Consider the following 72089-nt stretch of genomic DNA (forward strand, 5'->3'; position numbering starts at 1 on the left):
AGACAATTAATGGTGTTTGTCATCCAACAAGAGAGTGTAGAGTGGTTTTATTATGTGATCAATGTTGAGAGTGTCCACTAGTGAAAGTATGATCCCTAGGCCTTGTTTCCAAACATCGAATCTCCGTTTATTCACTGTTCTGCTACATGTTTACTTGCTGCCATATTTATTTCAGATTGCTATTACCGCTCATATACATCCATATTACTTGTAGTTCACTATCTCTTCGCCGAACTAGTGCACCTATACATCTGACAAGTGTATTAGGTGTGTTGGGGACACAAGAGACTTCTTGTATCGTGATTGCAGGGTTGCTTGAGAGGGATATCTTTGACCTCTTCCTCCCTGAGTTCGATAAACCTTGGGTGATTCACTTAAGGGAAAACTTGCTGCTGTTCTACAAACCTCTGCTCTTGGAGGCCCAACAACATCTCTACGGAAAGAAGCCAACAGTAGACAGCAAGCTATTTTCTGGCGCCGTTGCCGGGGAGGTAAGGTAAAAGGTATTCACATCCTCCGACTACTAAGCTATTTCCTAGCACTGTTGCCGGTGTGTGAGTGCTCGAAGTTATTTCCTTTAGATCCTGCAATTATATCTTTTTGTTTCTTGTTTTTCACTAGGTAGGCGTAATGGAAAATAACAGTGAGCTTTTTAAGCTATTTCCTGAGTTAAGACATGGACTGTTTGATGCGAAAATTTAAAAACCTATGGAACCTTATTTGCATGCTAGTAGCAATGTTATTAGTATGAACGCTTCGAACACCATTTTTTCTAATGCTATGGAAAATTCTAAGCTTGGGGAAGCTGGTTTTGATGAGCATGATATTTTTAGTCCCCCAAGCATTGAGGAGAAAATTTTCTTTGATGATACTTTGCCTCCTATTTATGATGATTATAATGATAGTGGTATTTTGGTGCCGCCTACTATGCCGGATAAATTTTATTATGATTATACTATGCCTCCTACACTTGATGAGAATAATAATGATAGCTACTTTGTTGAATTTTCTCCCACTACAATTAATAAGAATGACTATGCTTATGTGGAAAGTAATAATTCAATGCATGTAGCTCATGATAAGAATGTTTCATGTGATAGTTATATTGTTGAGTTTGTTCATGATGCTACTGAAAATCTTTATGAGAGAGGACAATATGGTTGTAGAAATTTTCATGTTACTAAAACACCTCTCTTTTTGCTTAAAATCTTGAAGTTGAGCTTGTCTAGTTTTCCTATGCTTGTTGCATTATGCTTAAATGACTTGTTTGTATACAAGATTCCTTTTCATAGGAAGTGGGTTAGGCTTAAATTTGTTTCATACTTGCTTTTTGATGCTCTCTTTTGCTTCAACTCTTATTTCTTGGGAGTGCATCATTAAAATCACTGAGCCCATCTTAATGGCTATAAAGAAAGCACTTCTTGGGAGATAACCCATGTTTTTATTTTACTACAGCACTTTTGTTTTATATTTGAGTCTTGTAAGTTGTTACTACTGTAGCAACCTCTTCTTATCTTTATTTTATTATATTGTTGTGCCAAGTAAAGTCTTTGATAGTAAGGTTGATACTAGATTTGGATTACTGAGCAGAAACAGATTTCTTGCTGTCACGAATTTGAGTAGTATTCTCTGTAGGTAACTCAGAAAAATCTGCCAATTTACGTGAGTGATCCTCAGATATGTACGCAACTTTCATTAAATTTGAGCATTTTCATCTGAGCAAGTTAAGTGCCCCATAAAAATTCGTCTTTACGGACTGTTCTGTTTTGACAGATTCTGCCTTTTATTTCGTATTGCTTCTTTTGCTATGTTTGATGGATTTCTTTATTCCATTAACTTCCAGTAGCTTTGGGCAATGTCCAGAAATGTTAAGAATGATTGTGTCACCTCTGAACATGTGAATTTTTAATTATGCACTAACCCTCTAATGAGTTTGTTTTGAGTTTGGTGTGGAGGAAGTTTTCAAGGGTCAAGAGAGAAGGATGATACAATATGATCAAGAAGAGTGAAAAGTCTAAGCTTGGGGATGCCCCTGTGGTTCATCCCTGCATATTTCAAGAAGACTCAAGCATCTAAGCTTGGGGATGCCCAAGGCATCCCCTTCTTCATCGACAACTTATCAGGTCACCTCTAGTGAAACTATATTTTTATTCCGTCATATCTTATGTGCTTTACTTAGAGCGTTTGTGTGTTTTATTTTCGTTTTGTTATTTTCATTCTCTGAATAATTCATGCTTATGTGGGAGAGAGACACGCTCCGCTTGTTCATATGAACACTAGTGTTCTTAGCTTTACTTTTAATGTTCATGGCGAAGGTTGAAACTGCTTCGTTCATTGCTATTTGGTTGGAAACAGAAAATGCTGCATGTGGTAATTGGTATATGGTCTTGAATAATTTGATACTTGGCAATTGTTGTGCTCAAATAGATCATGTTTAAGCTCTTGCATCATGTACTTTGCACCTACTAATGAAGAACTACATAGAGCTTGTTAAAACTTGGTTTGCATGTTTGGTCTCTCTAGAGTCTAGATATTTTCTGGTGAGGTGTTTGAACAACAAGGAAGACAATGTAGAGTCTTATAATTATTGCAATATGTTCTTATGTAAGTTTTGCTGTACCGGTTCATACTTGTGTTTGCTTCAAACAACCTTGCTAGCCTAAGCCTTGTATTGAGAGGGATTACTTCTCGTGCATCCAAAATCCTTGAGCCAAAAACTATGCCATTTGTGTCCACCATACCTACCTACTACATGGTATTTTTCTGCCATTCCAAAGTAAATTACTTGAGTGCTACCTTTAAAATTTCATTCCTTTGTCTTTGCAATATATAGCTCATGGGAAAAATAGCCTTAAAAACTATTGTGGTATTGAATATGTACTTATGTATCTTATTTCTTATAAGTTGCTTGTTGAGCGGTAACCATGTTCCTGGGGACGCCATCAACTATTATACTTTGTTGAATATCATGTGAGTTGCTATGCATGTTCGTCTTGTCTGAAGTAAGGGTGATTTATCATGAGTTGAATGGTTTGAGTATGCATATTGTTAGAGAAGAACATTGGGCCGCTAACTAAAGCCATGATCCATGGTGGAAGTTTCAGTTTGGACAACAATCCTCAATCTCTTATGAGAATATTATCTGTTGTTGAATGCTTATGCATTAAAGAGGAGCCCATTATCTGTTGTCTATGTTGTCCCGATATGGATGTCTAAGTTGAGAATAATCAAAAGCGAGAAATCCAATGCGAGATTTCTCCTTAGACCTTTGTACATGCGGCATAGAGGTACCCCTTTGTGATACTTGGTTAAAACATATGTTATGCAATGATAATCCATGTAAATCCAAGCTAATTACGACAACGTGCGGGCACTATTGGTAATCTAAGTATGAGGCTTGCAACTTATAGGATGTCTTATACATAACACATATGCTTTATTACTACCGTTGACAAAATTGTTTCTATGTTTTCAAAATAAAAGCTCTAGCACAAATATAAGAATCCATGCTTCCCTTTGCGAAGGGCCATTCTTCTACTTTTATGTTGAGTCAGTTTACCTACTTCTTTCTATCTTAGAAGCAAACACTTGTGTCAATTGTGTGCATTGATTCTTACATGTTTACCTATTGCACTTGTTATATTACTTTGTGTTGACAATTATCCATGAGATATACATGTTGAAGTTGAAAGCAACCGCTGAAACTTATATCTTCCTTTGTGTTGCTTCGATGCCTTTACTTTGAATTTATTGCTTTATGAGTTAACTCTTATGCAAGACTTTTGATGCTTGTCTTGAAAGTACTATTCATGAAAAGTTTTGTTATATGTTATCTATTTGCTAGCAACTATAGATCATTGCCTTGAGTCACTTCATTCATCTCATATGCTTTGCAATAGTATGATCAAGGTTATGTAAGTAGCATGTCACTACAGAAATTATTCTTTTTATCGTTTACCTACTCGAGGTCGAGTAGGAACTAAGCTTGGGGATGCTGATACGTCTCCAACGTATCTATAATTTCTGATGTTCCATGCTTGTTTTATGACAATATCTACATGTTTTGTTCACACTTTATATCGTTTTCATGCATTTTCCGGAACTAACCTATTAACAAGATGCCGAAGTGACAATTCCTGTTTTCTGCTGTTTTTGGTTTCAGAAATCTTACACAGGAAATATTCTCGGAATTGGACGAAATCAACGCCCAGAATCTTATTTTTCCACGAAGCTTCCAGAACACCGAAGAGGGGCCAGAGGGGAGCCAGGGAGGCCCCACACGCCAGGGCGGCGCGGCCAGAGGGGGGGCGCCCCCCTACTGTGTGGGCCCCCCAGGCCTCTTCTGACTCCGACTCTTCGCCTATATAAGTCGTCGTGACCTAAAACTTCGAGAAGAATAAGCTACGATACGAGAAAAGTTCCAGAGCCGCCGCCATCGCGAAGCCAAGATTCGGGGGACAGAAGTCTCTGTTTCGGCACGCCGCCGGGACGGGGAAGTGCCCCCGGAAGGCATCTCCATCGACACCACCGCCATCTTCATCGCCGCTGCTGTCTCCCATGATGAGGAGGGAGTAGTTCTCCCCCGAGGCTGAGGGCTCTACCGTAGCTATGTGGTTCATCTCTCTCTTTGTGATCTAGTTGAATATCATCTATGTGCTACTCTAGTGATGTTATTAAAGTAGTATATTCCTCCTCCATGATGTAATGTTGACAATGTGTGCATTATGTAGTACTTGGTATAAGCTATGATTGTGATCTCTTGTAGATTATGAAGTTAACTATTACTATGATAGTATTGATGTGATCTATTTCCCCTTTCATAGTCTGTCGGTGACGGTGTGCATGCTATGTTAGTACTCGGTATAATTGCGTTGGTCTATCATGCACTCTAAGGTTACTTAAATATGAACATCGAATGTTGTGGAGCTTGTTAACTCCGGCATTGAGGTGCTCTTGTAGCCCTACACAATTAATGGTGTTTGTTATCCAACAAGAGAGTGTAGAGTGGATTTATTATGTGATCAATGTTGAGAGTGTCCACTAGTGAAAGTATGATCCCTAGGCCCTGTTTCCAAACATCGAATCTCCGTTTATTCACTGTTCTGCTACATGTTTACTTGCTGCCATATTTATTTTAGATTGCTATTACCGCTCATATACATCCATATTACTTGTATTTCACTATCTCTTCGCCGAACTAGTGCACCTATACATCTGACAAGTGTATTAGGTGTGTTGGGGACACAAGAGACTTCTTGTATCGTGATTGCAGGGTTGCTTGAGAGGGATATCTTTGACCTCTTCCTCCCTAAGTTCGATAAACCTTGGGTGATTCACTTAAGGGAAAACTTGCTGCTGTTCTACAAACCTCTGCTCTTGGAGGCCCAACACTGTCTACAGGAAAAGAAGCCAACAGTAGACAGCACGGACCACTGACCGGATTGTCCGGTGCAGAGGCCGGTCGGACCGGGCCAGGGACCGGACCTGCCGGTCCAGACCGGACGGTAGACCGGACCCCGACCGGGGGACACTTTACGTCGTCCAGGAGCTCCTCCGGTTGGTGCCCGGTTGGCGCCCGGTCGACCGGACCGCACGCCGGGCCCGCCGGTCTGGAGGCCGGCAGACCGGGCAGCAGACCGGATCACTTAGGCGCTCATTTGACGCCCGGTTGGCGCCCGGTTGGCGCCCGGTCGACCGGACCGCACGCCGGGCCCGCCGGTCTGGAGGCCGGCTGACCGGGCGGCTGACCGGATTTCTGCTGTAGACCCCTTTTCGATTGTTGTTGAAGTGGGGGGTCTCCTTTAGCCTTCTTGTTCTTTTGATACACCATTTATGCCTCTTTGCCTAATACCTGAGATTATCATTATAAACGTATTAGGCCAAATACTCTAGCACGGTGTCATTGTTACCAAAATAATGGATAAGGGTAAAATACCCTTACACAAGGAGACCTTTGTGGCGCAACGCTTCACGTGAATTAGAAGGGAGAGAAATCAAGCAAGAGACTGGTTCAGGGATCCAAAGATTTCGTTGTTTTTTGCATTGTGACGTTTGGTTTAACATCTCAGCTAGTTTGGGCTTGATCTGGTTCTAAACCAATTTGGTTGGTTCCCTCTTTTTTTTTCCACGCCGGTAATTTGCTCAACTCAACTGCAAAGAGATGAAAAATGGAGAGTTCAAGGTTCATTCTAGACTAAAAATAAATTTTGGAACTGAAAGTGAACTTTCCCAAGATTTGAAGGATGAGAATTGGACTTTCTTCTTTACATAAACCATTAACTATCTGTGGTTGGTTGCACGTACGTAGGTCTACTCAGACTAAAGTAATTAAAACCATATCTAATGACCGGGGCCACGAGTTATGTGCCATTTCATATCCACATGTTGTCGGACCGTAATGTAGATTATTGCACCTGGGACAAGTATGGACAATTTGGATCAATAATTTGAAAGCTTTTGTCACTTTTGTGAGATAATTCGACCAATTTTTTTTGTCAAACTTGGAACTTTTCAAAAATTATGAGATAACCAGCTGATGACAACAATGACACTCAATGCCACATCATCACTGCCTCATGGGCCCAAGTCGTCGGATTTGCATTAGAATTGTGATTAATCTGAGATTTAGACCTTTGTGCAACCTATTACAATTACAATTAATAGTTGGTGATAGGTGCAAAAGCATGTAAAGCATGGGCGGAGCCAATAGGACGTAAAGGTGGGGCGTGCCCCACCCTAAGAAATCAGCCTGTTAGCTCATACACATATGATCTGAGAAAAAAGAGTTAGGGCCAGATCAGAGAAAATCCCATTAACGAACCACCATCTGGTCATTGCCTTCTACTACTATTGCTCATCAGGTCACCAGCCTGGCTTTCTACTCCTACTGCTGAACTTCCCAATCGAGCTAGATTCTCGCTTCTCTGTGGAATGATATCTCGATCGCTAAGCGCACATGCAGTCTTGGTTGTTGATCCGATGATCAGGCAGAGAAAAGGATCAAAGAAGGTGAGGCACCACATGCAGGACGTAGGCATGACAACCATAGTCTGCAGTCAAGTGACGCAGTTTTGAGCAATCTCTTCGATAAGGTGAGGTGCTACATCCATGTATCGTTGTTATGTATTTTTTTCCTTATTGAATAGTTTTGTCATCGCCGTCGAATCATTGTTGGTCATCAAACATAGAAATTTCTTCAATGTAATAAGAGCATTGAAAAATTAGCCCATACTCTTATCGTTCCGAATTGTTGAATTGTATACATGTATATTGGCATGTTAAGTGTGTTGTATTGAATATCAAATTATGTGTAGTTGCCCCACCCTAGCGTAAAATCCTGGATTCGCCACTGATGTAAAGTGAGGAGTTTTCGAAACAACAACAATAGTTGGTGGTTTGTGCAATTAGTTAACAATAAAATGGAACCACCAGGGCCATTCCACAACGATTTGGCGTCCTTAACCGTCCGATTAGGCGATCTAACAGTCTAAACGTGCTTAGTGTTGATGTATCTTACGTTACATCGTTACCACTTTAAGCCGCATCAAAAAGGCCTTTTCTCGTAGCTGGGCTGCTACTCCCCGCATGGACCTAGGCCTCACCACATTTACTGGCCCCCGAAACCCTCAAGCGGCCCAGTGATGCAGCCGACCGGCGTAACCCGTGCTCTTCTTGCCTCAGATCGCACGCGGCCCGATCGATGGAGAAGCTGATGCGGCGGGGATCGAGCCTCCTCAAAGGATGTGTCACTCTTCATCATTGATGGTGGTGACCTGATGGTCCTGATGCCACAACGAGCGCACCTCAGGTGTTAATTTTCAGTTTCTGCAAAGAGCACTAATGGCTGAAATCGTGCGCGAATTAATCATGGGCGGCAATTGATGATACCAATTTACTCCCTAATATATCTCCTGCTCTATAAATTCCCGGGTTGCGTCAAACTCTCTCCTGCTCTACAAGGTTGCCGTGGAAGCAGAGAACGGCCGGCACGACGGCACCGGCGAGGCAAACTAACCTCCTAAAGAAGTGCCGCCGATGGCATCCCTGCTGCTGCCGCTGGTAGCGCGTGCAGATGGGCCACTCCTCGGCGCCGCAGCAAAAGGTCTAGCTCCCTACACTTATTTTTCTCTTAATCTGGTGTATTTGTCAGGGACCAAGTGACGGATTCTCATCTGACTTTTTTTCTTTTTGGATATGTGATCGCGTGCAGCGCCAGGACACCCAAGGTGCAGGCGGCGCTCTCGGACGGGCCGTGCAGTTGGAGGCCACCACTCAATTTGGGTGGCTGCTCTCCAATCTCTATCGACGAGACTTCAATTTACATCAGCTGACATATGTAGATAATATTTGCCTTACTTAAATTATGGGACTGAAATTAGGATCATTCTGGGAGCAATTGCGGACTAATAACGTGAAAACCTGACCTGGGACATTAAAATGAGAAGAATCATTATATTATGTACGAGTACCTTAATTCCAATGTTGTTCTCAAGCTCGTAGGTTCAGATCTGGATAGCCCGTTAGTACCAAGAAAAAAATGTTAAAAGCACAAACTTCTTGAGTATTTTATTTCAAGTAATGGACTGACCTTTAGTACACAATTTAACTTTCATTGTACTACTAAAAAATTGAAATTTCACGCATACAGCTCTCCCCAGCTTTGCTTTTTCTTCTTTTGTCCTATTTAATTACTTCCTCCAGCAACTGAATTGTTGTTTCTACTACTACAAGTTTTATTATGGTTCTTGTCCCTCCAAGGATAGGCAATTCTAAAATTTCTCAGCTGCTTTATGGATGTATGATTGGAAGGTGAGTTGCCTTGCATCACCATGTGTCCCGAATTTACAGGATAGACATGAGATACCCAGTGTAGCACTTTTATTGGTTTGCCATGCTAAAGCTCAATTTAATAGAAAATGACTTATTAGAGCATTGAGTACTACTGTGTAAATCTTAGTTCTACTAATAGTACATCTGTATATTGGCCAAATTTCTTTCAACTTCATTTGTGTTTTGTAATTATCTTGGCAAAATTATCTTCAATTTTATATTGGCCAAATTTCCTACAGCTGAAAATATTACATATAGATGAGCATATGCAAGTCAAATTTATCATATCTTGCAAACCTATAGTTCTTCCACTATTAAGTATAAGCGTTAACAAAATTACTTAGTATCCAGCTTCGTGAACGAGGCTAAGCTTTCTGAATTGTTGATAGAATGTAAATCTTCAAGTAAATATGAGCAAATGCTCCTATACTGCCAATAAACATGTATCAATATGAAAGGATTTTACTTTTGTTTTTCTGGTTTAACCTTCACCAGCCAGTACTAAATCTGTTACATTAGAACTTTATTACTGCCCTGAATACTGAAGAGCCATTATTTCTTTTCACATTGTTGTTGTTCTAATAAGTTACGTAAACTGCATATAGATGTCCTAATAGATGTAATGATTTAGTCATGTTTTTCTTCTTTTGATTTAGTCATTGTTTTCAAAAATCGATCGTCGTGACGGGCGCCGCAACGCACGCGTACATGATCTAGTTTATACTTATTAAAAGGAGGATACCCCTTTCAAGATGTCATCGGTCCATTCCATGGGCACGTGTGGGCAAAAACTCGTGTAAGCAAATTCTCTTGGAGCCCTGTCGGCCGATCCGTTTGACATTTTAAGTGAAAAAGAGAAGTGTTTTCGGACTCTATATGTGCCTAAGTACGTAGCATTTTTCTAATCTCAGTCAATTAAATAGCCCAGTCAAGTTTTAGACCATTGGATTTGCGTTTGTAATTCTACGTCTTATGAGGTTTAAATGGGTTATAACTGAGATTCTATTTAGTCGCGGCTGAGAGATTACAGGTGAAGTTGCAAATGGGATTGCTCGGTTCCAAGCAGACAACAACCTAGATTGTTTTAGTTACGAGTGGAGTGCAGCTGATAAGATATGTCATGAAATGTGATTCGGGGCTAGCCTAGCTAAGTTGCCAACGAGTTACGTTGTAACAGAAACTGAATAGCATCACCAGACTCTGACTCTGAGAATTAAAGCTAGCTAGTTCTTCTCATAATCAACCTAATACTCAGTGGATTGAAGGTTTCATGTCAAGTGCCGGTGCGGCGGTGCCCAGTGGAACCATGGTATATATGCATGTCCTCCTCAACGCCGCCTGTGAAGACATGTGTAAAGCACGTGCAACAATACCTTGCTCACTCGATCACTCACGTAGTCGTCACGAGTCACTTCAAAAGTCGGCCGCCACATGCTAACCTGGAGAGGGATTAGCACGTGAAAGGTCTCACAACACTAGCTACCTCCACTTGCACCGATCGGCCAATGCTCTCGACACTTTTACACTGAGCGGTGAGAGAATGCGATCGATTGGTACTTTAAAAACAGAAAGGGGCGCCGAATGCTTCTTTCCCGTTCCTCTCAAATAGACCGATCCTGCTGTGGTCTGTGGAGGCTCTCATCGATCGAGCTGCCGTGTCAAGAGAATTCTCCAAACATGCTGACCTGCAGCATGATGCAAACTGACGGGCTGAGTTGTTCGAGCATCTCTAACATGTGATGTTAGGAGAAGTGAAATTAGCCTTCAATAGTTGATGTATTGATATATGGTGATGCATATTTTGTAGGAGGTGATGTAAAACAAATTCATCATGCACGAAGTTCACCTCCCCTCCCACCTCTTGCATGCAACCTACCGCTATTGCCACCGCCGATGAAATTGAGTTGTGCGGCCGTCGCCTAGCTCCGCCCACCTACGCCACCCCTTCGTCGGACCGTTCACCGCTCCTCATGGCCATGCATGCCCCTTCATCGTTCTGCATCGATCAATGCCACAACACGGCAGTCGGTCGATTTCGGCTCGCCCCCATGCGACCGACGGTCGATTGATGTCGTCCTGCTCGCCTTCGTCCATCTCGCTGGCGTGGAGGTGTCACACCACTCTCCCGCGACCCGCTACCGGCACGGGACTGCGACCCAACTCATGCCATTTGCTATTGTGAGAGAACCGACTAGATTTTAGGATCAAAAGATCCTTATGATACATCATGAATGCTTGTGTGGTCATACATAACATGATCATTAAGAATGAGCATCGCAAGGATGAGGTATATGGTGTCTATGACTTGATGGGTCAACAAGCGCGGCCGCCGCGTAGAGGTGGAGATCAAGTCGAGCGCTTTCACGTAACATGTTAGATTCGTATATGCATGAAGACCTTCAAAAGGATCTCATCAGGAAGTGGATTTGGAATGGCCAACAAAACCGGCTAGTGCAGGCTCAGGGAAGAGGAAGGGAAAAAGAAAAGGAGGAAAAAAAAGAAAAATGCGACCTTTGGCTGTTTTACGGTTTTGATTACGGCCTCTGTTCTGCGCCAGCAGTTTTTCGATCCGTAAACATAAGTTCGGTAAACTCAACTCTTATTTTTCAGTTCACGTTTTTACAGGCTCTATTAGAGACGCTCTTATGGGCCTACAATACATCTTCGCTTCAGATGCTATTTAAAACATGAGGTGAACATTTGGTAACAGTCATCCGGTCCACAGTGTACACTGAGGGTGTGTTTGGTAGGCCGGGTGAGCTCAGAAAATCTCACCTCAGCTGGGCTGAACAGCCTAATTGTTGATTGGTAGCCCGGGTCGGTCCTTCTCAGCAGCCGGACTCACCCGAAAAAGGGCTCTCAGCCAGGTCGGGTTGGGAAGCTCGAATCGAGCTTCGCAGGTCAGCCGGGCTGACCTCGCCCCGCAAAGCACTGTAGCTGGCCCAACGCGCGACCGCCAGAGGCCCAGACCCCAACCCCCTCTGCCCATTTCCCCCAATCCTGCTAGAGCTCCACCGTCCTAGCTCCTCGCCGACCACGGGCTCCTCCCGCTACGTGCCGGCGACCTCCTCCGCCTGGAGCGCTACCGCCGCCTCCTCCTCCTCCACACCTAGACGCGCCGGCAACCTCCTCCGCCTGGAGCGGCACGGGGACGAGGCGGCGCCTAGAGCACCACGAGGACGTGCTCCTCCACCGAGCTCGTCGTCCAACCACGGGGTCCTCCTCCCGCTACGCCTCTGCCTCCCCCTCGCCGTCTCTCCCTCAACGCGCCATCCTCTGCCAACGGGAGCCCTCCTCTGCCTCCGTAGGGACGACGCCAACGCCACAGCGGCCACACGAGGCCGCGGCTTGTATCCATTGAAACCTCCATTGCTCTCTGTACGTCTCCTCCAGGATGAAGAATTCTTCAGCAAATCTTACAACGAGAGCTGACAGTAGTACATCAGTTCTTCCGGCCGACGCGCTCCTAAGACCCAGCGCCGCCGCCTAGCGCTGCCGGCGAATTCTTCCCGCACGCCCAGACCTCCATGGAGTGGTAAAGCTGAGCTGAGGACCCGATTGCTTTTTCCATTTCTTTTCAAGGTTCTTTTTGTAAAATAGTTGGAGGTGGGCAGTGCCCACATGGGAAGTCAAACCAAACACAATCTCTGTGCAGCATGTTTCAATGGCTACGACCTACCAAACAGACAACAAAATCTCACCACAACTAGTCTGAAGCGGGCAGTGTTCAGGTGAGAAAGTGATTCTGACCTCACCCGGTCCACCAAACACACCCTGAGTGGCACGTCGTTACATGTCATGAGAGACCAGCTAGCCAGAATGCTCCGTCTCGTCGCCGCTGCATGTAGCCAGCTGCCAGTTAAGCTTGCATGATCATCATCTGGCCGCTTGCACCTGTTTTTCGTTTGTATTTTGTGTGCTAGCCAAACGTAAATTAATAAGCTTCCTCCATCCATCTGACTTTTTCCCCGTTTGGCCGCTTTGCCGCATGCAGGCCGTCGCCGTCACGCTTGCTGTCCTTGTCCACCAGGACAAACGATCGACGACGGCAAAATGAGATAAGCTCGCCGACCGGATCCGGTCCGGCCTGCTCGACCCGTCGATATGAACTAACCGTTTCGCAACAACAAAAAAATGCATCCATTTTCGACCATATTATTAGACATTAGGATTGAAAATTAATGGAGCGGATAGATTCCTAATTTTCCACGGATAAACGAAAACGGAAGAAAAATCTGGAAACATAAACATAATTTTGCAGAATGAAAGTTGAAACAGAAATGGAACAGTCTTTTCTTGCGGAACCGACTAATATAAAATTGCGGTTTTAAGGTTGTTGCAGCTGGCAGCTCGCTCAATCCAGCCGGCCTAATATGCGATAAGTCTAGCTCATTCCGAAAACAGCGGATATCGACCACATAATCTCTTTTTGCGTTCGAGGAGGCTTCCGACTGTTTCACACTTCCATATTCCATGTGATAACTTACAATCTCATTAAATAGAGAGTGGATAAACGGAGTTCGAGCTACATGTTATTCTATATTTCGAAACATTCAAACATTCTATTTGAAAGTTCTAAAAAATCTAGAAAAAAAAAAGGATAGGCCGATGGTCAATGATGTAGCCTAGACTACAAAGTGGTTCGCGCTGGGATTTTGCACTTTTGTAGTACGCATCATTGGCTACCTCTAGAATGTTGTTTCATATTTTTTTGAAACATTAAAATACAAATTCAGAGTGTTTGAAAATAAAGGGCTAGTACATGTAGCTCGGCCTCTATTTTGAGTTTCCGTGATACATCATTATATTTGATTTCATCTTAGAAACTAATACAAGTTGTTGGGTTTGCTTTAGTTTCTCTGCATGCATTATTCAGGAGTTTCTTGGTTCCAACAAATTTGCAGCAGAGGGAGTAGCATAGTAGCATAGTGTGTGTGATGCTGAAGTTAGCTCTACCACTTGACCAGCCAGATCTCATCTGATCTGGGCAAGAGCGTGCACGCATGTTGCGTCCAATAGCAGAAGATTACAAGAACACATTCGGGTAGCTTTATCACGATGTCCCAGTGGGTTTTTCCCTTTTCCTGCCATCCCAGCATTGGAGTCTTGGAGACAGAAGGAGACGATCGAGACGACAGCAACAGCCTTGTCGTTTGGCCTAACCGCTAACGATATACCGTTCGGCCGAGCCGCTGAAACATCAGCAGAACGCATCAGGCCGGGACAAGTTACAGGTGGCCTGCAGCGTCTCAACGTCGTCGTCCCTATCGATCTATCTTCTCCGGCCATGACATGAGACCGCCGCCGCCGCCGCGGTTAGAAATTTCCTATGCGTTGAACAGCTGAAGTGGAGCCGTGGAGAATGACTGTGGTCAGAGTTCAATGATGGCCTCGACAGTCGCAGGCACTGTGGACGCACGGACCGGACCCTGCTGCACGCGTTCGTACCGGAATCGCAATAAACAACAGAGGATTCCATTCGATTGAGCATGTTCGCAATTCGATTCGGAGGACAATGATGCGTCTGTATTGGTTTTGTACGAGCAGAAAATGAAGAAGAAGAAGCACCTGAATTTATCTGCACAGAATGCTGCTATTTGCTGGAATGGAGTATGGAATGGAAATATGGAATGGAGTCACGCCGGCGAGTCGGCGTGCGTCAGAAGAGGTTGAGGACGTCGCGGATGGCGGCGTTGCAGAGCGGGCACCGTCCGCGGGCGGCGCGGACCTCGCGCGCGCAGGCGCGGCAGAAGGTGTGGCCGCAGGGCACGAAGGCGGCGCCCTTGCGGCGGGACATGCACACGCAGCACCGCCCGCCCACGCTGCCCCGCCTCGTGTCCTCCTCGTCTTCCGCCGCCGCGTCCTGCTCCACGCGCGTCCACGCCCCGCGGCCGCTCGCCGTGGCCGTCGCCCACTGCTGCTCCGCCTGCTCCAGCAGCGCCATCAGCGACACGCGCCTCTCCTCGCCCTGCCCGGGTGACGCCGCTCCTGGCCGCGCCACGGGAGGCGGCGCTGCCGTCGTCGCGGGAGTGGCGCTGGGGGGAGCCGGTCGAGTGGCGGGGTTGTCGTCGTCGTCGTCAGCGCCGCGGATGACGTCGAGGAGCGTGCGGCGCCTCCCCGCCGCCTGCAGCCGCGCGCCGTCACCACCGACGGCGACGTCGTCGTCGTGGCGGAGCTTGAGGAGGTCGCGCAGGTTGGAGGACGCGGCGAGCTGCTCCGCGAGCGTGACCCGCGGCGGCGGCGGTGGCAGCACCCCCTCCATTCCTGCCTGGTTCCTCTGCGCCTGCGCGCGCGCGCGAGCTCTGGCGGGCGGAGCACCCTACGGTGGCACGCTATCTCTGTGGACCGGCGGGCGGAGCACTCTGACTGGCACGGGGTGCCGCAACAAAGAGCAAAGCGCGGCTAAATACTTGTACTCCGTCCTCATTGGCTTGGACTCGGCTCGTGTCTGGCTTGTCGTCCCGGCCCGGCCGCTATGAATTGTTTTCCTGCCGGCGACGTCCGTCCCCGTCCGTCCGATGCGTTTGGAGCGGCCCAGCGCGCCTCCACATGGCGACCGCGCCGAGTCGCGCGCGGCAGCCGCGGGCGGCGACGGCAGACGGTTTCAGCGTGGCAGCGTTCGGTCCCGACTGACACACAACGAACGGGCTTTGCAGGCCCGACAAGTTTCTGTCGCCGGAACGTATGGTTGGCGTGGCGGCGACCGGACGAGTGGTGGCTCTGGTTTGCCGGATCGCCGGGGCAGGGTTTGTCAAACGGACACCTGACGAGACCTCATCACGTGGTGTCTGAAAGTGCGACGGGCTGTCTCTGACCTTTGCTTTGCTTTGCTTTGCTTTCCCCACGGCGTAGATCGCAAGCTCGTCGCCGTCTTCTTGCTTGCACCCGGCCGAGCCCTCGATCGCCGACCAGTTTTCGGCTAGTCGCAGCTAGCAATACATGTGCCACGACTTCTACCGTGGCTTCTACGGGTCTGCCTTGGCCGTTTGGGGACCTAGGGCATATTCAGATGGTGACCTAAAACAGTCGATCCATTCAGAAGGCGCGGCAGCTAAGCAAGCGCTGGAGGAGTTGGTCGAGGTGGCAGCGCAAGAGGCCGCCCATGTCGCGGTGCGCGAGATTCACGCCGTCGGATGAAGGAGGCGCGCGGTGGCAAAGGAGGTCGTGACCCTGCGTGAGATTCTGCACGAGGTGGCCATGGCGACGTTGGAGTCGGTGGCGCGCGAGGCCGCCACCATCCCCGTGCGCGAGCTTTGGCGCGCCACCGCATCGCGCAAGCTTAGTAATATTTTTCAAAAAAATAATTTTTTCTTCAGAATTTAAACATTTTTCAGAATCTAAACATTTTTGAAATTTGAACATTTTTGAATTTTCTTTAAAATTTAAACATTTTTCGAACATGAACATATTTTAAATGTGAACATTTTTTGAACACGAACATTTTTTAAATTTGAATTTTTTTTTAGTTTTGACCAATTTAAAGTTTAAACCGTTTTCAAAATTGAACATTTTACAAACTTGAACGGTTTACAAATTTGAAAAAAGGAAAGGAAAAAATGAAATAAAAAACAGGAAAAATAAACAAAATAGAAAGAGAAAGAATAAAGGAAAAAGAAGAAAAAAACCGAAATGGGTCGGGCCCTATACCCGACCAAGGGTGTGCGGCATGCCGTACACACCGACCTGATCGGTGTATGAGATTTGCCGAATCCGAGTGGCCAAATTAAGTCAGAGTCTGACTTCGGTTCAACAAGTTAGAGGAGTGGCCAAATTAAATCAGAGTCTGACTTCGATTCAACAAGTTTAGGGTGTGTTCGGTTGTAGGATGAGATAGAATGGAATGGAATGGTTCCATTCCACTGGAACGGAACGGTTCCATTCCACTCCATTCGCGTGTTCGGTTGGGAGGAAAATAGGTAGAATGGAATGTCTCCATCTAAGCTTAATTTTGAGCCTAAACTGAATTTACTTTGTGCTAAACTAGTTTTGTCCAAAGACCAGGCGAGATTTGCCCGCCCGCCGCGAGCAATAGTTCGCGAAACCACCGCCGCGTTGCGCCTGGAATCGTCGCCGCCGCCGCCGGAATCGCCGCCGCCGCGCCCACGGGAACCTCCGCAGCTCGCCGCAGAATCGTCGCCGCCGCGCCCACAGAACCGCCGCCGCCGCTCGCAGAATCGCCGCCACCGCGACTGCAGGAACCGCCGCCGCGCTCGCAGAACCGCCGCCGCCGCCACAAAGACCCCGCCGCCGCCGCGCCCGAAGCCGCCAGCGCCGCTGCCGCGCACCGGCGCCGCCGCCGCGTGCTCGAATCCGCCGCGGGCGCCGCGCATGAAGCCGCCGCTGCGCTGGAGCTGCTGCCGCCGCGCCTGAATCCGCCGCAGCCGCCGCGCCCGAAGTCGCCGCCGCGCGTGGTTCCTGCTAGCCGCCAGACGGTGTGGCAAGGGAGAGACGAGGGGCAAGGGAGAGATTATGTCGTTTTCTTGTTGACAGTGGGTTGACAAAGTTGTTTAGCCAGCCGTTCCTCCACCTTCCACCGATTTGGTGGAATGGGTTGGTTCCGCATATAGAGGGAATATTCCTTTTTGTGGAACTAGTTGGTTCCGTTCCTCCGCACAACCGAACACTGGAATGGGGTCTAGGTGCGGAACCGTTCCATCCCATTCCTCCTCATTCTGAAACCGAACACACCCTTAGAGAATCCGCTCCGGTTCTTGCGGCGTTGCAGCTGTTAACTGTACCATCTACGACCAACTTTTTTTTGTGGGTGAAGAAAAAACGTTGGTTATCGATGGGAGCGGGCTGACTATTGCAAGTTTCAACCTTTTTTATTAACATAGGTTATGTTGTGCACGTACATAATTTTATTCAAAACATTAATGTTTTTTTTTGCGGGTAAGTCATGTGACGTTTACACATTGCATGTATTTTCTTTCTTTGTGCAGACAGCAAATAGGCATGTTTTGACTAACCGGCATTTTCTGGACCAGGATATCCCTGAACTCGATAATACTTAGTCCGGTATTAATACACTGTGTACCGACCTTTAAGTTACAAATATGTTGGTACGGAGAAGTATCCTTAAGACTGTTCATTCGTAACTTGTTATTTCTTTGTAGGTTACAAACTTTTTAATATACCTATGAAAAAAGGAACTGAAAAACCGTTTTGTACATTATATAATTTGCAGCCAGAATAAGTAATATGAGTACCAAGGTCCTAAAAATTCCCGTTATCTAAATGAATCCGTGGAAATGTAAGAGGAACAACAAGAACTGCTTCTCCACAATGAAACTTCAAACTAACAATCCATAGCACAACAAGCCAAAACTTACCTAAGACAGCGAAATATGGTGTCAATAATTTCCCCTATTTGTCACATGTTTGGAAAATGTACATTTTTTCATGGAGTTTTTTTTGTCGCAGAATCCATTTATTAACCATATTCATGGACCAAGCCTCCACATTTAACATCCATCAATCTGGTATGTAGGATGTCACAAAACTGTAGGGCACCACATGGTACCAAATTATCTGATACAAGAGCGTGATGAATCAAAACAAAGAAGTAAAAAAAATAAAGGTGTACCAACGTGTAGTCTTACTGTGACTTGCCAACACAAGTCGACTGACCAAAGGGGTAAACAACAGTGTTCACCTTTAAATTCTCGATTGTACTTGATAAAACAATTCTCGATTGTTCGCCTATAAAATTATTGATGAGATTGACTGCACAAGGTATACTACCTCAGTCAACATTCTTTAATTGTCATGGGAGAACTTGCAGTTTTCTTCATAGGGGCACCACAACCCTCGTTGATAGTAGTGGCACGGCTTCAACGGTGGAAACTACTGGGCGCATGGCTTCAGCTGTGGAAACTACTGGGAACATGGCTTTAGTGGCGGAAACTGCTAGGAGTACCAGTAATTCTGATGATAGTTCTCTTGGGGATGATACTGGTTGTGATTCATTCTCCGGCTATCGTGGCGATTCTAATGATGGATCTTTTGGGTCTGATGATTCTGGTGACGTCGCACTTGAGGATACTGCTCTTGAGTCATTTGCCCTTGATCATCGTAGTCCTCTACTAGGTTTGTTGAACATAAATTCTTATTGCTAGGCCTAAGAGGATGATGCCATTGGTGATCAACCTGACCATGTCGATGACCATTGTAGCCATGCTGGTGTGTGTTTCCATGCTTGGGGTACCTTGGTGGGTTTTTTGTTAGCTGTGGAAGTGTCGGCTTTGATGGTATGTTCTGCTGCCTGGCATTCGCTGCTCCCATGTGTTGAATACAAGGGGTCTGACCGGATTCAGTTCGATGGTAATTGCGGTTATCGATGGAATCTACTATGTAAGTTTCCTTCTTTGTACCCTTCTGCAGAAGCACTGCATTTTGATGCTGATGTTTGAGAGGTTGTGGCTGGTTTCTGATCTGTTTTATGGGAGTTGGCTTCAATATTTTCTCCAGTGGCATCTCATTCCCTATTCCTCCATGCTTAAGGCAAGGGGCCTTATCAAGTATGCTGAAAGTTCTTGTTGTATCCTCCTGCGGAAGCACCTTGTTGTGTTGGTGATGATTATTGTGGTCCTGTAGGTGCTTGTACATATGATGTGCAGAAGCAGGCATATGATTGTTGTGTTGTGTTGGGTGCTTCAAGCTTTGCTGTGCAGGGGTAGGCCTTGACAGTATTTGCTGATGAATTGTTTTCTCTGGTTTGACATGTTGGATGGAGGGAACCTGATAGGTACTAAACTCTGTCCTAGAAGTTCTCGTTGCACCCTCCTGTGGAAGCACTTTATTGCAGTGCTGGTGATAGGGTTGTTGCTGATGGAGCAAATGATTTGCAGAATTTTGCTTTGAAGAAATCTGATGCTGCTGAATTGCGTTCCCAGGTTGACCATGATGGAGGGAAGGAGTCATCCTTTCATCGAACATTAGGTAAAAACCATACATTAGGAACAATAAAGCAAAAAAAAAATTATATGCCCAAGAATTCCCAACATCTGATTGTAAGAGATTATATTCTTAGCTGAATGTAAGCATACTATAAAGCAAGATTGAATTCTTAATGTAATAGGATCAAAATATAGGATTTTGAAATTCCTTTGATCAATGATATTCATGGAAATAACCTTTTGTTGTGGAAGAACTTTTGAAGATGATATTCGATTCATGTTCTCTTTCCCTTTGCTTGTGTTATCGTTAGTCCTGTTCACCAAAACATCATTTGAAAATCACAAAATTAAATCACTGATGCTACGAGAAGCCAGATACATAAGCATCTGGTGGCTGCTCTAGTTTTCCTTAATCCTATCCACCAAAACATCATTTGAAAATGGAACATAATGTTATGTGTGGCAGACACATAAGCAACCTGGTGGGTTGTAACATCCCATGTTTGTAATTAGGAACAAATGCATTCATGAGCATCATGTAAATTCCACTAAGAATTTTCCGCATTTAAAATTAAAGGGGAAACCCTAACAATATGTAAATCTTCCTCTGTTTTGAAATGGTTTACAAAATGTTTCAAACATTAAAAGTTATGTTCAGTGATATATGTGAAATGATCAAATGATGCCACATAATTTTTGCTACAACATTTTGAAAGTTTCTGGTCTTCTGATATGGGGTGGCCCGATCTTCTCAGTAAGCAACGGTGGTGATGATGATCACGGGGTGACGGCAACGGAGGAACACGACGATGTAGTGGATGATAACTTGTATGACGCAACGAGATCTCTCGATTGGTCCCTGTCGCCAATGCAACAGCTCTCAACCCTGCAAGATATTCGCAACTCCACACACTTGCGCACGTAGCCGCCGACCACGAAGCGGTAAGTTGCAACCGTCTAATTCCCAATGGAACAGCAGATCACACAAGACTTTTTCAGGATCTACACAATATCAAGCAATATGGTGTAGGGATTCAATAGTTTTGCTTGAGCAAACAACTAAGAACTAGGGTTTATCTTAAACGTGGTCTAAAATAGCTAGGGGGGGCGTCCTGGGCACTTATATATGCGTCCGGGACGAGTTCTGGTCGAAAAGATACAAGAATAACCGACCCAGAATAGATCTGGTCGAGACAGACTCGGACGGATCCGGTCTGGAATCCGGTCAACCGGGCCAGGGACCGGGCCGGCCGGTCTAGCATCCGGTCAACCGGGCGGCAACCGGAAACTTCGCAAAAGTTCGTCCGGTTTGGCTTCGGTACGATGCGTCCGGTTGGCGACCGGTCAACCGGGCCAGAGACCGGGCTGGCCGGTCTGGAGGCCGGCCTAACCGGGTGCTGGACCGGCCTGGACGTCGACTTCTCCTCTCGCGCATGCCTCTCGCTCCTCCCTCGCGCGTCCATGAGATATCTTCATGTCCAGCTCCATGTTCAGCTTCACGTCCATCTTGACGTCCGTCTTCATGTCCAGCTGCTCCTCTACTCCTCGTGCGATGCTCGTCTCCTTTTGATACCTGATGATACATAAGTAATAGGACTTAGGCAGTATAAAGTCTCATCAATCAAAGTACCGTTTAGAAACAAGTTCACCTGTTGTTTAAGTAGCTTCGCACGAGCCCTTGTAATTGGTCCAATCCGAACTTCATTGGACTTGAGCTTCACAGCAGATTCATCTTCATCTATCAATGACGGAGGTAGTGGTGTAGTAGGGATGTCCTCATCATCTCCCCCCCCCCCCCCCCTTCAAAAGGCGTCGACCCCGACGCTCCAAGGTTTTCTCCGTTATATGGTGTCAAATCAGCAACATTGAAAGAATTACTGACACCAAACTCATCAACTGGAAGATCTATTGAGTATGCATTATCATTGATCTTGGCAAGCACTTTGTAAGGACCAGCACCACGAGGCTTCAACTTAGACGTCTGCAGCTTCGGGAACCTATCCTTGCGAAAATGTACCCAGACCATATCACCAGGCTTGAACAACATCTTTTTGCGCTTCTTATTCATCCTTGCAGCATTGCTCTTGCCTTTCTTCTCTATCAACTCTTCTGTCTTCACATGGATTTTTCGCACAAAATCTGCCCTCTTGGATGCCTCCATATTAACTCTCTCATGTATGGGCAAAGGCAACAAGTCAAGTGGAGTAATGGGTTTAAAACCATACACCACCTAAAAAGGACATAGCTCCGTGGTAGAATGTACCGCCCTGTTGTAAGCAAACTCTACATGCGGCAAACACTCTTCCCACTCCTTCAGGTTCTTCTTGATCATGGATCTCAACAGTTGTGACAAGGTTCGATTCACCACCTCAGTTTGACCATCAGTTTGGGGATGACAAGTAGTACTGAACAGTAGCTTTGTCCCTAGCTTTCCCCAAAGTGTCTTCCAGAAGTAGCTCATGAACTTCATATCACGATCAGAAACAATAGTCTTCGGGACTCCATGTAGTCGAACGATCTCCCTGAAAAACAGGTTAGCAATATGCGACGCATCGTCGCTTTTGTGGCAGGCAATAAAGTGTGACATTTTAGAAAATCTGTCCACTACCACAAATATAGAATCATGGCCTCTTTTAGTACGTGGCAATCCCAACACAAAATCCATACTATTATCTTCCCAAGGTGTAGTAGGTGCCGGTAATGGAGTATACAAACCGTGAGGCTTCAGCTTGGACTTGGACTTGTTGCAAGTAATGCACCTCTTCACATACCTGTCCACATCCCGCCTCATCTTTGGCCAATAAAAATGATCAGCGAGCATGAGTAGCATCTTCTCACGCCCAAAGTGACCCATCAAACCTCCAGCATGTGATTCCTGTAATCAGAGCAAACGCACAGACGATTCTGGAACACATAGTTTGTTAGCTCGAACCAAGAACCCATCATGTATGTGATATTTTTCCCATGCTTTACCAAGAGCACATAAGCGATATGGTTCAGCAAAATCATGATCCGTAGCATATAAATCACATAGCACTTCTAATCCAGGAATTTTAACATCATGTTGAGTTAATAGCATATTCTTCCTAGATAGAGCATCAGCAACAATGTTATCTTTTCCCTTCTTATGCTTAATAATGTACGGAAAAGACTCAATGAACTCAACCCACTTAGCAAGACGCCTATGCAAAGTAGATTGGACTTTCAGATATTTCAAAGCTTCATGATCAGAATGTATGATAAATTCTTTTGGCCACAAATAATATTGCCAAACCTCAAGAACTCTAATTAAAGCATACAATTCTTTATCATATATTGGATAGTTCAACTTAGCACCAGAAAGTTTCTCAGAAAAATATGCAATTGAGCGACCCTCTTGCATCAACACACCACCAATTCCAATACCACTAGCATCACATTCAATCTCAAATTGCTTATTAAAATCAGGAAGTGCAAGCAACGGTGCAGAAGTTAACAATCGTTTCAGTTCATCAAAAGCATGATCTTGGGCAATGCCCCACTCAAATGCAACACCCTTTTTAGTCAATTCATTCAAAGGTGCAGCAATAGTAGAAAAATTGGGCACAAAACGGCGATAAAATCCAGCTAGACCATGAAAACTTCTTACTTGACTCACATTCATGGGAGTAGGCCAATTTTGAATAGCTTCAATTTTAGACACATCTACTTCTACTCCATGCTTAGAGACAACATAACCTAAAAATATGACCTTATCTTTGCAAAATGTGCACTTCTCAAGATTACCATAGAGTTTACTATCACGCAACACTTGCAAAACATGTCGAATATGTATAATATGATCAGATTCATTGCGCCTGTAAATTAATATGTCATCAAAATACACAACCACAAACTTGCCAATAAAATCACGCAAAACATGGTTCATCAGTCTCATGAAAGTGCTAGGTGCATTAGTTAAACCAAAAGGCATTACTAACCACTCATATAAACCAAATTTTGTTTTAAAGGCGGTTTTCCACTCATCCCCTTCTTTCATCCTAATTTGATGATAACCACTATGCAAATCAATTTTAGAGAACACAGCAGCACCACTCAATTCATCTAACATATCCTCTAAACGGGGAATAGGGTGACGATATCGAATAGTGATATTGTTTATAGCTCTACAATCTACGCACATACGCCATGTACCATCTTTCTTAGGAACAAGAATAACAGGAACAGCACAAGGACTAAGGCTTATGCGGATATAACCTTTGTCGAGTAGCGCTTGTACTTGTTTCTGTATCTCCTTCGTCTCTTCGGGGTTCGTTTTATATGGTGTCCGATTGGGTAGCGAAGCTCCGGGAATGATACGTCTCCGACGTATCGATAATTTCTTATGTTCCATGCCACATTATTGATGTTATCTACATGTTTTATGCACACTTTATGTCATATTCGTGCATTTTCTGGAACTAACCTATTAACAAGATGCCGAAGTGCCAGTTCCTGTTTTCTGCTGTTTTTGGTTTCAGAAATCCTAGTAACGAAATATTCTCGGAATCGGACGAAATCAACGCCCAAGTTCCTATTTTCATCGGAAGCATCCAGAACACACGAGAACCGCCAGAGAAGGGTGGCAGGGCCACCACACCACACCCCGGCGCGGCCTAGGGGGGGGGCGCGCCCCCCTAGGGTGTGGGCCCCCCTTCGACCTTCCTGCGCCGCCTCTCCGCCTATAAGAAGCCCCTGGATCAGAAAACCCTACACCGATTGACGAAACCCACGAAAACCTTCCAGAGCCGCCGCCATCGCGAAGCCAAGATCCGGGGACGGGATCTCTGTTCCGGCACGCTGCCGGAGCGGGGAAGTGCCCCCGGAAGGCTTCTCCATCGACACCGCTGCCATCTCCACCGCCATCTTCATCACCGCTGCTGCTCCCATGAGGAGGGAGTAGTTCTCCATCGAGGCTCGAGGCTGTACCGGTAGCTATGTGGTTCATCTCTCCCATGTACCTCAATACAATAATCTCATGAGCTGCTTTACATGATTGAGATTCATATGAGTTTGTATCACAATTTATCTATGTGCTACTCTAGCAAAGTTATTAAAGTAGTTCTATTCCTCCTGCACGTGTGTAAAGGTGACAGTGTGTGCACCGTGTTAGTACTTGGTTTATGCTATGATCATGATCTCTTGTAGATTGCGAAGTTAACTATTGCTATGATAATATTGATGTGATCTATTCCTCCTACATATGCATGAAGGTGACAGTGTGCATGCTATGCTAGTACTTGGTTTAGTCTTTTGATCTATCTTACACTATAAGGTTACTAAAATATGAGCATTATTGTGGAGCTTGTTAACTCCGGCATTGAGGGTTCGAGTAATCCTACGCAATGTGTTCATCATCCAACAAAAGTGTAGAGTATGCATTTATCTATTCTGTTATGTGATCAATGTTGAGAGTGTCCACTAGTGAAAGTGTAATCCCTAGGCCTTGCTCCTAAATACTGCTATCGCTACTTGTTTACTACTGCTGCGTTACTACTGCTTGTTTCTTGTTTCTTTGCGTTACTACTGCTGCAATACTACCACCATCAACTACACGCCAGCAAGCTATTTTCTGGCACCGTTGCTACTGCTCATACTTATTCATACCACCTGTATTTCACTATCTCTTCGCCGAACTAGTGCACCTATTAGGTGTGTTGGGGACACAAGAGACTTCTTGCTTTGTGGTTGCAGGGTTGCATGAGAGGGATATCTTTGACCTCTTCCTCCCTGAGTTCGATAAACCTTGGGTGATCCACTTAAGGGAAAACTTGCTGCTGTTCTACAAACCTCTGCTCTTGGAGGCCCAACACTGTCTACGGGAAAGGAGGGGGAACGTAGACATCAAGCACTTTTCTGGCGCCGTTGCCGGGGAGGAAAGGTAAAAGGCACTCATACTTCGGTTTCAGGTAAAGTACTTTTCTGGCGCCATCGTGTTTGTGCTCGAAGCTATTTCCTTTAGATCCTGCAATTGCATCTTTTTGTTTCTTGTTTACACTAGTTTGGCATAATGGACAACAATGAGCTTCTTGTTCTATTTCCTGATTTAAAACATGGATTGTTTGATACGAAAATTAAAAAACCTATGAAATCTTATTTGCATGCTGGTAGTAATATTAGTATGAACGCTTTGAACACCATTGTTGATAATGATATAGAAAGTTCTAAGCTTGGGGAAGCTGGTTTGCATGATATTTTTAGTCCCCCAAGCATTGAGGAGAAAATTTTCTTTGATGATACTTTGCCTCCTATTTATGATGATAATGATAGTGGTCTTTTGGTGCCACCTACTATGGAGAGTAAATTTTGTTGTGATTATACTATGCCTCCTATATTTGATAATGAGAATAATAATGATAGCTACTTTGTTGAATTTGCTCCCACTACAACTAATAAAATTGATTATGCCTATGTGGAGAGTAATTATTTTATGCATGAGACTCATGATAAGAATGCTTTATGTGATGGTTATATTGTTGAGTTTGCTCATGTTGCTACTGAAAATTATTATGAGAGAGGAAAATATGGTTGTAGAAATTTTCATGTTACTAAAACACCTCTCTATGTGCTGAAATTTTTTAAGCTACACTTGTTTTATCTTCCTATGCTTGTTACTTTGCTCTTCATGAACTTGTTTATTTACAAGATTCCTTTGCATAGGAAGCATGTTAGACTTAAATATGTTTTGAATTTGCCTCTTGATGCTCCCTTTTGCTTCAAATACTATTTCTTGCGAGTGCATCATTAAAACTGCTGAGCCCATCTTAATGGCTATAAAGAAAAGAACTTCTTGGGAGATAACCCATGTGTTATTTTGCTACAGTACTTTGTTTTATATTTGTGTCTTGGAAGTTGTTTACTACTGTAGCAACCACTCCTTATCTTAGTTTTGTGTTTTGTTGTGCCAAGTAAAGTCTTTGATAGTAAAGTAAGTACTAGATTTGGATTACTGCGCAGTTCCAGATTTCTTTGCTGTCACGAATCTGGGTCTACCTCCCTGTAGGTAGCTCAGAAAATTAAGCCAATTTACGTGCATGATCATCAGATATGTACGCAACTTTCATTCAATTTGAGCATTTTCATTTGAGCAAGTCTGGTGCCATTTTAAAATTCGTCAATACGAACTGTTCTGTTTTGACAGATTCTGCCTTTTATTTCGCATTGCCTCTTTTGCTATGTTGGATGAATTTCTTTGATCCACTAATGTCCAGTAGCATTATGCAATGTCCAGAAGTGTTAAGAATGATTGTGTCACCTCTGAATATGTTAATTTTTATTGTGCACTAACCCTCTAATGAGTTGTTTCGAGTTTGGTGTGGAGGAAGTTTTCAAGGGTCAAGAGAGGAGGATGATATACTATGATCAAGAAGAGTGAAAGCTCTAAGCTTGGGGATGCACCCGGTGGTTCACCCCTGCATATATCAAGAAGACTCAAGCGTCTAAGCTTGGGGATGCCCAAGGCATCCCCTTCTTCATCGACAAATTATCAGGTTCCTTCTCTTGAAACTATATTTTTATTCGGTCACATCTTATGTGCTTTACTTGGAGCATCTGTGTGCTTTTGTTTTTGTTTTTGTTTGAATAAATTGGATTACATCATGCTTGTGTGGGAGAGAGACACGCTCCGCTGGTTCGTATGAACACATGTGTTCTTAGCTCATAATATTCATGGCGAAGTTTCCTCTTCGTTAAATTGTTATATGGTTGGAATTGGAAAATGATACATGTAGTAATTGCTATAAATGTCTTGGGTAATGTGATACTTGGCAATTGTTGTGCTCATGTTTAAGCTCTTGCATCATATACTTTGCACCCATTAATGAAGAAATACATAGAGCATGCTAAAATTTGGTTTGCATAATTAGTCTCTCTAAGGTCTAGATAATTTCTAGTAAAGAGTTTGAACAACAAGGAAGACGGTGTAGAGTCTTATAATGTTTTCAATATGTCTTTTATGTGAGTTTTGCTGCACCGGTTCATCCTTGTGTTTGTTTCAAATAAGCCTTGCTAGCCTAAACCTTGTATCGAGAGGGAATACTTCTCATGCATCCAAATCCTTGAGCCAACCACTATGCCATTTGTGTCCACCATACCTACCTACTACATGGTATTTCTCCGCCATTCCAAAGTAAATTGCTTGAGTGCTACCTTTAAACAATTCAAAATTTATCACCTCTGGTTTGTGTCAATGTTTTATAGCTCATGAGGAAGTATGTGGTGTTTATCTTTCAATCTTGTTGGGCAACTTTCACCAATGGACTAGTGGCTTCATCCGCTTATCCAATAATTTTGCAAAAAGAGCTGGCAATGGGATTCCCAGTCCCAAATTAATTAACAAAAATAGACACTCCTCCATGGTATGTGATTGTTGGACGGCACCCGAAGGATTCGGTTAGCCATGGCTTGTGTAAGCAAAGGTTGGGAGGAGTGTCATCATAATAAAACTAAAATAAAAAGGCACTCCTTCATGGTATGAGATTGTTGGCAGGCACCCGAGGATTCGGTTAGCCATGGTTTGTGAAAGAAAGGTTGGAAGGAGTGCCACCCAAAATAAAATAAAATGGGAGCCGCTCTTTGAAGGTTTGCCTGGCGAGGGGGTTAGAGTACCCGCTACCATTCGTTGACAACAACATACACCTCTCAAAACTTTATTTTTATGCTCTCTTTATGTTTTCAAAATCAAAGCTCTAGCACAAATATAGCAATCGATGCTTTCCTCTTTGAAGGACCATTCTTTTACTTTTATTGTTGAGTCAGTTCACCTATTTCTCTCCACCTCAAGAAGCAAACATTTGTGTGAACTGTGCATTGATTCCTACATACTTGCTTATTGCATTTGTTATATTGCTCTGCATTGACAACTATCTATGAGATATACATGTTACAAGTTGAAAGCAACCGCTGAAACTTAATCTTCCATTGTGTTGCTTCAATACCTTTACCAAGAATTTATTGCTTTATGAGTAACTCTTATGCAAGACTTATTGATGCTTGTCTTGAAGTGCTATTCATGAAAAGTCTTTGCTATATGATTCACTTGTTTACTCATGTCATACACATTGTTTTGATCGCTGCATTCACTACATATGCTTTACAAATAGTATGATCAAGGTTATGATGGCATGTCACTCCAGAAATTATCTTTGTTATCGTTTTACCTGCTCGGGACGAGCAGAACTAAGCTTGGGGATGCTGATACGTCTCCGACGTATCGATAATTTCTTATGTTCCATGCCACATTATTGATGTTATCTACATGTTTTATGCACACTTTATGTCATATTCGTGCATTTTCTGGAACTAACCTATTAACAAGATGCCGAAGTGCCAGTTCCTGTTTTCTGCTGTTTTTGGTTTCAGAAATCCTAGTAACGAAATATTCTCGGAATCGGACGAAATCAACGCCCAAGTTCCTATTTTCATCGGAAGCATCCAGAACACACGAGAACCGCCAGAGAAGGGTGGCAGGGCCACCACACCACACCCCGGCGCGGCCTAGGGGGGGGGGCGCGCCCCCCTAGGGTGTGGGCCCCCCTTCGACCTTCCTGCGCCGCCTCTCCGCCTATAAGAAGCCCCTGGATCAGAAAACCCTACACCGATTGACGAAACCCACGAAAACCTTCCAGAGCCGCCGCCATCGCGAAGCCAAGATCTGGGGGACAGGATCTCTGTTCCGGCACGCTGCCGGAGCGGGGAAGTGCCCCCGGAAGGCTTCTCCATCGACACCGCTGCCATCTCCACCGCCATCTTCATCACCGCTGCTGCTCCCATGAGGAGGGAGTAGTTCTCCATCGAGGCTCGAGGCTGTACCGGTAGCTATGTGGTTCATCTCTCCCATGTACCTCAATACAATAATCTCATGAGCTGCTTTACATGATTGAGATTCATATGAGTTTGTATCACAATTTATCTATGTGCTACTCTAGCAAAGTTATTAAAGTAGTTCTATTCCTCCTGCACGTGTGTAAAGGTGACAGTGTGTGCACCGTGTTAGTACTTGGTTTATGCTATGATCATGATCTCTTGTAGATTGCGAAGTTAACTATTGCTATGATAATATTGATGTGATCTATTCCTCCTACATATGCATGAAGGTGACAGTGTGCATGCTATGCTAGTACTTGGTTTAGTCTTTTGATCTATCTTACACTATAAGGTTACTAAAATATGAGCATTATTGTGGAGCTTGTTAACTCCGGCATTGAGGGTTCGAGTAATCCTACGCAATGTGTTCATCATCCAACAAAAGTGTAGAGTATGCATTTATCTATTCTGTTATGTGATCAATGTTGAGAGTGTCCACTAGTGAAAGTGTAATCCCTAGGCCTTGCTCCTAAATACTGCTATCGCTACTTGTTTACTACTGCTGCGTTACTACTGCTTGTTTACTGTTTTACTGCGTTACTACTGCTGCAATACTACCACCATCAACTACACGCCAGCAAGCTATTTTCTGGCACCGTTGCTACTGCTCATACTTATTCATACCAATTCGTATTTCACTATCTCTTCGCCGAACTAGTGCACCTATTAGGTGTGTTGGGGACACAAGAGACTTCTTGCTTTGTGGTTGCAGGGTTGCATGAGAGGGATATCTTTGACCTCTTCCTCCCTGAGTTCGATAAACCTTGGGTGATCCACTTAAGGGAAAACTTGCTGCTGTTCTACAAACCTCTGCTCTTGGAGGCCCAACACTGTCTACAGGAAAGGAGGGGGAACGTAGACATCAGGGAATCAAGTCGATTTGATGCTCAATACCTCGCAATGGTGGAAGTCCTGCGGGTACCTCATCCAGAAACACGTCACCAAATTCCTGCAAAACATTAGAAACACCAAGAGGAAGAGGGGTCATGTCGTTAGAAACCAAAACCGTACCCCTGTACAAGAGCACAAGAGGCATGGCTGTAGGATCCTCACTAAATTCTCTCATGTCTTCTTTGGTGGCTAATGAGACTAAGGAATTCACTCTCTCACTTTTTGTTATATCACTCACAACATTACAATTCTCTCGCCTATCTAAAGAAGCATCCTCCAAGTTGACTTCAACTTTCTGACGAAACTCATTGACAATTTGCTGTGGTGTCATAGGCTGTAAATTAATTTTCTTGCCCTTGAACTCCAAGTGATATGTATTGGCACGGCCATTGTATTGCACAGAACGGTCATAGAGCCAAGGCCGACCCAATAGAAGGTGGCACACCGTCATAGGAACGACATCAAAATCAATGCAATCCTTGTACGGTCCAATAACAAACTCAACACGCACCATGTGGTTTACCTTCATCTCACCATTGTCGCTCAACAACTGAATATAGTATGGATGCGGGTGCGGTAGATACTTCAACTTCAGCTTGGTACACAACTCCTTGCTTGCTAAATTGCGGCAACTCCCGCCATCAATAATGACCTTGCAAGCCTTGTCAGGACCAACTAAAGCCTTTGTTTTGAATAAATTGCAGCGCTGAGTAGATGCACTAGGCAACACATTAAGAGCACGCTGCGACACAACAATGGTGCGAGCATCAGACGGATATGCATCTTCACCATCAGTGTCATAGTCATTATCTTCTGGAGCATTAGGATCAACATCATCTCCAGTCTCGTATTCATTGTCCTCATTGATAATCATGACTTTGCGGTTAGGACAATCTCTCTTGAAGTGACCCTTGCCACCACATGTATGACAAGCCATGTCACGATTACGCGCAGTAGACACATTAGAGCCACTCGTACTTGCAGCAGATTCGGACTTCTTTGTGTTAGACACATTGGAGACCGGCTTACTAGGCGGAGTAAAGTAAGGGGCGGAACGCATCGAAGGCGCCTGCGCCATAGATGGGGCCGCGCGGGGTGTGAAACGCCCAGCTCCCGTAGCTCGACCTTTGATCTTTGCTTCGTCAGCCAACTGTGATTCAGCTTCTCTTGCATGATGTAACAATTGATTCATATTGGTGTAGTTGTAGTGACGAACAATGCCTTTGATATCATACTTCAAACCGTTGAGGAAACGCTGCATTGTCATCTCGAGAGACTCACGGACACGGCCACGCTGCATAAGCATCTCCATCTCCATGTAGTATTCATCCACAGTCTTCACACCTTGTCTCAATAGAGTCAGCTTATCATATATATTCCGCAAGTAATTTGTAGGCACAAAGCGAGAAGTCATCTCTTCCTTCATAGCACGCCATGTGCGTATAGGTTTCTCACCATCCTCGGCTCGGTTACGAACAAAAGCATCCCACCAACGCAAAGCATAGCCATCAAATTCGGAAGAAGCAAGCTTAATCTTCCGATCTTCAGTATAATGTGGATGTAAGCTCCACAACTTCTCAATCTTGAGCTCCCAAGTGAGGTATTCTTCAACATCAGCTCCTCCTTCAAACTTGGGTATCGAAAACTTGGGCTTACCCAAACCATCTTCCTCATCTTGTCCACGACCATTGCGGCCAAGTGGAGCCCAACCGCGAAGACGATTACCACGTGGCGCATCACGAGCATTGTGTGTGTCATCTTGAAGCTCAGGATCATCGTCATCTTCTTGTTGTTGTTGCGCGGTCAAATTCTCAACAGCTAAGCGCAAATCAGCAAGACTGTGTTATACATCCGTCATTTGATCTTGCATTGTAGTGACGGTCACATGAGTAGCATCCAGCTTTTGGGAGATCTCGTCAATCTTCCCATTAAGCACCTCGTCCTGAGCGCGGAATTCACGTCGCATCTCATTACGAAGAGCCTCTTGTTTTCCTGGTTAACAATTTTATGATCACTAGCAGACATCGTTAGTAGATTAGTGCACTAAATCAAAAAAATATATGGTGGTACTCTCACAACTCACTCAAAACTGATAAGAAAAGGAGATCTTACCGTTCCAAAGTAAATTAATGTTGCTTACCACTTGTAGAAACAACTAGTGCACGGATGTAGCGAAGCGAATATCAAGGGTATAAGAACTAATCACACGACAAAGCAGGGTATATGTGGGGCTGTAGGTAGGCTACCTATTTGCACCAATAACAAGCTCTAGCGCTGACAGTAGACAACCAATGATACTCACACAAGGCGATATAATGGGGCAATGCAACTATATGTGGGAAAGATTGCAATGCACAAGAGAGACGCTAGCAAAGCTCAACGAGACAGGCACAAGATTGCTCAACTACGGGTGCAGTAAAGTAAACTTAGGCCTTCACTTGATTCAACTAGCACTTCACTTTTCTTTTTGGATTTTTCTTTTTGTATAACACACGCAGCTATGTAGCTCTTTTTGCTTCTTTTCAATTTTCTTTTTTTTTTATTTTCTGACACAACTCCTTGATAACACTGCCAACAGAAATATGCAAAGCACCGATAACCTAACGAGCAGCCTGTCGAGCGGTAAAACTAGTCTCTTCTGGGCAAGTTCCTAGTCACTTTATATCGAAAGGCTGTGTCTATGGTTGAGAACAAGCACACTGTACGCTATGTGGACTCGGAGTAACAAAAACTGACATTAGACGACAAAGGAACACTAGATGATAGAGTAAACTCAAACCCTAAAAGACTAGATGGAAAGAAAAGATACGCAAAAACAACTACGAAAAGCAACTAAAACTTGAAATTAGTGCAATCTAAGGCTATGGCAAACCATAACCCTAACTTTTTATGGCTTTTTCTGGATAGGAAAACACTCACAACTCAACTATGGGGTGGATTGTGGATGGCTTACCGAGGAAAACTGGAAATCTGATACCAAGATGATATGGGGTGGCCCGATCTTCTCAGTAAGCAACGGTGGTGATGATGATCACGGGGTGATGGCAGCGGAGGAACACGACGATGTAGTGGATGATAACTTGTATGACGCAACGAGATCTCTCGATTGGTCCATGTCGCCAATGCAACAGCTCTCAACTCTGCAAGATATTCGCAACTCCACACACTTACGCACGTAGCCGCCGACCACGAAGCGGTAAGTTGCAACCGTCTAATTCCCAATGGAACAGCAGATCACACAAGACTTTTTCAGGATCTACACAAATATCAAGCAATATGGTGTAGGAATTCAATAGTTTTGCTAGAGCAAACAACTAAGAACTAGGGTTTATCTTAAACGTGGTCTAAAGCAGCTAGGGGGCGTCCTGAGCACTTATATAGGCGTCCGGGACGAGTTCTGGTCGAAAAGATATAAGAATAACCGACCCAGAATAGATCTGGTCGAGACAGACTCGGACGGATCCGGTCTGGAATCCGGTCAACCGGGCCAGGGACCGGGCCGGCCGGTCTGGCATCCGGTCAACCGGGCGGCAACTGGAAACTTCGCAAAAGTTCGTCCGGTTTGGCTCCGGTACGATGCGTCCGGTTGGCGCCCGGTCAACCGGGCCAGAGACCGGGCTGGCCGTCTGGAGGCCGGTCTAACCGGTCTTTGGACCGGCCTGGACGTCGACTTCTCCTCTCGCGCATGCCTCCCGCTCCTCCCTCGCGCGTCCATGAGATATCTTCATGTCCAGCTCCATGTCCAGCTTCACGTCCATCTTGACGTCCGTCTTCATGTCCAGCTGCTCCTCTACTCCTCGTGCGATGCTCGTCTCCTTTTGATACCTGATGATACATAAGTAATAGGACTTAGGCAGTATAAAGTTCTCATCAATCAAAGTACCTTTTAGAAACAAGTTCACCTGTTGTTTAAGTAGCTTCGCACGAGCCCTTGTAATTGGTCCAATCCGAACTTCATTGGACTCGAGCTTCACAGCAGATTCATCTTCATCTATCAATGACGGGGGTAGTGGTGTAGTAGGGATGTCCTCATCATCTTCGAAATAATCGAAAACAGCAAACAAAAATTACTTTTAACCCTGTTTTTATCTTCTTCCTGGAAAACAGAAAAGGGCAGGGGGTTTTGTGGGAAAATTCCCCCTTGTCTTCTTCCCCGGGCTGGTGCGTGTCCAGCTCTTGACGGCAGCTCACCTTGCCTAAGAGCAAGTCCAAGCAACAATGCTACATCTACGTAAAAATTCCTACGGGAACGACTTACGCGCAGACGTGGAGACCTGAAACAAATCCACGATGCTAAAATCAAGGAGGCCAAACAGATTCGAACCACCCATATGCATGCACGTAATCCCATAGAATTTTTCCCGTAAGCTGATTCCCGTAAGCGTAGCATTATTGAAGTCCAAGTATAGCTACCCGTGGGCAACCCGGTCCGGACAGGCCGACCCAGCCTGGCCCGGCCCAAAAATCACGTGCCAGGCTAGACACCTCGGACCTGCAAACAGGCCGGCGCATTTGGCATCGCACGTAAATTGATTCAGGTCGGCCCTTTTGCATTATCGATGCTCCGAGTGGACTCTAAGTCTCTAATCTCCTGACCTCGTGGCCCATGCTGAGAGTTTCTCAGGGTTTCGCTTTGGCTCTGGTTTCGTTTTGCTCCAAAAACAAAACAAAAAAAATCCGGTTTCCTTCCGTCTGGCCGTGAATATTACAGCCCTTCCTCCCGCCGGCGTCGGGTCAGCCGTGAGACGCGTGATTTCCTTCCGCCCGGGGCCTCCTCGTCTCGTTGGTGTCAAATTCAAATCGAAGCTGAGAGGGAGTCATAGGGAGAGGCGCCAGCGGCAGAGCTTGATCGAGAGGATATTTAGCATCATCGTCCTATGATGCCCATCCCAGGTGCCCCGTAAACCACCACCTCTTCGTCTCTCTGTTTTTTGTTAGTAATGTCATTGCTGTTTTATTGGATTGTGCAAGATCGTTGAGACTTGGGAATGGCTGCAATATTTTGCAAGAACATCTAGGGTCAATTGAAGTTATTTTCTTCTTAGATCTGAAACAAGTTTCTTTATAACGCCATACCCTTGAATCTGTATGTGTGCTGATGTGCTATCCTGTTTTGTTCATTCGTTGGCGTCTCAACTTGTCATAACCATGGCATGTTGCAGGTGTATTGGTTCAATCATTAGCAGAAAGGAAGGTCTCACCCTGCTATCAAGATGACGCTTCTCAAACTGGCTCACCAATTCCGGAGGTATGTTTTATAATAATGCTGATAACCGAATGATTATACTGCAATCTCCTACTGTCCCTTGTTTCGTTTCAGTGTCTTAGTTTTAATTCTGCACCAGAAAACTTTGTTTCTAGTATTAGATTCATCCATATCATTATGAGAGTGGACTTTTAGAGCAGGTGCTTGGTGAGCACCCCTATCCACACCATGTATACTGCATTAAGATCCGTGCTAATTCTTTTTGTTCCCCCCTCAAATAATTTCTCATTTTTGTATCTCTCACACCACACATTCTTTGAAGTCAAAAACTTGCAGATCACTTAAACATAACAATTGGAAAGTGGGAAAAATATTTTGGATTTTTTATGTCATTATCTATATATGTATCTCAAGATTTTTTTTTTTTGAATTTTAAAAAAAATTAAATTTAAATTTGCACAAAAAATTTCTGAACTATTTTTCCTCCATTCTATTTGTTGTTTTTGAGTGATTTGCAAAAAAATCTAATCGAAATATTGTATAATTTGAGATATAGAAAAAAGAAAAAGACAAAAAAAGAGAAGGTGCGTGGAGCGCACCTGCTCCACCACACTTTTCCCTATCATTATAAGTAATCGAATTTATAGCGTTGTTTTCCCGTCACCAGCAGTATCATGTGCTTTATTTGTTCTCTGATTATTATGATCGAGATCCCCCTTCGAACCCTTTGTAACATGTCCTTAGCCTCGCCCAGGTACTAGCACCCCTGGCCCCAAGGAAGATTTGATTTAAACCTTGGTTGCTTGGTAGCACAACCATGTATTCTGCCATTGAGCCACCCAATCCCCAAAGCTAGCTATTAAATATAACATAATTGATGTAGTGTAGGTATATACATGTATACAACATATATTACATTTTCTATCTATATGTTAACACTGAACTGAAGCAAGAAGGACATCCAATTCTTCGATATTGCCAATTTACCAGAATTCCACATCAAAACAGGTTCAATGTTCAACATGGGATAGCATGAGCAAGTACACAATGCTGAACATGAGTTATTTAAAAAACTCAAATTTAAGATAACCATCTAAGCATCACTGAAATGCAGCAACAAATTCTACTATCCTAGGTCTTTTCTAGACTACTTCACTTTGAAGCTGCCAGAATTTAGGATACTTTGTCATGCCATAAGGCGTGTTCCTACTGTGTCCCAGCCATGTCTGAATCCAAAAAAGTATTTTTGCTTACATGGAAACGCTTAAACTTGTCCTGACAGGCATATCTGCGTTATGTCCAATGCTGTATTTGACGCATACTCGATATTAGTCATAACTTTTTCGCCTCTGCAATTCAAATCTTGAACTTTTATACTTCTCCATGCAGGATATCTGGCATCATATATGTTCTTTTCTGCCAATGAAGGATGTTGCGCGTGCTGCTCGTGTGTCTCACGTCTTTCTACGCGCTTGGAGGTGCCATCCCAACCTCACCTTTAGTAAGACAATAATGGGATTAAGCAAAGAATCTCGTGGACAGGGTAAAATAACAAGAGACTACAACAACAAAATTGGCCATATTCTGAAGAATCACGGAGGCATTGGTGTGAAGATACTAAACCTTGAATTCTATGGTCCTTATAATCTCAAAACCAGCCACTGTCTTGATAGTTGGCTCCAGATTGCTCTTACCCCAGGGATAGAAGAACTCACCCTTACACTGTATCCAAAGAGGAAGCAGACATTAGAAGAGGAAAACTACAACTTACCATTGTCACTTTTATCTAATGGGAGTGGGAACTCTATTCGTGCACTGAACTTCTTAGGTTGTGCCTTCCGCCCCACTGTAGACTTGGGTTGCATGAGAAGCCTGACAAGTCTGTCTCTATGTTTTGTGCATATTACTGGGGATGAGTTGGGGTTCCTTCTTTCCAATTCTATTTCTCTGGAGATATTGAACCTTAGCTGTTGCGTTGAGATAATCTTCATCAAGATACCTTGCCTGTTGAAGCACCTGAGCCACCTGACAGTGTCCGATTGTTATGTGCTGCAAGTGATAGAAAGCAAAGCTCCAAATATATCCAGTTTTACTTTTGACTTTAAGGATAGAAACGTAGACCTATTACTTGGAGAATCATTGCAAGTGAAGGAAATAGAGATATGCCATCCTTGTGTTCTTCGTGATGCTCGTACCATGCTCCCGTCCAGTACGCCAAATCTTCAAACTCTTACCATATGTTCGATTGACGAGGTATATACTAGTACAACACTTGAGGTGCCTACGGACTAGCGATATGCATATAGCTGTAGTTATTATATAGCAAGTAGGGGGGACTAATCTCAGACATTTTTATGCAGGAATCTAGCACGCCAATGTTACCAAGCAAATTCCTACACCTCAAATATTTAGTTATTACTGTAATGGAATGCGCCTTTCCTGCACACTATGATCTTTTCTCGCTTGTTTCTTTTCTTGACGCGTCTCCTTGCTTGGAGACTTTCGACCTAGATGTAAGTAACTGTTCCCCCTGCTATGATATTTTTCAGTGACTATATAATTTAGAGCTGTAGATTCAAGCATGTTGGATTTTCATCTACAGGTACGAATGATACTACATGAGCATGACATGAATGTCGAAGACCTCTCACAGTTGGAGGGGATTCCAGGACACCGCTATGGCAATCTTAGGCGTGTGAGGATCACTGGGTTCTGCTTCAGAAAGAGCTTGGTTATGCTCACATGTCATATCCTTGAGAATACACCATCGCTTGAGTGCATTACACTTGACACTTGTGGCGGGACTGCATGTTCCGGCGACGAAGTTGGCTCATAGGCCAAGGGCAAGCCCGCGAACACCCAGCTAAGAAATCATAAAGGAAAAAAAAAACAAGAAAATCTGGAAGGAGAAACACCTCTCAGTGAAGTGTTCTTTAAGATAGAGGGTAACGACAACTATGTAATAATGTAAAGCAAGTATGTCATTTCTACTTTAAGATGGAGCTACATGTTACAGTATACGCCCCCATCACTCAAAATTTAGGGGCGCCCTAAACATACCCAAAAAAAGTGCACCAAGCTGTCTATGGTTTCGACTTGTAAAGCGATACAACCAACAACGCTCAACAAGACCTTGCCGAGACACATATGTATGAACTGTTCGCCGATTCTGAACAATTTTCACCCCTCCAACTATGCTCCAAAAAATTACTGTAGGCAGTATGAACAGATTGGTTCATACCCAGGCCGCCTCTGGCTACCCACCGAAAAATAATGTGCTCACCACCTCTTGCTTGACATTGATCTTGCCCTGGCTACTCACTGGTTCATGAGACCAGACATGTTATCTTGCTCCGCCACCCTTTCGTAAAAAAGAATGTAAGCCTCACAGTTGAGAACTTCCTGCAGAGAGGTTTCTCTGACGTGTGAGTCGCTTGCATAAAACCAAGACTTCGAGGAGTGGCTCTGCTGCTGCCGACCCCCTATCTTGCCAGATCTTACATATGCGACATAATGTCCACCTGTCATGGTTCCCATGTGCTCGACAACAGCAACTAGCCTATAAGTGGTGCTGTCATTCTCCTTAGATCTGCACATCAAGGAAACCAGTTATTTGCAAAATCCAAGCCAATTTAAATGCTGTAAATGACTCTTTCAACCCATAAATCAAAGATATGGAAAGTGCACAAGGCCCCCTAAACTTGCGTGAGTACGTCACTTGGGTTTTGAACCTTAGAACAACAGATCTAGGCACCAAAACTTGTATAAGTGTGTCAATAAAAATCAAACTGCGTATGTTAGATGTACTCTGAACTGTGGAACTCTTATAAATTTAGAACAAGAAAACAATACAACATAAACCCAGTGTAAACACAAACTGGTGAGTTGTGAGCAGATTTTTTAACACTTAACCGTAGGGGAATCCCCTAGGTATATATATATATATACGGCACCATACGTAGATACGCGTATTTTTGCTTTGTAGTACACATACCTGAGGGTATACATACCTAAGTTACACATACCTAAGGTATACATACCTAAGATATGCATACTCAAGTGATACATACCTAAGGTATTGCATACCTAAGGTGTACGTACACTGATACGTGTATATATATGTTAGGTATGTGTAACTTGCATGTGTGTATGTTAAGTATGTAAATGTTAGGTATGTGTAACTTGTATGTGTATATGCTAGGTATGTAAACCTTAGGTATGTGTAATTTAGACACGTACACTCCAGGTATGTACGAAATACACGTTTGGTGCCCGGGCACCATGGTGCCCCAATTGAGCGTAAATTAACTGGTGCTCCATGGTGCCCGGGCACCATACGTAGATACGCGTATTTTTGCTTTGTAGTACATATATATATATATATATATACATCAAAAGATATGTACGAGTTGTGAGCAGTCAACACAGCTTATTGTATATGCCTTCAAATCTAAGGGTATGTTTGGTTCTAGCCCATGACAAAAAGAAATTGGTTGAACTTTTGGTTGCCCCTGAATTAGCCAACATTGGCAAGAAAACTGAACTAGATTGGCCAAAGAGGCATTGGCATGCCAAATATTTGGCAACCCAAACAAAGACCGAAGTTTCAGCATGATCAATAAATTGGCAGGGTAAGTTTTGGCTATCATAGCCTAAATCATGTATGTAGCACTCATTGAGTTGGAATAGCAAACCTATGCTACTGGTTTAACCTTATTCTCAAGATTTACATTGATTAAGAAAAAGTTTCCACGCAATCCACTTCCTTTCAGGATAAGGACGTGGCAAACTTGAACCAGGGAATAAGATTGGAAACAGTTTGCAGAAACATGTCTACAGAGAAAATTCTAAAAATTGAGAACCCATGAATCAACATCATGTATATAATATTTATCATTTCAGTTTCAAAAAAAATCTATGATTAAAAAAACCATTCTATCGTTGATAAAGAAAGATCAAATATCCACCAAAGCAATAAGTGGGAGAAACAAATAGTGTTATTTTTATCTTCTCATGTCATTGTGGAGAATTGCTACATGGCCAACTACTAATTTAGTGAACTATAGACAGTCAGCGGTGTCTCCTTATGGCTTGCTAGGAGCTACAGCTGCAGGTAAGCAGAAAACTATTGGGTTGATTAAAACACATTTGGTAGCTTCAACTGAGTAAGAAAAAATAGTACCTTGGGTCCATGAATGGCCGTATATCCAGTGTCTCCTTAAAGCACACATGCCCTTTCAGTTTCCTGAACCGACCATGAGAGTCGTGGCTGAATCTGTTCAAAGTAATTGTCAATACAGGTGGTGCCTTGCTGATAAGAATTCTCCTCATTGCAGCTCTGAAAACCTTTGTTTTATCCTCTTTCTGTTTATTTTGGTTATCTTTTCCTTTGTTTGCCTTGCCAACCATCTTTATTCCCTTTGTTTTATCCTCTTTCTGTTTATTTTGGTTATCTTTTCCTTTGTTTGCCTTGCCAAGCATCTTCATTTTCTTCCTCCTTCCAATATTCCTCGTGAAGCCATCTTCATTATCTTCGTCGCTGGGTAAGATGCTTTGCGTCTCTGATGGAAGGCTACTAGTCACACCTTCTTCAGCATTAGCACCAGATTCGGCCTTTTTGTAGCTAGTAGTACTGCAAGAGGCAGAGTCATTATCAACACAACTCACAGGCACACTTGTTTCTTCAGCAGCTACATCCACGTTATGCCCATCGTTATGCTGGGCAGAGTCATGCGGTTGCTCACTGGTAGATGTAGATTCCACTTCTGAGCTGCTCAAATCCCTACACTCCTGGTGGTTTGTTTTACTGTCTGGCTGCTCGGTAGTGTTAATGGTAAACACTTCACCTTTTTCCAGCGAAGTAGTATTTTCCATGTTTGGAGAATTACCATCAGCTGTGTTCTCAGCATCGATCAAAGGAGGATTTGTACACACCCCTTCGTTACAGCACATGTCAGCATTTACATTGTTAGAGCAACCATCAGTTGCCGTGATCTCATCGATGTCCTCCTTTTTCCTGCAGCTCACAGTGACTTTATCATCATCTTGTTTTTCATCGCCATTTGCCATCATCTCCTCACTTTCCTCTCTGTCACTAGCTGCCGTCTCCTCATTCTCTTTTAATTCATTGGTGTTTGGGTCTACAATAGCTATTGAACAGTGCTCGCAATGCCATGATTCAGATAGCAGCTCCGGTTCAGTATACAAAGCCAAGCAGCCCTCGACTGATATGGGAGCATTACTATCATCCACTTCATCATCAGCACTATTGCTACTCCAAGCCATCACATCAATATCTCCAGTTGTACCAGTTTCTTTGTTAGCATCAGAAGTTACTTCAGGCTCACCAAACATATCACCAAGACCAAAACAGCCATCTTCGTCTCCATCTCCACCATATAAAGAATGTGCATAATTTTCTGCTACTGGAGAAACGGCTGGAAGGGGACCAATAAAGTTTGGATTTTGTGAGCTTTCCTCAGTTGCTTCCATTCCTTCAGCAATGGTACCAACTTCTTTGTATGGAAGCAAGATAACAGGCTGTAAACAAGCTGCATTGTCAACAATGTCCTCACCTGAGTGCTCAGAACTCAAGGCCTGCTCTTTGGGCAAGGCATCATCTCGACTGTGAAGTGAACCATGTATGGCATCTGTGCTTTCCCAGATCTCTCCTGCTTCAGTAGAGCATGCAGAATCAAGAATCTCAGAGTATGTTTCATCTCCATCAGCAAGATAATCCAACCAGGATATGGCATCCTCCACAGGTGAAGCGGTCTTCAGTTCATGGTTGGGAACAGAAGCACATGATTCAGTGCAGGCAGAGGGATCCGGCTCTTTCTCGCTGACAACCTGTCCCAATTCCGAAACTGGAATCTGGGAATCAGTGCATTCAGCAACTGTTTGGACTTTTTCTTTGTTACTCTCCACTATTGTTGGAAATACTCGAGTAATAGGCTTCGCATATCTGCGATTTTTGTTCCTATCTCGTATGGACTGGTTGGTCTTCTTGGCTAGTGGTGATGAAACTCTCTTGGGTGGAGTCTTCCTTGATGGAACTGGTAGGGAGAGATCAAGGAATTGGTCATGTTTAACAGATCCGTGTGTGCATTCTGTGCTGGACACAGTACTGGACAGCTGACCACCAAAGATGGACTCAACAATCGTAGGAACCCCTGCACTGGAAGCATCCTCCGCCAGCTTCCGCGCTTCAGTTTCCTCCGTGCCTAAACCATCAAGAAAACAGCGGAGTAACTCATGGCTGTCCTGCATCTGGTAGCCTTTGAACTGAGGGTATTTTGAGCTGATACTTGAGAAGAGGCTCTTTGGGCTGAGTGCACCTCCCGCATCATTTGAAGCACTCGTTTCTACAAACAGCTTCTTCAGCGACATAGTAATGGCGCCTGTTGCAACATCTGGCCCTAACATCTTGCTGCGGAACATATCAAGCGCTAGGAGGCTCTGCAGCACTGAATTGAAGAAGCAAGTATTTCCAAGATTTGGCAGCCCTTTAATCACAGTACCATGGCTATTTGCCAGAACCAACGCACTGCTACCGACGGCACCAATACTCTTCTTGTCAGGGACTGCCGCTGGTGCTGCTACAAATGTCTGCACCGTAGGCATCTCGATAGGCACCTGGTTTTGGCATAACACGCAGTAGACGATAGTCGGCTGGTCATACCGCGCAGCCCACCAATGCCGGTCCTGCTTGGCGTGCCTTCTGGCATGGCCATACGGCATGGTGGTATCTGGCATCTCACCGCCACAGAAATGCCGGCCGCAGTCCAGGCAGACCCACATATTGCTCTTCTCAGCCTTGGCTTTGGCAGCAGCGCCTTTCGGGCCGCCTCCACCTCCCTTCTTCTTCTGCTGCTGCTTGCCCCCGCCTTTCTTGCGCGGGCCTTCGTCCCGGCAATGCTCGCACGACACGAGATGCTTGGAAGTGATGATCTCCCGGAGGAGCTTGTCCACGTAGGGACCGTCGCGGCCGCAGTGGCCGCAATGCTCCCTGCCGGCCACGGCCACTTCCTCCGTCGGATTGCCTGCGTCCTGGGACGCCTCCACCTCGTCGCCGGATCCAGCATCAGCCAGCGTGTCCCGCTGCTGCGCTTTCTTTGACTTGGCCTTCACCTTCTTCCCCATCCCTCCTGAAACACAAGAAATCCGGCATGAGAGCGAGCACGCGGATCCAATCGAACCCTAAGGACGAGACCAGTCAGTAGCTACACGGCCACCAGCGGCGGATCTAGTAGGAAAATTTCTCGAGGTCCAGCAAGTAATCTTTGGATTATGCTCATACCTTAGAAACCAACGCCTGAAGCTGCGGACGGGGTCGATGCAGCAGGGACGCGACGAGGTAGAACGTGAACGGCGACGGCGACGGCGGCAGCGAAGCGCGTGAGAGGCGGGCGCGTGCTGCTGGGAGCTGAGGCGAGGGAGTCGGCAGCGGAGCTAAGCTACGGCGCGGCGCGGCGGCGCGTCTGGCTAGGGCACGGGGATGCTTCAGGGCGGCGCCGCACTAGGTGGGATTTGGGGGGCGCTCGGGTGGGAGAAGAAGAGGAAACTTGGAAGGTGTTCCGATACGGTACGGGACTCCAAATCCGAGTTTGGTTATGAACATGTTCGCAATCTTTTCAAATATAGGAAAAAACCATATATAAATCGCCAAATCGAGTTGGAATAATATGGAATCCTCTTCAGCAAATATCACGGTATCGAAGAAAACACTGCTTTTAGCTTGGAAACATCGATTATTACATGGCATAAAACAAAGACTCACATGTTTCCGATTAGATCTGCTTATTACACCGAGTGGGAACATCAGCATCGGATCAAAATTGGCCGGGGTGATGGACAAGGAACATCAAAGATTAAAACTCTTGGGTGGAGGGCTTTGCATGCCACATTTGTATGCAAGGTTCTGAAGATATTCGCCATCTAATGTTCACCTGTTATAGAGCTAAGGAAATATGGAAAGCTTTGGGACTCGAAGAAGTGATTAGTGATGCTGTTTGTTTAGACATATCCGGCTCTATTGTTCTAGAGAAGATATTAAGAAGTCCTTTAAAGAAATTACCGATTATTGGCCAGCTAGGGCTCCAGGAAACTATCTTGGTTGCATCATGGTACATTTGGTGGCAAAGAAGAGAAGCTGTGAAGGGGGAGAGAGTGGCGCCACCAGCTCGGACGGCGTTCTCAATTCAAGCACTAACACTCAATTATGATTTAGCGGCTAAACCCACAACTCCAAAACAAGTTCATTGGGTTAAACCTCCCCTGAACAATTATAAAGGGAATATCGATGCTTTATACTATCCTAATGGCATGGGGTTGTGGTTGTTATCATTCGAAATGATCATGGTGAGGTGATATCAAGAAGGGCATGGCCATAAGTTAATTTGATGGATGCCAGAGTAGCGGAAGCTGAAGCTCTTCGACATGGTTTGCAATTGATTGAAAATTTGGGTTGCTCCCCGGTTATTGTTGAGTCGGATTGTTTAGAGTTGGTTGATGCTTGCAATGGGGCAGAAATTTGGGGACCATATACACCTATCTTGGCAGATTGTTTCCAAATTTGCCAACGTTTAGGGATGATCAAGGTTCAACATTGTCCAAGAGAAGCAAACAAGGTAGCTCATAATCTTGCAAAGTTGTGTTTTGAATCAGATCGAGTTATTCAGTGGGATGGTGATCCGCCTAGTCATGTTTTTGTAGATGCTCTGTATGATGTAGCTCTTTTGAGCAATGATGTAATCGAATCTTGATATCAGCATCAAGTTTTAGACGCACTCTTTTCCTTACCAGTGTACCGAAGGGGACTGGAAGGTTTTTAATGAGGCGGCCTGCTACCTTAATATATATTTATGTTTTAAAAAAAGCTTGGAAACATCGATTATATAAAATAAAATCTAAAAAAACAATATAACAAAATCTGTAAGCACCTGATTCAAAATAACATATAGATATTGATAACCCACAAGTATAGGGGATCGCAACAGTCTTCGAGGGAAGTAAAACCCAAATTTATTGATTCGACACAAGAGGAGGTAAAGAATACTTATAAGCCTTAACAACTGAGTTATCAATTCAGCTGCACTTGGAAAAGCACTAGTAGTAGGGGTGATGTGAAAGCAGCAGTAATATGAGAGAAATAGTAACAAGAATACGTAAGCAGAGTGCAAACGAATACGTAGGCAATGGCACCAGAAAATAGTTGATACTACTTCCAATAACATATAGGAACGAGTATATGATGATGAAAGATGGACTGGGGTTCCCAGCTATCTACACTAGTGGTAACTCTCAAATAACAAGTGTTGGGTGAACAAATTACAGTTGGGCAATTGATAGGATTGAAATAGCATTAAGACAGAACATCAATTTATTAATCATGTAGGCATATTTCCCATATATAGTCATACGTGCTCGCAATGAGAAACTTGCATAACATCTTTTGTCCTACCAGCCGGTGGCAGACGGGCCTCAAAGGAATCTACTGGTAATTAAGGTACTCCTTTTAATAGAGCACCGGAGCAAAGCATTAACACTTGGTGAAAACATATGATCCTCATACCTAAGCCTTCCCCTCCAGTTATCCCAATTGCTGTCACTCTGGTGCCTCGGGTTTCGGACATAGACATGTGCAAACAACTTGTAGATACAATCTAAGCAATAATTATAGAGCTTAAATCTAAGATCATGCCACTCGTGCATTAGTGACAAGCATTAAACACAACAAGATTGCAGCAACAATAACTTCACAAACTTTATAGATAGATTGATCATAATGTAACAATTCATCGGATCCCAACAAACACAACACCAATTACATCAGATGGATCTCAATCATGTAAGGCAGCTCATGAGATCATTGTATTTAAGTACATGGGAGAGAGAGTACCAACTAGCTACTGCTCGTCCATGGGGGAACTACTCACGGAGCATGATGGAGGCGGTGGCATCGATGGAGATGGCTTCCGGGGGCACTTCCCCGTCCCGGCGGCGTGCCGGAATAGACATTCTGTCCCCCGAAACGGAGTTTCGCGATGGCGGCGGCGCCCCTGGAGTCTTTCTGGAATATGATCGATTGTTATAGGGTTTTCGCGTCACGAGGAATATATAGGCGAAAGGGCGGCGTCAGAGGGGTCCAGAGGGGCCCACACCACACCTGGGCGCCCCCCCTCCTAGGCTGCGCCGCCTTGTGGTCTGGAGGCTGTGGGCCTCCTCTCCGTCTCTCCTTCGGTGTTCTGGTCCGTCTCGGTAAAATAGAAGGTTTGGCTTTTGTTTCGTCCAATTTCGAGAATATTTCCTGAACAGCTTTTCTGGAACCAAAAATAGCAGAAAACAGGAACTGCCGCTTCGGCATCTTGTTAATAGGTTAGTCCGGGAAAATGCATAAAATCATTATAAAGTGTGAGCAAAACATGTAGGTATTGTCACAAAACTAGCATGGAACATCAGAAATTATAGATACGTTGGAGACGTATCAAGCATCCCCAAGCTTAGTTCCTACTCGCCCTCGAGTAGGTAAACGATAAAAAAAATCTGAAGTGACATGCTACTAACATAATCTTGATCATACTATTGTAAAGCATATGAGATGAATGAAGTGACTCAAGTTAATGATCTATAGTTTGCTAACAAATAGATAACATATAGCAAAACTTTTCATGAATAGTACTTTCAAGACAAGCATCAAAAAGTCTTGCATAAGAGTTAACCCATAAAGCAATAGATTCAAAGTAAAAGGCATTGAAGCAACACAAAGGATGATTAAGTTTCAACAATTGCTTTCAACTTTCAACATGCATATCTCATGGATAATTGTCAACACAAAGTAATATGATGAGTGCAATAAGCAAGTATGTAAGAATCAATGCACAGTTGACACAAGTGTTTGCTTCTAAGATAGAAAGGAGTAGGTAAACTGACTCAACATAAAGTAAAAGAAAGGCCCTTTGCAGAGGGAAGCAGGGATTAAATCATGTGCTAGAGCTTTTTAAGTTTTGAAATCATATAGAGAGCATAAAAGTAAAGTTTTGAGAGGTGTTTGTTGTTGTCAACGAATAATGGTAGTGGGCACGCTAACCCCCTCCTCAAACAGACTTTCAAAGAGCGGCTCCCATGAAGCACGTTATCTCTACCAGCAAGGTAGATCATCCCTCTTCTCTTTTGTTTACAGATGTACTTTAGTTTTATTTATGGATGACACTCCTCCCAACCTTTTGCTTACACAAGCCATGGCTAACCGAATCTTCGGGTGCCTTCCAACATTTCTCATACCATGAAGGAGTGTCTATTTGCAAAATTAAGTTGCTTACTGATGAATCAGGGCAAAACATGTGAAGAGAATTATTAATGAAAGTTAGTTAATTGGGGCTGGGAACCCCGTTGCCAGCTCTTTTTACAAAATTATTGGATAAGCGGATGAAGCCACTAGTCCATTGGTGAAAATCTGCCCAACAAGATTGAAAGATAAAACACCACATACTTCCTCATGAGCTATAAAACATTGACACAAATAAGAGATAATAACTTTTGAATTGTTTAAAGGTAGCACATGAAGTATTTACTTGGAATGGCAGAGAAATACCACATAGTAGGTAGTTATGGTGGACACACATGGCATAGGTTTTGGCTCAAGGTTTTGGATGCACGAGAAGCATTCCCTCTCAGTACAAGGCTTTAGCTAGCAAGGTTGTTTGAAGCAAACACAAGTGTGAACCGGTACAGCAAAACTTACATAAGAACATATTGCAAGCATTATAAGACTCTACACTGTCTTCCTTTTTGCTCAAACACTTTTACCAGAAAATATCTAGACCTTAAAGAGACCAATCATGCAAACCAATTTCAACAAGCTCTACGGTAGTTCTCCACTAATAGGTTTAAAATACATGATGCAAGAGCTTAAACATGATCTACTTGAGAGCTCAAAACAATTGCCAAGTATCAAATTATTCAAGACAATATGAAGCATTTTCTGTTTCCAACCAAATAGCAATAAGTGCTGCAGCTTTTAACTTTTGCCATGAATATGAAAAACGAAGAACACAAGTGTTCAAATGAAAAAGCGGAGCGTGTATCTCTCCCACACAAGGATTGCTAGGATCCGATTTTATTCAAGCACAAAAATAAAAACACACAGACGCTCCAAGTAAAGCACATAAGATGTGACCGAATAAAAATATAGTTTCACTAGAAGTGACCTTATAAGTTGTTGATGAAGAAGGGGATGCCTTGGGAATCCCCAAGTGTAGATGCTTGAGTCTTCTTGAAATATGCAGGGATGAACCACGGGGGCATCCCCAAGCTTAGACTTTTCACTCTTCTCGATCATATATCATCCTCCTCTCTTGACCCTTGAAAACTTCTGCCACACCAAACTTCTCATAAACTTCATTAGAGGGGTTAGTACTCAAAAAACTTTAATCCACTTTAGTCATGTAGTGACACATTGCAAGAACTCAATAAAACATTAGCTACAGCTCTCCATGTCTAGAAAGCCTTACTTAAAGTCCACAAGAGACAATGCAAAAAAACAGAGACAGAATCTGCCAAAACAGAACAGCCAGTAAAGACGAATTTTTTAGAGTTACTTCCGTTGCTCAAATCAAAAAACTCAAAACTAATGAAAGTTTCGTACATATCTGAGGAACACGCATGAAAATTGGCAGAATTTTTAGATTCTCCTACAGAGAGATCTACTCAAATTCGTGACAGCTAAAAATTTGTTTCTGCGCAGAAATCCAAATCTAGTATCAACCTTCTATTAGAGACTTTACTCGGTACAACAATGCAATAAAAATAAAGATAAGGAGAGGTTGCTACAGTAGTAACAACTTCCAAGACACAACAAAACAGTAGCAAAATAAAAACATGGGTTATCTCCCAAGAAGTGCTTTCTTTATAGCCATTAAGATGGGCTCAGTAATTTTAATGATGCTCACATAAGGATGAGAGTTGAAGCAAAAGAGAGCATCAAAAAACAAGTTCAAAACACATTTAAGTCTAACCCACTTTCTATGCATATGAATCTTGTACACAAATAAATTCATGAAGAACAAAGTGACAAGCATAAGAAGAATAAACAAGAGTACCTTCAAAAGTTTCAGCATCTAGAGAGGTGTTTTAGTACCATGCAAATTTCTACAACCATATTTTCCTCTCTCATAATAATTTTCAGTAGCTTCATGAATAAACTCAACAATATAACTATCACATAAAGCATGTTTCTCATGATCCATAAACACATAATTTTTATCAAGCTCAAAAATATTGGGATTAAAACTTTCAAACCCACTTTTATCAATAATATAACAAGATGATTGATCAATTTCAAGAGATATGGGACTCCTAGATAAAGTCAAGACTTCTCCAATCCCATTTTCATTAGTAGTACAATTAATATTATCAAGTATCATAGGACCATCATCTAGAGCTTTATCATAAACATTTGCTACACAAAACTCTTTAGTACCATGCATTTCGACATCAGGCACAAACAAAGCATTATCATAAGATTTATCAAAATAGCATGGATTATCATAGATAATAGTAGCATAATTATTCTCACAAGTTTTACTCATAGGGAATATTTCAAGAGAATCTACAGGAACATAACATTCATCCTCCGTTGGTAAGCATGGAGGACAATCAAATAGTGTAAGAGATAAAGAGTTACTCTCATTAGAAGGTTGGCATGGGTAGCTAATGTTGGAGATATGCCCAAGAGGCAATAATAAAATGGTTATTATAATATATCTTTGAGTTTATGATAATGTTTACATACCATGCTATAATTGTATTAACCGAAACATTAGTACATGTGTGATATGTAGACAACAAAGAAGTCCCTAGTATGCCTCTTAAACTAGCTTGTTGATTAATGGATGATTAGTTTCATAATCATGAACATTGGATGTTATTAATAACAAGGTTATATCATTATATGAATGATGTAATGGACACACCCAATTAAGCGTAGCATAAGATCTCGTCATTAAGTTATTTGCTATAAGCTTTCGATACATAGTTACCTAGTCCTTATGACCATGAGATCATGTAAATCACTTATACCGGAAAGGTACTTTGATTACACCAAATGCCACTGCGTAAATGGGTGGTTATAAAGGTGGGATTAAGTATCCGGAAAGTATGAGTTGAGGCATATGGATCAACAGTGGGATTTGTCCATCCCGATGACGGATAGATATACTCTGGGCCCTCTCGGTGGAATGTCGTCTAATGTCTTGCAAGCATATGAATAAGTTCATAAGAGACCACATACCACGGTACGAGTAAAGAGTACTTGTCAGGAGACGAGGTTGAACAAGGTATAGAGTGATACCGAAGATCAAACCTCGGACAAGTAAAATATCGCGTGACAAAGGGAATTGGTATCGTATGTGAATGGTTCATTCGATCACTGAAGTCATCGTTGAATATGTGGGAGCCATTATGGATCTCCAGATCCCGCTATTGGTTATTGGTCGGAGTGAGTACTCAACCATGTCCGCATAGTTCGCGAACCGTAGGGTGACACACTTAAGGTTTGATGTTGAAATGGTAGAACTTGAATATGGAATGGAGTTCGAATATTTGTTCGAGTCCGGATGAGATCTGGACATCACGAGGAGTTCTGGAATGGTCCGGAGAATAAGATTCATATATAGGAAGTCATATTCCAAGTTTGGAAATGATCCGGTGCATTTATGGCAGGTTCTAGAAGGTTCTAGAAAAGTCCGGAAGAAATCACCATGGAAAGTAGAGTCCCGGAGGGACTCCACCTTGCATGGCCAGCCAACCATAAAGGGGAGGAGTCCAAGGTGGACTCCCCTAGGGTGGCCGGCCAACCCACCTCAAGGAAAGGTGGGAGTCCCACCTTGGGTAGGACTCCCTCCTTGAGTAGGTTTCCCACATATGGGAGGTTTTAGTGTGGGGGTCTTATTCGAAGACTTGGACTAGAACTCTTGGGGCTTCCACCTATATAATGAGGAGGAGAGGGAGGGGGGCAGCCACTCTTTGCCTCAGCCTTGGCCGCACCCCTTAGAGGGCCGGCGCCCAACCCCCCTCTCTCCCCAAACCCTAGCTTCTTCTCCTCCTCCACTTCTCCCGCATATGCTTAGCGAAGCTCCGCCGGAGATCTCCACCGCCACCGCCACCATGCCGTCGTGCTGCCGGATTCAAGGAGGAGCTACTACTTCCGCTGCCCGCTGGAACGGGGAGAAGGACGTCGTCTTCATCAACACCGAACGTGTGACCGAGTACAGAGGTGCTGCCCGATTGTGGCACCGTGATCAAGATCTTCTACGCGCTTTTGCAAGCGGCAAGTGATCGTCTACCGCAGCAATAAGAGCCTACTCTTATAGGCTTTGGAATCTCTTCAAGGGTTAGTCTTTATCATCCCCTCGTTGCTCCCATCTTCTAGATTGCATCTTGGCATGGATTGCGTGTTCGCGGTAGGAAATTTTTTGTTTTCTATGCAACGTTATCCTACAGTGGTATCAGAGCCGTGTCTATGCATAGATGGTTGCACTAGTAGAACACAATGGTTTGTGGGCGTTGATGCTTATGTTGTCTTTAGTTTGAGTACTTTGCATCTTTGTGGCATAGTGGGATGAAGCGGCTCGGACTAACTTTACATGACCGCGTTCATGAGACTTGTTCCTCGTTCGACATGCAACTTGTATTGCATAAGAGGCTTTGCGGGTGTCTGTCTCTCCTACTATAGTGAAGATTCAATTTACTCTTCTATTGACAACACTAGTATCACCGTTGTGGTTCATGTTCGTAGGTAGATTAGATCTCTCTCGAAAACCCTAAACCACGTAAAATATGCAAACCAAATTAGAGACGTCTAACTTGTTTTTGCAGGGTTTGGTGATGTGATATGGCCATAATGTGATGATGAATATGTATGAGATGATCATTATTGTATTGTGGCAACCGGCAGGAGCCTTATGGTTGTCTTTAAATTTCATGTTGAGTAGTATTTCAAAGTAGTTGTAATAGTTGCTACATGAGGTGAACAACCATGAAGACGGCGCCATGAACCTTGACGCTACGCCGACGATGATGGAGATCATGCCCGTTGATGATGGAGATCATGTCCGTGCTTTGAAGATGAAGATCGAAGGCACAAAGACTAAAGGGCCATATCATATCACATATGAATTGCATGTGATGTTAATCCTTTATGCATCTTATTTTGCTTAGATCACGACGGTAGCATTATAAGATGATCCCTCACATTAATATCAAGATAATAAAGTGTTCTCCCCTCGTATGCACCGTTGTATAGTTCGTCGTTTCGAAGCATCTCGTGATGATCGGATGTGATAGACTCAACGTTCACATACAACGGGTGTAAGCAATGTTGCACATGCGGAATACTTGGGTTTGCTTGACGAGCCTAGCATGTACAGACATGGCCTCGGGACGACGGAAACCGAAAGGTTGAACACGAGTCATATGGATGATATGATCAACATGTTGATGTTCACCATTGAAGCTACATCATCTCACGTGATGATCGGTTTTGGTGTAGTGGATTTGGATCGTGTACCACTTAACAACTATGAGGGATGTTGTATTAAGTGGGAGTTCATTAGTAATTAGATTAAAACATGAACTAATTATCATAAACATAGTCTGAGTAGTATTTTGTATTAATTTTGTAGTATTGGCATCCGTTTACTACTATGCGCTAGTCTTGTTATTGAGATAGAAATACTGTTAAATCTGATAAGAAACTTTACGGATTAGTACCGTATTGTTAAAGAATCAAGAATTGATTAAGTCCTATTGCAAACTTTTAGTAAACCTCACATTGTTGATTCAAAGAGCTATGGTTTCAATTAGTACCCAAAGTTATCTTGTCTCCGTGAAACTTGAAGTTCAAATCTGTTTGAAAAGTAAGGAGCTGAAAATTTAGTTTTCAGAAATAATCAAGGTATGAGATATATGTGATATCTAAGACCTTATTGCAAGATGATAGAATATAAATTTGGTGAGACTACATAAACTCATAAGTTTTATGAGAATGTATGAAGGTTGAAGACGCCAGGCGTCACAATCCTCCAACTATTGGGGCACTAATAATATTCGCATATCCATGAAGTTATCATCCTTAGTATGCACCGTTGCTAAGACTCGTCGTTTCGAAGCATCACGTGATGATCGGGTGTGATAGATTCTACGTGTGCATACAACGGGTGCAAGCCAGATTTGTACATGCGAATACTAAGGTTAAACTTTATGAGCCTAGCATGTACAGACATGGTCTCAAAAAGTTGTCATGAATTGATGGATAAAATTATGAGTGAAATTGTTCATCATAGTTATTAATAAGTGAAATCTAGAACACTTGTCATATGATGATCAACTTCAAAGTAAGAACCTCAAGGTTATTGGTATTTGACCAACAAACCTAGAAGTTATTGATGTTGAAGTGTTTTTCTGAATAATGAGGAAAGCTAAAAGAGAAAGCGCAAAAGATATTGGCAGAAAGAAAAGAAAAGACTAGAAAGTCTAGCTCGGTGTATATCAATGATATACATGTTATGGATGTATTCCTCGTTTGGTCACACAATGAAATTCTTGGGTATTTGTACCATATTGGTTGGTATGAAGTGTCATACAAAACAACGCAATACAAGAATACAATGGCCTAAGTGACTGACAAGGAATATGATAGGAATGCACGTCTGGAACAAAAAATAAAGTGTTATTATGTTCATCGTTGGCATTCTATCTAGCCCTTAGAATTTATAATAAAGAACTTAATAATTGTTATTTTGCTCTTGTCAAATAAAAACAATGAGTTGTTCAAATTATGACATTACTCCATGAACGATGGATAAGTTATTATAAATTTTAATGGTGAAACACACAGACATAACACTGATGCTAAAAATGCCATAAGGCAAATGATTTGAATTCCACTTATTTGTGGAACCGCCATTTAGGTCATGTTAGAAAGGAACGCATGAAGGAACTCTATGCAAATGGATTTTTGGAGTCATTTGATTTTTGAATCATTTGGCGCTTGCAAATCTTTTCTAAAGAGAATGATTAAAATGCCGTTCATAGGCCAAAAGTTGAACGGGAAACTAACTTAGTGGAAAAATACATGATGATGTATGTGGTTCACTGGGCATAGTTGTGTGCGGGAGATTCTTCTACTTCATGAAAACTTTCAACAATGAATTGAGTATATATATGTGGATATATTCAATAAGGAAGAAGTTTGAAACATTTGAATGGATTCAAATAAATTTCAGCATGAAGTGGAAATCATCGTAATAGAAAAGTCAAATATCTATGATTGGATCATGGTGGAAATATTTGAATTACGAGTTTTAGCGAACATCTAAGAGAGTTATGAAATTGTTCTACAACTCACATTTCTTGGAGTATCATAATGATGATATAGTATTCAAGATATATATCCAAACCTTGTTGGATTAATGATGAGATAAAAATATTATGACGCCATTATATTTTTGTGGATTATGCTTTAGTGACTACCGCTTTTACACTAAATAGAGCATCATCATGATCCGTTGAAATGACACCATACGAGTTATGGCATAGGTAAGAAACCTGATAGTCTTTTCTTAAATTTTGGTATGCATAGCATAAGTAAATAAGTTTACAACCAAAATCGGATGAATATCTTTGTTGGTTATCCCAGAGATTTGATTGGGAATTCTTCCCACGAGACAAAGACAAAAGTGTTTGTCAATGTTTCTTATTTCCGAGAAATTGTTTCTAGTGAAGTATTTGAGTGGGAGGACAATATAATTTGATAAGGTTTATGAACCTGAGCATAATGATCAGAGTAGCGCAGCATCGGAATTGGTTTTGGAAGCGGCCACAACGATCATGGCTCCCATGACTACAAAGTGTTTTAGTCATGGAGATCGAAGTACATATTGAACCTTGTAGGTATGGTTTACTTTGTGATCAAATAAATGATTTGTGGACAAAGGATTGATTTTGAACAATGATAAACCAACTACAAACAAAGAAGTTATGATGGGCCCTGACTCCGTTAAAATGGCCATGCGCCATGAAATCCATAATAGATGAATACTTTTTGAAAGTAAATGGATCTATAGACTTGGATGAAATATCCTTGAAGAAGCTCGACTTGTCGAAAAATTGTTTACGACAAAGTTCAAAGAGTTGACTACGATAAGATTAGATCTTCCGTAGAAATGCTTATAGTCTATATGGATTATTCTAGTAGGATGGCAAAATACATTACTTATCAGAAGTATGTATTAAAGGTGTATACAAGATACAACCAAGAGTTTTGCTGGTCCGTGGAATATTAGATAGGTATACAAACTTCAATTTGATGAAGTGAGTATCGCGGAGTTTGAATCTTCACCAGATGAAATAGTCAAAGAGTTTTTGATTTCATCAGAGACGATGAAGAGGCTTGCATTTGCAAGAAATTAAGTGGGAGCGCTAAGACATATTTATAATACTTTATGTAGGTGACATATAGTTGGTTATAAATAATGTAATTATATACTTGATTAAAAAGGTTTCATTGAGAAATTAACTTCAATGAAAATATATGGACTGAAACAAATTTAGTGTCAAGATCTATGAAGATAGATTGAAACACAAAATAAGTTTAAGTCAAAGTACATAGAATGGATATTGAAATAGTTCAATATAGAAATATTAAGAAGATGTTCTTGTCATGTGAAGTTTTAACAAGACTTGAGTGTATCTGACACTCAATGAGTAAAAACACATGAGTGATTATAGATCACGAATAATATGTACACAATCAGATATCCTATGCTCTAAGAGTGTTATGAGCATGATTCATGTGATGATCACTGAAAAACAGTAAGAATATTCTTGAGTACTTAAGAAGAACCAAGTATATATATATAGTTTTATATGGAGAAATGACAAAACAAATCGCTGTAAGGTGTTGCACCGATACTAATTTTGTCACATATGAAAATAAAATTTCAAATCTCAAATTAGACTAAGTGTTGTTTAAAAGGTAGCACAATGAGCTAGAAGTTGTCTATGCTAGATTTAGAAGAGTTCTAAATATTGTGACGGATTCTACAAAAGAAGGCAGAATATGTCATTGTTTGAAGCATGTCAAGAAGTTCTTTGAGAACTTGGTGTAGTTCCGATAGTGTCAGAACTTTGAAGCTATATTGTGTGTGACAATATTAGTGACATATTTCAGACCACGGAATTAAGGTTCCACTAGAAGACCAAACATATTTAATGCCGACTCATTTGGAAATGAGTGATACGTTGAGACGCAAATGAATTGCAAAATACATACGGTTCTGAGCATGTCAGGTCCGTTGACTAAAACCTCTCTCATGAGCAAAACATGATAAAACACCGGAAGGCCAATGTGTTATATCTTTACAAATGTAAACTAGATTATTGACTCTAGTGCAAGTGGGAGACTGTTGGAGATATGCCCAAGAGGCAATAATAAAATGGTTATTATAATATATCTTTGAGTTTATGATAATGTTTACATACCATGCTATAATTGTATTAACCGAAACATTAGTACATGTGTGATATGTAGACAACAAAGAAGTCCCTAGTATGCCTCTTAAACTAGCTTGTTGATTAATGGATGATTAGTTTCATAATCATGAACATTGGATGTTATTAATAACAAGGTTATATCATTATATGAATGATGTAATGGACACACCCAATTAAGCGTAGCATAAGATCTCGTCATTAAGTTATTTGCTATAAGCTTTCGATACATAGTTACCTAGTCCTTATGACCATGAGATCATGTAAATCACTTATACCGGAAAGGTACTTTGATTACACCAAATGCCACTGCGTAAATGGGTGGTTATAAAGGTGGGATTAAGTATCCGAAAAGTATGAGTTGAGGCATATGGATCAACAGTGGGATTTGTCCATCCCGATGACGGATAGATATACTCTGGGCCCTCTCGGTGGAATGTCGTCTAATGTCTTGCAAGCATATGAATAAGTTCATAAGAGACCACATACCACGGTACGAGTAAAGAGTACTTGTCAGGAGACGAGGTTGAACAAGGTATAGAGTGATACCGAAGATCAAACCTCGGACAAGTAAAATATCGCGTGACAAAGGGAATTGGTATCGTATGTGAATGGTTCATTCGATCACTGAAGTCATCGTTGAATATGTGGGAGCCATTATGGATCTCCAGATCCCGCTATTGGTTATTGGTCGGAGTGAGTACTCAACCATGTCCGCATAGTTCGCGAACCGTAGGGTGACACACTTAAGGTTTGATGTTGAAATGGTAGAACTTGAATATGGAATGGAGTTCGAATATTTGTTCGGAGTCCCGGATGAGATCCCGGACATCACGAGGAGTTCTGGAATGGTCCGGAGAATAAGATTCATATATAGGAAGTCATATTCCAAGTTTGGAAATGATCCGGTGCATTTATGGCAGGTTCTAGAAGGTTCTAGAAAAGTCCGAAAGAAATCACCATGGAAAGTAGAGTCCCGGAGGGACTCCACCTTGCATGGCCAGCCAACCATAAAGGGGAGGAGTCCAAGGTGGACTCCCCTAGGGTGGCCGGCCAACCCACCTCAAGGAAAGGTGGGAGTCCCACCTTGGGTAGGACTCCCTCCTTGAGTAGGTTTCCCACATATGGGAGGTTTTAGTGTGGGGGTCTTATTCGAAGACTTGGACTAGAACTCTTGGGGCTTCCACCTATATAATGAGGAGGAGAGGGAGGGGGGCAGCCACTCTTTGCCTCAGCCTTGGCCGCACCCCTTAGAGGGCCGGCGCCCAACCCCCCTCTCTCCCCAAACCCTAGCTTCTTCTCCTCCTCCACTTCTCCCGCATATGCTTAGCGAAGCTCCGCCGGAGATCTCCACCGCCACCGCCACCATGCCGTCGTGCTGCCGGATTCAAGGAGGAGCTACTACTTCCGCTGCCCGCTGGAACGGGGAGAAGGACGTCGTCTTCATCAACACCGAACGTGTGACCGAGTACAGAGGTGCTGCCCGATTGTGGCACCGTGATCAAGATCTTCTACGCGCTTTTGCAAGCGGCAAGTGATCGTCTACCGCAGCAATAAGAGCCTACTCTTATAGGCTTTGGAATCTCTTCAAGGGTTAGTCTTTATCATCCCCTCGTTGCTCCCATCTTCTAGATTGCATCTTGGCATGGATTGCGTGTTCGCGGTAGGAAATTTTTTGTTTTCTATGCAACGTTATCCTACAGCTAATCCATTCTTCCTCCTTTTGTTCGTCACTCTCCTCCTATTTTTCATCCAATGAGCTTTCAGGTTCATCAATTTCCTCATCTTTTTCATCCAATGAGCTTTCAGGTTCATCAATTTCTTCTTTCACAGGTTCCTGCAAATTATGAGTGCATTCTTGTGCATTAATGAGTCTCTCTTTATAATCAATGATATAAGGATTATCGCTGTAACTTTCTATGAAAAAATTAAGGATAGAAGAGACATAATCTTTAAGGTCCTTACAAGCAACACAAGTTTCATAATTTTTAGACATGAAGGATTCTATCTCAGAGGCTCCCATAAATAAGACAAATTGTTCTACCTCTTCGAACCCAAAATGAATATAGTTATTCCAATTATAGTTCATAAACAAAACTTCTTCACTAAAGTCACATTGGAATTTAAGATGTTTAGTATCCTGTTGAGAGCAACAGTTTCTATCATGGCGTTTAAGCAAGATTTTAGTAATTATATTCAATTTTTTTAACACTGCACTCATGACTTCACCCTTTCTTGATTCTCTATAATTATTATATAATTCTATAAGCTCCAACATGGTTATGGGTTCTTCCATAACAACAGTTTTTAGTTTTTAGTTTTTTCAAATTTTTATGGATTTTTGGGTATATAAGAAAAATAAAACAAGACAAAAACAAGCTAGACAAAAGTAAACTAAGCAAAACAAAATAAAAGAAAATAAAAACAGAGAGAGAGGTAGAGTGTACTCCCCAGGTGAACTTATGAGTAGAGCTATGCCTCCCCGGCAACGGCGCCAGAAAATAGTCTTGATAACCCACAAGTATAGAGGATCGCAACAGTCTTCGAGGGAAGTAAAACCCAAATTTATTGATTCGACACAAGGAGAGGTAAAGAATACTTATAAGCCTTAACAACTGAGTTGTCAATTCAGCTGCACCTGGAAAAGCACTAGTAGCAGGGGTGTGATACGTCTCCGATGTATCGATAATTTCTTATGTTCCATGCCACATTATTGATGATATCTACATGTTTTATGCATACTTTATGTCATATTTATGCATTTTCCGGCACTAACCTATTAACGAGATGCCGAAGAGCCAGTTGCTGTTTTCTGCTATTTTTGGTTTCAGAAATCCTAGTAAGGAAATATTCTCGGAATTGGACGAAATCAACGCCCAGGGGCCTATTTTGCCACGAAGCTTCCAGAAGACCGAAGGGAAGACGAAGTGGGGCCACGGGGCGCCGCCACACTAGGGCGGCGCGGCCCAGGGGGGGCCCGCGCGGCCCTAGCGTGTGGGGCCCCCGTGTGGCCCCCTGACCTGCCCTTCCGCCTACATATAGTCTTCGTCGCGAAACCCCCAGTACCGAGAGCCACGATACGGAAAACCTTCCAGAGACGCCGCCGCCGCCAATCCCATCTCGGGGGATTCAGGAGATCGCCTCTGGCACCCTGCCGGAGAGGGGAATCATCTCCCGGAGGACTCTTCACCGCCATGGTCGCCTCCGGAGTGATGAGTGAGTAGTTCACCCTTGGACTATGGGTCCATAGCAGTAGCTAGATGGTTGTCTTCTCCTCATTATGCTTCATTGTCGGGTCTTGTGCGCTGCCTAACATGATCAAGATTATCTATCTGTAATGCTATATGTTGTGTTTGTTGGGATCCGATGGATAGAGAATACTATGTTATGTTGATTATCAATCTATTACCTATGTGTTGTTTATGATCTTGCATGCTCTCCATTATTAGTAGAGGCTCTGGCCAAGTTTTTACTCTTAACTCCAAGAGGGAGTATTTATGCTCGATAGTGGGTTCATGCCTCCATTAAATCTGGGATAGTGACAGAAAGTTCTAAGGTTGTGGATGTGCTGTTGCCACTAGGGATAAAACATTGATGCTATGTCTGAGGATATAGTTAATGATTACATTACGCACCATACTTAATGCAATTGTCTGTTGTTTTCAACTTAATACTGGAAGGGGTTCGGATGATAACCTGAAGGTGGACTTTTTAGGCATAGATGCATGCTGGATAGCGGTCTATGTACTTTGTCGTAATGCCCAATTAAATCTCACAATATTCATCATATCATGTATGTGCATTGTCATGTCCTCTCTATTTGTCAATTGCCCAACTGTAATTTGTTCACCCAACATGCTATTTATCTTATGGGAGAGACACCTCTAGTGAACTGTGGACCCCGGTCCATTCTTTTACATCGAATACAATCTACTGCAATACTTGTTCTACTGTTCTCTGCAAACAATCATCATCCACACTATACATCTAATCCTTTGTTACAGCAAGCCGGTGATATTGACAACCTCACTGTTTCGTTGGGGCAAAGTACTTTGGTTGTGTTGTGCAGGTTCCACGTTGGCGCCGGAATCCCTGGTGTTGCGCCGCACTACATCTCGCCGCCTTCAACCTTCAACGTGCTTCTTGGCTCCTACTGGTTCGATAAACCTTGGTTTCTTACTGAGGGAAAACTTGCCGCTGTACGCATCACACCTTCCTCTTGGGGTTCCCAACGGTCGCGTGCTGTACGCGTATCAGGGTGATGTGAAAGCAGCAGTAATATGAGAGCAATAGTAACAGTAACACAACAGCAGTAGCAGTAACACAGAGGCAATGGCACCAGAAAATACTTGATACTACTTCCAATGACATATAGGAACGAGTATATGATGATGAAAGATGGACCGGGGTTCCCAGCTATCTACACTAGCGGTAACTCTCAAATAACAAGTGTTGGCTGAACAAATTACAGTTGGGAAATTGATAGGATTGAAATAGCATTAAGACAGAACATCAATTTATTAATCATGTAGGCATGTTTTCCATATATAGTCATACGTGCTCGCAATGAGAAACTTGCATAACATCTTTTGTCCTACCAGCCGGTGGCAGCCGGGCCTCCAGGGAATCTACTGGTAATTAAGGTACTCCTTTTAATAGAGCACCGGAGCAAAGCATTAACACTTGGTGAAAACATGTGATCCTCATACCTAATCCTTCCCCTCCAGCTATCCCAGTTGCTGTCACTCTGGGGCCTTGGGTTCCGGACATAGACATATGCAAATAACTTGTAGATACAATCTAAGCAATAATTATAGAGCTTAAATCTAAGATCATGCCACTCGTGCACTAGTGACAAGCATTAAACACAACAAGATTGCAGCAACAATAACTTCACAAACTTTATAGATAGACTGATCATAATGTAACAATTCATCAAATCCCAACAAACACAACACCGATTACATCAGATGGATCTCAATCATGTAAGGCAGCTCATGAGATCATTGTATTGAAGTACATGGGAGAGAGAGTACCAACTAGCTACTACTAGAACCCGTAGTCCATGGGGGAACTACTCACGGAGCATGAAGGAGGCGGTGGCGTCGATGGAGATGGCTTCCGGGGGCACTTCCCCGTCCCGGCGGCGTGCCGGAACAGAGATTCTGTCCCCCGAAACGGAGTTTCGCGATGGCGGCGACGCCCCTGGAGTCTTTCTGGAATATGGTCGATTGTTATAGGATTTTCGCGTCGCGAGAAATATATAGGCGAAAGGGCGGCGGCGGAGGGGTCCAAAGGGGCCCACACCACACCTGGGCGCGCCCCCCTCCTAGGCCGCACCGCCTTGTGGTCTGCAGGCTGTGGGCCTCCTCTCCATCTCTCCTTCGGTGTTCTGGTCCGTCTCGGTAAAATAGAAGGTTTGGCTTTTGTTTTGTCCAATTCCGAGAATATTTCCTGAACAACTTTTCTGGAACCAAAAACAGCAGAAAACAGGAACTGGCGCTTCGGCATCTTGTTAATAGGTTAGTCCGGGAAAATGCATAAAATCATTATAAAGTGTGAGCAAAACATGTAGGTATTGTCATAAAACTATCATGGAACATCAGAAATTATAGATACGTTGGAGACGTATCAGATATCACTATAGATCTATAAATATCAACGAAGGTTTTTTCATAATTTTAATTTAAATTGCAATACCAAAACTACGTGCACGCGTGTAACCATTAAAATAATTAACCAACATCGATGAAAGTGTTAGGATATGCCAGGAAAAAACCCAAATACAATAGTGATATGGAGGAAGATGAGTCCAAGTAGAGAGAAAAAAACCAACAATGGACTCAAACCCAAAATCTATACGAAAAGAAGAGTGCGGGTGTTTTCCATACATTTCTTGGAACTCCAACGGTAAAGGCAAAAGCCTCTTGCGCGCACTCAATGCTACCAGGTGGCGCGTCACCCGGGATCTTTTGCCCCTCGGATTTCCATTTCACTTTTGTTTCATCTCTAGCGTTTTGTTTTGACCTAAAAAATCATCAATATATACCCCTATGTGCCGATCTAATCTCGCATCGAGTTGTTTCGAGTAAACATTGTTTTTTATCCATGTTTTCAGATCTCACCTTCGCCTTGAGTCATGTCTTCGTGGTGGAGCATCCCAATTGGAGGATTCCCATGTGCTTCCACAAGGACCTCTTGGTGGAGTTCACCACCGAGGAGTCAGTCTCGGAAACAGGAGGAAGAAACTAGGCATGATGGAGCATGGAGGGCTCAATAGGAAGGTGGAGCAAGAAGGATGAAGGAAGTTGAAGGATCCAAATTCTGGAGGTTGACTAACTCAGAGCTGCAAGCAAATATTTATCTTCTTCATCAGCAAATTGTTGATGAAGAGAAGCACTCCTCTAGCTATCGCCACCATATTAAATTATTGCAGGACTATGAAGAGGCGGTGAACATAAAGTACATCAGGAACATGCAAACAAGCTCTGTAGTTTTCATGGAGACCATTAAAGGCTGGAAGATGAAGCTAATTGGTACAAGGCCAAGTGCGCGGTGCAGGTTGAAGTTAACAAGAAGTTGCATGCAGCCTTGTTGATGTCTACGGGTGCTTCTATTCTTGTAGACAGTGTTGGGCCTCCAAGAGCAGAGGTTTGTAGAACAGCAGCAAGTTTCCCTTAAGTGGATCACCCAAGGTTTATCGATCTCAGGGAGGAAGAGGTCAAAGATATCCCTCTCATGCAACCCTGCAACCACAAAGCAAGAAGTCTCTTGTGTCCCCAACACACCTAATAGGTGCACTAGTTCGGCGAAGAGATAGTGAAATACAGGTGGTATGAATAAGTATGAGCAGTAGTAACGGCACCAGAAAAGTGCTTTGCTGTCCAGGACTGGCGTGTGGTTGATGGTGGTAATATTGCAGATAGTACAGATGCAGTAGAACAGTAAACAAGCAGCGATTTCAGTATTTAGGAACAAGGCCAAGGGATCATACTTTCACTAGTGGACACTCTCAACATTGATCACATAACAGAATAAATAGATAGATGCTAGACTCTACACTCTCTTGTTGGATGATGAACACCACTAATTGTGTAGGATTACACGAATCCTCAATGCCGGAGTTAACAAGCTCCATAATATTCGATGTTCATATTTAAATAACCTTAGAGTGCATGACAGATCAACGCAACTAAACCAAGTACTAACATAGCATGCACACTGTCACCTTCACGCTACGAAAGGAGGCATAGATCACATCAATACCATCATAGCAATAGTTAACTTCATAATCTACAAGAGATCACAATCATAGCCTACGCCAAGTACTACACGATGCACACATTGTCACCATTACACCGTGCAGGAGGAATAAACTACTTTAATAACATCACTAGAGTAGCACATAGATAAATTGTGATACAAAACTCATATGAATCTCAATCATGTAAGGCAGCTCATGAGATCATTGTATTGAAGTACATAGGGAGAGAGATTAACCACATAGCTACCGGTACAGCCCTTATCCTCGATGGAGAACTACTCCTTCCTCATGGGAGACAGCAGCGTTGATGAAGATGGCGGTGGAGATGGCAGCGGTGTCGATGGAGAAGCCTTCCGGGGGCACTTCCCCGTCCCGGCGGCGCGCCGGAACAGAGACTCCTGTCCCCCAGATCTTGGCTTCACGATGGCGGCGGCTCTGGATGGTTTCTCGTACCGTGGCTTTTCCGTGTCGAGGTTTTAGGTCGAGGGGCTTCTTATAAGCGAAGAGGCGGCGTCAGAGGGGGTCTGGGGCCACCAGACAATAGGGCGGCGCGGCCAAGGCCTGGGCCGCGCCAACCCCATGTGTGGGCCCCCTGTGGGTCCACTCTGGCGACTCTCGGGTGTTCTGGAAGCTCCCGGGGATTCTAAGATGCTGGGCGTTGATTTCGTCCGATTCCGAGAATATTTCCTTACTAGGATTTCTGAAACCAAAAACAGCAGAAAACAGCAACTGGCCCTTCGGCATCTCGTCAATAGGTTAGTTCCGGAAAACGCATAAAAACGACATAAAGTATGCATAACACATGTAGATATCATCAATAATGTGGCATGGAACATAAGAAATTATCGATACGTCGGAGACGTATCAGCATCCCCAAGCTTAGTTTCTGCTCATCCCGAGCAGGTAAACGATAACAAAGATAATTTCTGGAGTGACATGCCATCATAAGCTTGATCATACTATTGTAAGCACATGTAATGAATGCAGCGATCCAAACAATGTAAATGACATGAGTAAACAATTGAATCATATAGCAAAGACTTTTCATGAATAGTACTTTCAAGACAAGCATCAATAAGTCTTGCATAAGAGTTAACTCATAAAGCAATAATTCAAAGTAAAGGTATTGAAGCAACATAAAGGAAGATTAAGTTTCAGCGGTTGCTTTCAACTTATAACATGTATATCTCATGGATAGTTGTCGATGTAAAGTAATATAACAAGTGCAATACACAAGTATGTAGGAATCAATGCACAGTTCACACAAGTGTTTGCTTCTTGAGATGGAGAGAAATAGGTGAACTGACTCAACATAAAGATAAAAGAATGGCCCTTCGCAGAGGGAAGCATCGATTGCTATATTTGTGCTAGAGCTTTGGTTTTGAAAACAAGAAACAATTTTGTCAACGGTAGTAATAAAGCATATGTGTTATGTAAATTATATCCTACAAGTTGCAAGCCTCATGCATAGTATACTAATAGTGCCCGCACCTTGTCCTAATTAGCTCGGATTACCTGGATTATCATTGCAATGCACATGTTTTAACCAAGTGTCACAAAGGGGTACCTCTATGCCGCCTGTATAAAGGTCTAAGGAGAAAGCTCGCATCGGATTTCTCGCTATTGATTATTCTCAACTTAGACATCCATACCGGGACAACATAGACAACAGATAATGGACTCCTCTTCTATGCATAAGCATGTAGCAACAATTAATTTTCTCATATGAGATTGAGGATTTATCCAAAACTGAAACTTCCACCATGGATCATGGCTTTAGTTAGCGGCCCAATGTTCTTCTCTAACATTATGCATGCTCTAACCATTTTAGTGGTAAATCTCCCTTACTTCAGACAAGACGAACATGCATAGCAACTCACATGTTCAACAAAGAGTAGTTGATGGCGTCCCCAGGAACATGGTTATCGCACAACAAGCAACTTAATAAGAGATAAAGTGCATAAGTACATATTCAATACCACAATAGTTTTTAGGCTATTTGTCCCATGAGCTATATATTGTAAAGGTGAAGAATGGAAATTTAAAGTAGCACTCAAGCAATTTACTTTGGAATGGCCGAGAAATACCATGTAGTAGGTAGGTATGGTGGACACAAATGGCATAGTTATTGGCTAAAGGATTTGGATGCATGAGAAGTATTCCCTCTCGATACAAGGCTTAGGCTAGCAAGGTTATTTGAAACAAACACAAGGATAAACCGGTGCAGCAAAACTCACATAAAAGACATATTGTAAACATTATAAGACTCTACACCGTCTTCCTTGTTGTTCAAACTCAATACTAGAAATTATCTAGACCTTAGAGAGACCAATTATGCAAATCAAATTTTAGCATGCTCTATGTATTTCTTCATTAATAGGTGCAAAGTATATGATGCAAGAGCTTAAACATGAGCACAACAATTGCCAAGTATCAAGTTATTCAAGACATTTTACCAATTACTACATGTAGCATTTCCCGATTCCAACCATATAACAAATTAACGAAGCAGTTTCAACCTTCGCCATGAAAATTAAAAGCTAAGAACACATGTGTTCATATGAACCAGCGGAGCGTGTCTCTCTCCCACACAAACATTTATTCAAACAAAAACAAAAACAAAAGCACACAGACGCTCCAAGTAAAGTACATAAGATGTGACCGAATAAAAATATAGTTTCAAGAGAAGGAACCTGATAATTTGTCGATGAAGAAGGGGATGCCTTGGGCATCCCCAAGCTTAGATGCTTGAGTCTTCTTGAAATATGCAGGGGTAAACCACCGGGGCATCCCCAAGCTTAGAGCTTTCACTCTTCTTGATCACATTGTATCATCCTCCTCTCTTGACCCTTGAAAACTTCCTCCACACCAAACTCGAAACAACTCATTAGAGGTTAGTGCATAATCAAAAATTCACATGTTCAGAGGTGACACAATCATTCTTAACACTTCTGGACATTGCCCAAGGCTACTGGAAGTCAATGGAACAAAGAAATCCATCCCACATAGCAAAAGAGGCAATGCGAAATAAAAGGCAGAATCTATCAAAACAGAACAGTCAATTTTATTGAGGCACCAGACTTGCTCAAATGAAAATGCTCAAATTGAATGAAAGTTGCGTACATATCTGAGGATCACTCACGTAAATTGGCATAATTTTCTGAGTTACCTACATAGAATTAGGCCCAGATTCGTGACAGCAAGAAATCTGTTTCTGCGCAGTAATCCAAATCTAGTATGAACCTTACTATCAAAGACTTTACTTGGCACAACAATGCAATAAAGTAAGATAAGGAGAGGTTGCTACAGTAGTAACAACTTCCAAGACACAAATATAAAACAAAATTACTCTAGCAAAATAAACACATGGGTTATCTCCCAAGAAGTTCTTTTCTTTATAGCCATTAAGATGGGCTCAGCAGTTTTAATGATGCTCTCGCAAGAAATAGTATTTGAAGCAAAAGAGAGCATCAAGAAGCAAATTCAAAACACATTTAAGTCTAACATGCTTCCTATGAAAAGGAATCTTGTAAATAAACAAGTTCATGAAGAGCAAAGTAACAAGCATAGGAAGATAAAACAAGTGTAGCTTCAAAAAATTTAGCACATAGAGAGGTGTTTTAGTAACATGAAAATTTCTACAACCATATTTTCCTCTCTCATAATAACTTTCAGTAGCAACATGAGCAAACTCAACAATATAACTATCACATAAAGCATTCTTATCATGAGTCTCATGCATAAAATAATTACTACTCCCAACATAAGCATAATCAATTTTATTAGTTGTAGTGGGAGCAAATTCAACAAAGTAGCTATTATTATTATTCTCATCATCAAATATAGGAGGCATATTGTATTCATAATCAAATTTATCCTCCATAACAGGTGGCACCGAAAGACCAATATCATTATAATCATCATAAATAGGAGGCAAAGTATCATCAAAGAAAATTTCCTCCTCAATGCCCGGGGGACTAAAAAGATCATGCTCATCAAAACCAGCTTCCCCAAGCTTAGAATTTTCCATATCATTAGCAACAATAGTGTTCAAAGCATTCATACTAATATGTTCCATGGGTTTTTTAATTTTCGGATCAAACCATCCATGTCTTAAATCAGGAAATAGAATAAGAAGCTCATTGTTGTCCATTATGCCTTACTAGTGTAAACAAGAAACAAAAAGATGCAATTGCAGGATCTAAAGGAAATAGCTTCGAGCACAAACACAATGGCGCCAGAAAAGTACTGTTACCTGGAACCGGAGTATGAGTGCCTTTTACCTTTCCTGCCTAGCAACGGCGCCAGAAAAGTGCTTGATGTCTACGGGTGCTTCTATTCTTGTAGACAGTGTTGGGCCTCCAAGAGCAGAGGTTTGTAGAACAGCAGCAAGTTTCCCTTAAGTGGATCACCCAAGGTTTATCGATCTCAGGGAGGAAGAGGTCAAAGATATCCCTCTCATGCAACCCTGCAACCACAAAGCAAGAAGTCTCTTGTGTCCCCAACACACCTAATAGGTGCACTAGTTCGGCGAAGAGATAGTGAAATACAGCTGGTATGAATAAGTATGAGCAGTAGTAACGGCACCAGAAAAGTGCTTTGCTGTCCAGGACTGGCGTGTGGTTGATGGTGGTAATATTGCAGACAGTACAGATGCAGTAGAACAGTAAACAAGCAGCGATTTCAGTATTTAGGAACAAGGCCTAGGGATCATACTTTCACTAGTGGACACTCTCAACATTGATCACATAACAGAATAAATACATAGATGCTAGAATCTACACGCTCTTGTTGGATGATGAACACCACTAACTGTGTAGGATTACACGAACCCTCAATGCCGGAGTTAACAAGCTCCACAATATTCGATGTTCATATTTAAATAACCTTAGAGTGCATGACAGATCAACGCAACTAAACCAAGTACTAACATAGCATGCACACTGTCACCTTCACGCTACGAAAGGAGGCATAGATCACATCAATACCATCATAGCAATAGTTAACTTCATAATCTATAAGAGATCACAATCATAGCCTACGCCAAGTACTACACGATGCACACACTGTCACCATTACACCGTGCAGGAGGAATAAACTACTTTAATAACATCACTAGAGTAGCACATAGATAAATTGTGATACAAAACTCATATGAATCTCAATCATGTAAGGCAGCTCATGAGATCATTGTATTGAAGTACATAGGGAGAGAGATTAACCACATAGCTACCGGTACAGCCCTTATCCTCGATGGAGAACTACTCCCTCCTCATGGGAGACAGCAGCGTTGATGAAGATGGCGGTGGAGATGGTAGCGGTGTCGATGGAGAAGCCTTCCGGGGGCACTTCCCCGTCCCGGCGGCGCGCCGGAACAGAGACTCCTGTCCCCCAGATCTTGGCTTCGTGATGGCGGCGGCTCTGGATGGTTTCTCATACCGTGGCTTTTCCGTGTCGAGGTTTTAGGTCGAGGGGCTTCTTATAGGCGAAGAGGCGTCGTCAGAGGGGGTCTGGGGCCACCAGACAATAGGGCGGCGCGGCCAGGGCCTGGGCCACGCCAGCCCCATGTGTGGGCCCCCTGTGGGTCCACTCTGGCGACTCTCGGGTGTTCTGGAAGCTCCCGGGAATTCTAAGATGCTGGACGTTGATTTCGTCCGATTCCGAGAATATTTCCTTACTAGGATTTCTGAAACCAAAAACAGCAGAAAACAGCAACTGGCCCTTCGGCATCTCGTCAATAGGTTAGTTCCGGAAAACGCATAAAAACGACATAAAGTATGCATAACACATGTAGATATCATCAATAATGTGGCATGGAACATAAGGAATTATCGATACGTCGGAGACGTATCACTTGTCAAAGATTAGAAGAGCTACTGATGACGAGATCATGAGGGCCATTACCTTAATATCCACACCAACGCTGAAGGTTGGGGGAGTTATATCAAGTCTTTTATGTTTTTTAGTTCATCATATCATTTTTAGTCGTTTATCTTTAGTTTGGTTTTGCTTTCATCTAGTAGTTATCAAGTCTCTCATAGTTTGGAAGGTGGTTTTAATGAAATATGAAGTATGGTGTCATCCATGATTCTTTTGTTTGGAGATTTATGGGTAACACTCATGCAGATGTGCACCTCGTATCTAGAAGTTTCAATTACACCTTGTCTTGAATTAAATTAACTTGAGCATGTTAGAAAAGCATAGAACTTTTCAAGTAGAGCTTGCAACAAAGGAAAGATCCATGCAAGTAATACTAATAAATAAAAGGAAAATAAAATACCTTGAATTTGTGGTAGAGATGTGGTCTTGGAGAACAAATAGCTAGGAAGATTTGATGACAAGGGGGCATGAGATACTCTTGTACTACTGAGTAATCAATGGGTAAAGTGATGGTCATGGATATTTTAATACATATGCTTAAAACAAAAATGTGAATGAAAAGATCAACACCCGAGGATTCGGTTAATTAGCCATGCAAAGTGAAAGACAAATGTGGATGTAAAGCATATGACATGATTGAAAGATCCATGAATAAGGTTTATACTGGTTACTAGGGCAAGTTATCTTCTTGTAACTAGTTTCTCTGTGAGAGTTTATCTTCATTACAAAGGCACAGTAAAAGAAAACGAAAGCTGGTAAAAAGAGAAGCATACAGAAAAGATATATGAAACTTGTTCAATTGTCCAACATGCAATGGTTAGTCTTGTTCAAATGGTAAGGGGTAGTTGCTAGAATTTCTATTATATGAAGTTCACATTTGTATGGTTGTTAGTTTAGAGATTTTACAAGACAATTGAATATACATAAGTTGATGGTGCAATGCTAGTATTTTTGATTATCAACCATAAGCTCATTCATAAGATATGCTCTATTCGCTTATTTGCTCGAGGACGAGCAAAGGTTTAACCTTGGGGGAGTTGATACGAGCATTTTCGGCTTGATGAGGTGGATACATCAGAAGTGGGTGAAGTTCAATTAAGTTCATTTTCGGCCCGACGTGCAAGCCCGACCCGGCCCGGGATTTTTGGGCCGGGATGTCCGGGCCGAGCTGCCCATGCCTAGTTGTAGTTGTACCACTTGGACTAATTTCATTTGTGTGTGCGCACACATTTTATTGGGACACGCGAACACCTCTATTTGTAGAAGCGGCGCCACGTGTCAACACCAGAATGCACCATGTTCCGAACCACGTGTTGGTTGATGTCACGTGACCGGACCGACAACTCAATCATTGCCCTACGAGATCAATCATTGGCACGACACCTCCATCATTGGTCTGACAAGGTGGTCGAGAAAGGGAGGCTGGCCCATGACGGTTATTACCATCACGACAAAACTGGGCTGAGTGGGTTTTGGGCCTGGGTTTGGCCGTCACAGATCCATGACATCATGCTCAAACCATCAGCTGGGCCATTTGTGACGCGAGGTTACCCACGGATTTCCAAACCGTCGGTATCACGTGTCCATGACGGTATTTTTCATTCGCTAACAAAGTAAAATCGTCATCTAAAACTGAGGATGTTGTAGTGGGCGGCAGGTGTGGTGAGGGGTTGAATTACGAGCACCCTGT

The 72089-nt window shown here is 43.0% G+C and overlaps 3 protein-coding genes across 3 annotated transcripts; 1 reads left to right on the top strand and 2 right to left on the bottom strand.

Annotated features, from left to right (window-relative positions):
• Nucleotides 1–13699: 13699 nt before the first annotated feature.
• LOC127298284 (uncharacterized) lies at nt 13700–15213 on the bottom strand. Its single transcript, XM_051328181.2, has one exon. The coding sequence runs from the start codon at nt 15089–15091 to the stop codon at nt 14489–14491; it is 603 nt and encodes a 200-aa protein (XP_051184141.1). The 5' UTR covers nt 15092–15213; the 3' UTR covers nt 13700–14488.
• A 19955-nt stretch (nt 15214–35168) lies between these two features.
• Nucleotides 35169–38559, top strand: LOC127302284 (uncharacterized). The gene is made up of 5 exons (XM_051332691.1): nt 35169–35393; nt 35663–35748; nt 37096–37959; nt 38067–38219; nt 38309–38559. The coding sequence occupies exons 1-5, from the start codon at nt 35378–35380 to the stop codon at nt 38540–38542; spliced, it is 1353 nt and encodes a 450-aa protein (XP_051188651.1). The 5' UTR covers nt 35169–35377; the 3' UTR covers nt 38543–38559.
• Nucleotides 38560–38666: 107 nt separating this feature from the next.
• Nucleotides 38667–44308, bottom strand: LOC127302283 (ubiquitin carboxyl-terminal hydrolase 2). The gene is made up of 3 exons (XM_051332690.2): nt 44006–44308; nt 40889–43853; nt 38667–39295 (listed from the first exon to the last, which is right to left on the bottom strand). The coding sequence occupies exons 2-3, from the start codon at nt 43846–43848 to the stop codon at nt 39025–39027; spliced, it is 3231 nt and encodes a 1076-aa protein (XP_051188650.1). The 5' UTR covers nt 43849–43853; nt 44006–44308; the 3' UTR covers nt 38667–39024.
• Nucleotides 44309–72089: the final 27781 nt, after the last annotated feature.

This window comes from Lolium perenne, chromosome 5 (genome assembly GCF_019359855.2).
Source record: "Lolium perenne isolate Kyuss_39 chromosome 5, Kyuss_2.0, whole genome shotgun sequence".
NCBI lineage: Eukaryota > Viridiplantae > Streptophyta > Magnoliopsida > Poales > Poaceae > Lolium > Lolium perenne.

Bases quoted from the DNA above. Each gene is read 5' to 3' on its own strand.
- LOC127298284 (XM_051328181.2), bottom strand. From the start codon at position 15,091: ATGGAGGGGGTGCTGCCACCGCCGCCGCCGCGGGTCACGCTCGCGGAG.
- LOC127302284 (XM_051332691.1), top strand. The intron at 35,749-37,095 runs GTATGTTTTATA...TTCTCCATGCAG, and splicing joins CTGGCTCACCAATTCCGGAG to GATATCTGGCATCATATATG. The intron at 38,220-38,308 runs GTAAGTAACTGT...TTTCATCTACAG, and splicing joins TGGAGACTTTCGACCTAGAT to GTACGAATGATACTACATGA.
- LOC127302283 (XM_051332690.2), bottom strand. From the start codon at position 43,848: ATGGGGAAGAAGGTGAAGGCCAAGTCAAAGAAAGCGCAGCAGCGGGAC. The intron at 39,296-40,888 runs GTACTATTTTTT...CTTGATGTGCAG, and splicing joins CGGCCATTCATGGACCCAAG to ATCTAAGGAGAATGACAGCA.